The 53,964-nt window shown below is 39.0% G+C and overlaps 2 long non-coding RNA genes across 3 annotated transcripts; both read left to right on the plus strand.

The window, feature by feature from the left end:
- The first annotated feature begins 4,767 nt into the window (after window positions 1-4,767).
- LOC131693811 (uncharacterized) lies at window positions 4,768-6,609 on the plus strand. Its single transcript, XR_009306333.1, has 4 exons — window positions 4,768-4,827; window positions 5,293-5,463; window positions 5,520-5,730; window positions 5,798-6,609. It is a non-coding gene; the product is annotated as an uncharacterized LOC131693811 (long non-coding RNA).
- Window positions 6,610-27,844: 21,235 nt separating this feature from the next.
- On the plus strand, window positions 27,845-30,491 carry LOC131693810 (uncharacterized). 2 transcript variants are annotated; one of them, XR_009306332.1, is made up of 3 exons: window positions 27,890-28,022; window positions 28,078-28,315; window positions 29,630-30,491. It is a non-coding gene; the product is annotated as an uncharacterized LOC131693810 (long non-coding RNA). The 2 variants fall into 2 exon arrangements; XR_009306331.1 differs by lacking the exon at window positions 29,630-30,491 and having other exon boundaries at window positions 27,845-28,022; window positions 28,078-28,618.
- Window positions 30,492-53,964: the final 23,473 nt, after the last annotated feature.

Genomic DNA, 53,964 nt, shown 5'->3' on the forward strand with positions numbered 1-53,964 from the left:
CTTTTTAGTTAAGCTACATTGTGATCAATTTTAGTACTTAACTTGGCGACCTTTATTATCCACTGCTATGGTCAAATAATATACAATGTGGGTTTAGGGCCCAATTCTCTCTGCAGGCACCCTTCTTTTCTTGATATATTTTCAATTGTATCCATGCTAGCACTCACTAGCGCAAATTGCTTATTCTCTCGTATACACTAGCAGTCTCTCGTTCCAAACGTACAAACGTGGCCTGCGCGATAACACAAACCTGGTCACAAATACGAACGCCCGCGATCTCGCCGATATTCGGGCACCCCGATTGATTGGGTGAACGTTTGAACCTAAGAACCTAAGCTCGCGCAGTCATGAATCGGTCACCTCCGGAAGTCTCCGCCCTTGATCCTAGCAGCCCAAATTCATGCTTTTAGTTGGACCAATAGAAATAAAACTAGACAAGACGTCCACTCGCGATCATTGAAGAATACGCGAACATGCGAATGGCCACACGATTATAAAAATAATGTGTCCACGAGAAGTTACATACATACTAGCACACGCGACAAAAACGTCCACATACAAACGCTCGAGTCCTTCGCGATCATCCACGCGCGAACACACCCACGATCTCATAAAAAGTATAACACCCCGGTGACTGAGTGAATGGTTTAGCACTTATAAATTAACAATCTCGGTCTCGAGAGTGAACCTCCAAATGCCCGTGTTCGCGCGATCATGAATCGGTTTCGTCCGGAATCCCCTATTCTCGGCCCTAGTAGCATAAGTCCAATGCTTTCAGGTGGACCAATCAAAAATATAATGCTCATATCCATTAAACTACATAAAATCGAATGTATACACACAAAGTCACATACACGCGACAAACAAATATAAAAATGCTTGAGCCCTTCGCGACCATCCACGCAACCTATACTCGCACTCTTCCAGACATTGTAACATCCCGGTGATAAGCGTCTCAGCACTTGTAATCACTCAAACGCAGTCTCAAGCGCGAACCTACAGTCCCCCGCACTCGCGCATTCATGAATCGTTCACGTCCGGAAGTCTATCCTCCATCCCAGAAGTCTAGGTCCACGCCTTAATTGAATCAAATAACTCCACAGCTCTAGTAGGACAACTCTCGAAAAAAAATCGTAATATTATTAATACTCAATAACAATACTAACTCTTCTCTTTATTTTATTTTTATTTATTTTCGGTTTCATGCGTTTTATTCTTGTGATGACCTTCTCGAGCTCATACATCCAAGAAGAGCAACATTGCTGCCAACAATGATTCTTCTCTGCCATCAGACGTCGCCAGGTTTTAGAACAATGGAGATGAGTATGAGAATAATACTTGATGGAATCAGATAAGTAGGAACGATCAACAAACTGCAAGTAGTATATAACAAATTTCTTATTTTGACGTATAAATTATTATTCGTATTAGAATATTATTTACAGGCTCCACACATATCTCAACATACACAAATACACAAATGCTTGACAGGTGACTAGGCCAAATGCATTCACTCGTAGGATCTATCATTTCGATGATCGCCTCGATTTTACGAAACCAGTGCACAAGTAAGCTGACATAAGCTAGTCTCATCTGGTGAATGCATGTAACCTGGAAACCCCAGACACGACACGACGAGACTGACAGACTGGACTCGACGAGGCCTAGTTCAGAGTTTTCGGGCATTCTGCAATGCACGGTTAGTGACCTAAAAAAAGAAACATTCGGCATGTTATTTTTCCTTTTATTACTATATCTTAAGTTAGGTTCATAATCATACTCACTAACACAATCAATAGCATATTCTCCCATATACACTCACATCCAAAGCGCACAAACGCCCCTAACTTTCGCGATAACACAAACCTGGTCAAAAACGCGAATTTACATTACAATTTCAATCATCCACACACACCTACGCTCGCAATTTCGCCAACATTAAAACACCCCTTACTTAAGTGAACTTTTCAGCACCTATAACTTTACAACCGCGGTTTCAAGCATTAACCCACCACTCGCGCGATCATAGACCAGCTACGTTCGGAATTCTCTACTCTCGACTCATGCCTTCAGTTGGACCAATCAAGAATGATGCAATGAATGATGCATATTCACCAAACAACACGTTCCTCTACCATACACTAAAAATTAATTATCATATTCACGGTCCGCGCGCGATCGTTCAAGAATACACGTGAATATGCGAATGGCCACACGAATCTAAAATCGAATTTATGCACGCAAAGTTAGAGACACGCTAGCATTCAAATGCTCGAGCCTTTGGCGATCACACTATTACACAATTAGTAAACGCCCACGCTAACCCAGACAGATATGCACTCCTGGACTCGAACGCTAAAAACCACACCTTCCACGCATACACCACCCAGGACTGAACATTAGATTCATACACACAAAGCAACAAGTAATAATTGCAGGTATTCGTCTGGCAACCGGGGGAAGTACATCTCAAACGCAGAACTTATCATTTCAATGATGGCCTTGGATCTGCGTTGCCTGTGTTCAAGGCACCATAGCTTTGTCCGTCAGGTCAAGGATGTATGAAACCCGCTAGCCACCACCCTCGGCCCTAGCTGCCCATAAAGGGATAAAAAAAAAAAAAACCTAAAGAGAAAAGAAAAATTTTGATTGTGATTACATGATGGAGAACTTATCGGTAAAAACCTTTTTCTAACAATAACTTCATAAATGTTTTTAAATTTCCTACTAATTGATATACAAAACTGCAATTTTATTATAGAATATAATTCTAAGCATAATAGTCTCCCCAAGGTTAGGGGTTTAACACCATCAAGCATATTGCGTGCATCAGTGCTACAGATCATCTGACAGACAATTGTTGTAAGATGGTTATTGCATTACGCCTCGATAGTGGCGCATCGGGGAGACCGAGGGGACTTATGGGCCTTTTTATGTTTTTTTCACACTACGCCTGCCCACACTAACGCTCAACCACTAGTCTGTGCGCAGTGGTGTGGCCGACTGGCGGGTCGACGTGTGACTTTTGCTGTGGGCCGTGTTTTATGACATTGTTTCCACAGTTTGATGGCAGTGTTGGTGGACGGGGCTCGCAGTGGGGGTCATTCTGTGTCCATTTATCAGTCGACTTCGTCATTGTGCACAGGTTAATTAAATTAATTTAAACAATACATCGGTAGAAACCTATTAGTAGTCGCTTTGTAATAATTGTAGTTTTTAGTACTAGTGTACAATTGTTATGCATAGTCTATCTGTTTATGTATTCGTCTAAGTATTTGTGACAGTTGGGTCAGGGAATGAGTGCAGAACTGGCATATATGATAGAATAGTGGCTAATACTTCCGGTGTTCAATTTGTGCATTCAATTCTATTCATTCTGGAAGGTCGGACTGGATAAATTAAGGTACAATTAATTTACAGACGCACGTGAATCATCCATTTGCGGTCAGCATAGCATGATAAAAGTCTAACATAATGTAATTGTCGTTAATGGTAAATAAACATTTGCTGCATTTAGACGAGTAAAAGTAGTTTGATTACATGTTACATATGTTTTTTTTATCCTACTTTATTAGTCTGTTTCTTTTGTACATCTATTAGTTTGCTTTTCCATTACTCATGCATACCAAAATAGTAGCGGTCAATTTATAGACTTCTAACCAATCTCTTTGCACCTTCTTTTTCTTTATTCGGCATGTTATGATTCCTTTTATTAGCATATCTCTATACTATACTTTATCTAGACTCATATAGGTACAAACGTACAAACGCTTGTGGCCTTCGCGATAACACAAATCTGGTCACAAACGCGACCATGCAATTGCAATCACCTACACATACTTACGCCCGCGATTTCGCCAACATTAAAACATCCCGGTAGTTAAGTGAACGTTGTAGCACCTATAAACTTACAAACGCGGTCTTAAGCTTTACTACTCTAGCGATCATGAAACGGTCACGTCCGGCAGTCTAGCCTCGGTCCTAGTAGCCTTTAGTTGGACCAATTAAAAAATAATGACGCTCATATTCACTGGACAACGCGATCGAGCCCTTCGTAATGATACACGCGATCGCGAAGTCTCTACGCTCGCATATATCAGAATCGTACAATGAATATCACATTCAATATCACGACCCGCTACAATTGGCCGCAGTGTTTTAGTGGGCGCCATTGCCTGTCTCGTCTGCAATTGTAGTGTGTGATTCTGACGGGGAGCCCTTTCGAGAACCTAGCTGTACAGCTCCAGTAGGACAACTCAAAAAAAAAGAATATAATTCTAAGCATAATTTAAAATCAAAATGCATTTGACAAAAATCTTCCAAAATGTGATAGGTTTCGAGATATTTGGAATTTTGCTCCATCTAAAACAATTAATTCGTGTAATTATGATCTTTTTAAAAGTTCTTCGCGTTACCCTATCATAAAATGTCAACAATCTAATGTTTATCGTTTTAAAGACGTAAAAGCAACTTTTTTAATGTATTTGGATCATGGAGAAGCTTTCAATAAAAAAGTTTTCCTGACAAGAACTTTTGACATATTTTTATAATTCAAACTATTTGCAGTCAAAAATACAATTTTCTTATTGAATATGGTTCTATGCGCCATTTTAAAACTAAATGGTCATAACAAAAACTTGCTGAAATGTAGTAGTTCTCGAGATATTTTAACATTTGTTGTAACAACACAATTATTCTGTTTTATTACGACATTTTCATAAGTTATTCGCGTTTCTACATCAACAATAATAGTTTGTAGTTTGACAACAATAATAGGTTTTTCAAAAGGCCCATAAACTTTCCTGCAACTTTTCCTTTGACATCAAGGTGATTTACAATACATTTGAAAGTTACATGAAAGCAATTAAAATATGATGAACTATATAGTTTAATCATCAGACCCTATGGTTGAATAATATTTTGGTTGTTTTCATGTAAAATGTTGTTTCACATCTGATTTGACGCTGTTGCTGTTGCCGCATTAGCATAGGTAGAACGTAATTCATATGCTGTTTTCGATGGCAGTGCACCGATGTAGTGGATTGCACTGGTTTTGCACTTTATAGCAGAAGTGGCAATGGAACATACCCAGTTTTCTGCACTTCTGCTAGAAAGTGTAAAACCAGTGCACTCCAGTACAGCACCATCAATCGAAAATCCCAATAGTGAATATTTTTTGTGGCATGTGTCCTCGTGTCACCTCGTGTGTTTACAGCTTAAAACTCCCCTTAATATCTATAGAAGTAATATGTCTCGCACGGTTTCACGTTTGTACGTCTACTGTTTCCCCAGGTTTTCACATTCTATGCGCGGTACTATAGAATTCTGTACAATCGGATGGAAGTATTCTTCTGCCATCACATTCTACTGCATCACAATCAACTGCTCTACCGGATACAGCTAACCAACCTGCGGTAATTATCTCATGGCTCTCACACAGATCAGATGTTTTATCATATTTTGGTGAGTATCTCATATAAATCATGTACTGTAAGTTTATAAAACTGTTTCATTTGCAGCCTTGAATCACCTCACCAATAAACATCCAAGCACAACTGAATCGGCCAATACACGCGCTCGACTATAACGAAGGGTAGTTGAACTTATATGCTATAGCTATTGATGCTGAAAACGTTGGATAAGAATTATGATCACGAGCGGAATTGGTTACAACTCCCCCTATGGACAGCCATTACGACAGATAAGGATAAAATATTCTGTAATTTCAAGGTACCTCATTTACCACAAGAAGCACTACTCGGAACATAAATCATTCGTAGTCTTTGATCTTTTTCAGTTCATCGATCAAGCAGACAACTATTTCTAGTAAGTCGAATGATACATCGGAAACCGTCTCGCTATCGAACGTTGAAATATCCTATCCTGCTCGGAACCAGCAGCCATGGAAAGCGGATAAACAATAAATTTGAGAGTATGTACCGATTAACCAAAACAAAGCCGCAGAGTTCAAACTGCGAATGAAAAAATCGGGAGCAGCAACAAAAGGCAGCTGGCAGAGACGTTTCTGACCTGAATGTTTGGCATTCTTTAAAAAAAAGTCCAATACTGGGACTCTAACGCATTGAACTAACGTAGAACGGCTTCTTACTGCGCCGATGGCGTAAACGATTATTGCCAAAATACGTGCTATAACATTACGAACAGACGATTTGTTTTCTGTCTAACGACTTCTAACAAAAAGAAAGAAAAATCTCTGGAACAGAAGTATCACCCATTTTCGCAACATCACATACAGCCGACGTTCCTACTCCATCCATATAAGTTTAAATAAAATAGGCGTGCCACTCATCACACGATTTCTTTCCGGTCGATACAGAAGCTGTCTTCAACGGCATATCAGCACTGGTTATCAAATCCACCGGAAAATACTCCGTATTGAGCGAAGTATTTGGAAACGATCATGGCTACTAGAAGTGATGACCAACCTCGACGGGAGGTGCTAGCATTTCAGAAACACCGCTCATAACAAAAACAATACAAGAACATAAGCCAGGCAAATGAGAGTTTCCACTGAATGCGGGTTTCTTTTTATTTTACAATAAAGCTAAATCTTACAATCAAAGCAAATACAAAATCTGCAAAATTGAAGCACCGGTTTTTTTGTCGATTGTGTCCACTCTGGCTACCAGAAGTGTTATAGATGGCTAGTTACCTCATTCCCTCGGTTGTATCGATTGCACCGTATTTCTAGCAGGCGCGTGGCAACTATACACCAGAATGTTTCGCCAGCTAACTGACAGGAAGCAGCCTTCTGAAAGCCACCTTTAAGAGGGATTGTTGCCAATCCAGTCCTTAAAAAATCATGTGAATATTATAGAAATGTAAAAGTTGGTATTTTTACAAGTATATTGTACAAGTACAACTATAAAAATGAGGTATTTGAATATTATTCAGTACACTGAATTTCGGTACGGAATTACCTTTTATGAAAAATCTGTTGTGAGATTCTCTAAGGTTGAACCAAACAAGCATATATTATTAAGTGCTACACACCAATTTATTGTTCTCCAAGATCGGCAAATGTTTACTGAATATTCATCCGTTCGACTTTTAAAAATCCAAGATATGAGTAATTTTATTAAAGATGTCGAATTCATAGCACAATTTTTGAACTTCCAGTAACAGGACCATATTTCGGTATTCGTGGTGTAAATTTAACAATTTCAATTGTTAAATTTTCAGCAAGGAACTCATATAATTAGAGCACTGCGACTAAAATTAAGATGTGTCCAAACGAGCAGAAATTTACCGTATCCACAATAGAAATACTTCAGTTTCGCTAGTTTTGATTCGTCTTGTCCACGCTATACCTAGGAGCGGTCTACGTGGGCCCTATTCTCACAGTCACGTAACCTAGTGACTAGAAGGAAATTTCCTTCTGGTCACAAAGTGACGTGACTGTGAGAATAGGGCCCCGTATTACGGGCTATCCGTTCAGTACCTAAAATTTAAGTTATCTGCGTCTTACCTAAACTTTGGGTTCTCCGCTTGCTACCTAAATTTTGGGTATCCTCTCACTACATACATTTTGTGTTATCTGTGCAGTACCCAAATTTTGGTTTTTCCGATCGATACTCAAATTTTGGGTAGTCAGAGGATTACCCAAATTTTGAGTTCACTACGTTGTACTCAAGCTTTAAGTTCAATGACCGTTACTCAAAATTGAGGAGATGCACTTTAGTTCGTTTTGGGTAGGATTCTACCCAAAATTAGGTAACGGCTGGTAAGCGTGCATACTGACTCGCCATTCAGAAATCCGAACCGGTTCCGGAATGAGTTTAACTGGGCAGGTTACCGGTCACAAGCAATACTGCAATTGTGCAAGCCTCACAAAACTTTGTTGTTATTCCGTTTGTTTCTTTAAGACCAATAAAAAATTTGTTACGTCTTCTGGTCTGCTGAGTTTCTCGACCAACTAAAACATAGATATATGCGCAGGGATGGTATTTTGCTGCAACAAAACCATATTAGGCCAAAATTGTTTGCATCATTTGGTATTCGTTACCCTCTAAGAACGGTTGGTTTCAAAATTGTCCAATAGACTTTTCTACGGCCCATGTACGTACACGCCACATAACACAAATACTACATCACAAGCTGGTGGAAAATAATAAACAAAGACGGCAAAAGTAAATGGGATTGTTTTCAACCAGAAAGCTTCATTAGTGTTCGTGAGATCGGTCGCAAAGAACTCAATGAAGGACGTTCGTTGACTTCGGTCAAACGGGCGGGAAAAAACGAGCAGGAAAAAAAATATATTCTACTGCCGCGTCATCTACATGTGAATGTTGGAAGTAAAAAGTGTGAAGTCCGCAGGAAAAAAATGAAAAGCTTGAAAAAAAATAAAAAAATTCCCGCCGAGTTCGTGAAGTGAACCGGAAAAAAACAACAAGGTGGAGACTTATTGGTTAGTGGGCGGAGCATAAAAACAAAAGCAATATTTTTTCCCGCTAGGTTCGTGAAGTGAGCCGGAAAAAACAACAAGGTGGAGACTTATTGGTTAGTGGGCGGAGCATAAAAACAAAAACAATATTTTTTCCCGCTAGGTTCGTGAAGTAAGCGGGTAAAATGACAGAGTGGATTGTGAGCTGAGCAAAAATTAAAAAAAAAATATCCCCCCACGGTTCGTGAAGTGAGCTGGAACAAAAAGACAAAACTGGATCAACTTGTGGTGGATGGATCAAATAAATTGTTATATTTGCAGGAAAAACAGGATAAATTTTATGATGGGATCCTCACTGCAAAACGAGTAAACGATTATGTTGAACATGCAGCGTTGCTAAGTCGCTTATTTCGTTACATGTGCCATACCACACTCATTCCTGAATGATTCTGGGTGATTTCAGAGGCGTCTGTGTACAACAGTTTTTACGAGGCTCATATTGTTATAGGATTGATAGGTATTATTCACATATTATTTTGATATATTTTTATTACCGATAATTTGCGTGAAATAAATATTTAATCTTTTATCACTATTTGGGGAGTATAATCATGACACACTGGTTCTGTGAAGGGAAGTGTTAACTTAAAAGAAAGGGTTTTTCTAAAACCTTTGCCTACACCTCTGGTTACTAATGTGCTTTAACCCACATGAATTATCTATATGAATAATCTCTGTTGCACGACGTTCAACCGTCTAGTAACACTATTCCCCTGAATATATAGCTAGCTAATGTGAGCTTTTCTATTCAAAAAATTGATTGTCGTTCTTAGCTTTAAACTACCTATCTTGACTTTAATTGGGTTTATACTATCTATCTGGACTTATACAATACATATCTGTGTTATATAAAAAAAGTTTACTTATTAAATTTTCTTTCGCTGCATCCAGTTTTCTGATTCAGGCTCCATAATCGTTATCTCAGTTTCACGTCTTGGCCAGCTTGAAGATTGGAGAAGTTTTGGCTTCCATTTTGTTCAAAAATAGAAGGCACGCTGATATAACTCGTGGGTGCACGTTTTTTCCTTGAAATTCTCGAGGAAGCTAGGGTACGTCTTGCCGTATCACTTGGCTGATCAGAAAAATGTTTATATGAGTACCTATTAGTCTTATCTGACTTCTAGCAACCACGTTGTATTCACATAGAAGGTAAGGTCAGAATAGTAATCTGCAATATTTTCAATTATGCGTTTAATTATGTGAAGAAATTTTTGTTTTATTTACAAGTAAAGAAATTTGATTTTTATTTTGCTGTATCTGGATAATTTTTTGCTATTTGAGTAGTCCAACTGTTACCCACTAAAACTCTACTTAAAGGTATGACTTAAGTGTGAAATTCAGACGTTAGAATACAATCAATAAAGTTTATGACTATCGCGTCCTGAAACTTACTAACGTTTTTGAAGAAATCTATATATATATATATATATATATATATATATATATATATATATATATATATATATATATATATATATATATATATATATATATGTATATATATATATATATATATATATATATATATATATATATATATATATATATATATATATATATATATATATATATATATATATATATATATATATATATATATATATATATATATATATATATATATATATATATATATATATGTATTTCTCCCACTGAGCCAATGGTTGATGGGAGTGGACCACGAAAGAGTTGGGAAGAGGGTTCTATTCATTCAATGTGATTACTAGCGATGAATTCAATTCAATTTTGACATAAGCTTCCACTAAGGAGATGGTCATGGGGTGGTTTTTGTGCACGATGGGTGAGAAGTACCTAAGCCGAGGAAAGGGAGAGGGGATGTACTGAAGAACTTTTTTTTAGCTGTATATACTATAAATGATTTGGCATACGTATTTCTTCCACCAAGAAGGTGGACATAATTGTTGGTTTCGGAATCTGAAGAAGAGGGAGGGTTTCTGGTGCAATATCTATCAATTACTTCAAAAATCTAAAATTTTGTTGCATGTATGTTTACCAGCACATAAATGGAAATGTAAGAATTTATTTGATAGAGATCTATTACGCGAATAACAATATAATACTGATGAATTGCATGAATTTGTCGAAATTTAAATTGAAAATTGCAAAAATTGCCCTAAAATAGCCACTCAATCTTGCGCCTGCGGAAAACGTTACTTACAATGTCAATCAAAATTCGAGTGTAAGCAAAATGCTGACAGAACGCAACACTGTTATATAGGACGAATTCACGATGACCCATAAAAAGAACCAATCGAATATTTGGTGGAGTGGTCGGCGATCTTCGTCAAATTTTCCCCGTTAGTTGACACCTACTGATGAAATCCGTTCTTACTTAAGGGGGTAGGATTATTGTTGAAAAAAATATCGTACCCAAAAAAATTGGCGAGAACTAGAGTGTTAGTCTATTCAGTCAATAGTGCAACATTTAAGCAATATTTTTGCCTTTCTCAATAGAAAGGTATTGCAATTGCTCTGAAAACCGACTTTTTAACGGAGGCCCGGAGGGCCGAGTGACATATACCATTCGATTCAGTTCGTCAAGTTCGGCAAATGTCTGTGTGTATGTATGTATGTGTGTGTATGTGCGTATGTGTGTGTATGTGAGCGAAAATGTCACTCATTTTGCTCAGAGATGGCTGAACCGACTTCGACAAACTTAGTCTCAAGTGAAAGGTGCAACGTTCCCATAGGCTGCTATTGAATTTCTAATGGATCCGACTTCCGGTTCCGGAATTACAGGGTGATGAGTACGAACACGCAGATCGACAGATTTTAATAAATTCTGCAATGAATGTATAAAGGTGAAATTTTTTCCAAAATATGACCACAACTGCTTCGATTTGTAGTATTAGGTCACTAACATCCATTCAAAGTCTATTTGGCCACAATCATCGGTTCCGGAAGCCCCGGCGGAAGTATCTAAATTCAGAATAACAGTCACATCGGTTTCTCGGAGATGGCTAGACCGATTCGACTAAACTTGGCCTAAAATGAAAGGTATTACGTCCCCGTAAATGGCTATTTAATTTCATCCCGATCCGACTTCCGGTTCCGGAGTTACAGGTTGTGGCGTGCGATCACATAGCAAATTGTGATTCAAACCGATACTCCGATGCAAGCAAAAAAGGTAAAAATTTCGCTAAAATGTCTCTCAAACTACTTAAATTTGCTGTTCTAGGTCACCGACGGCCAACCAAACTTTCGTTGACTACATTGACCACCATAGACGGTTCCGGAAGTGCCCGGGAAAAGCAAAAAAAAAAAATAAAAAAATTACGAACTCACATCAGTTTCCCGGAAATGGCTGGGCCGATTTTCACAAACTTAGTCCCAAATGATAGCTACAATATCCCCGTAGATGTCTATAAAATTTCGTACGGATCGCTTGTATGGGTCCGGAAATATAGACTAACTCGTCCGGTCACATATGAAATTCCTATATAAGCCGGAACTCAATTTTTTTTTAATTTTTTTTTACGAAAATCGACTTTTTGGGACTGCCGATTTCGCACCTTTTTTCAGTTCAATATTACCGTCGCTGTTTTTTCTTTTTCAAAATTTTAGAACTCGAATTATGATTTATTTTCCTGTATATAGTTATCATGTGATGTATAATAATAAAATGTAATATATGCATTTGAAAGCTTTTAATGAATATGAACAACGCAAACATTCTCGTGTTCATGATTGAGAAAGGCACAATTGCACCGCTAGGTGGATTAAAACAGGTTTTTTCATACTCTGCACCTGCGCATATTAATACTCAACCACTAGTCTGTGCGCGGTGACGTGGCCGACTGGCGGGTCGACGTGGATTGACTTTTGCTGTGTACCGTGTTTGCAAACATTGTTCCACAGTTTAATGCCGGTATTCGTGGACGGGGCTCATAGTGGAAGTCGTTGTGTGTCCATTTATTGGTCGGCTTCGTCATCGTGCATAGGCTAACTAAATTAATTTAATAAATACATAAGTAGAAACCTATTAGTTGTCGTTTGGTAAAAATTGTAGTTTTTCGAACTAGTGTACAATTTTGTGCTAGTCGTATGTCTATCTGTGTAGGGTAACCAACCTAATTTGGACCCCTACATATTTTGGACCCTGCTAATGTATTTGCCTCCTACACTGCCAAGTTTCTCTGCATTTGTTTGGTTTGATGCAGCAATTACATTCCTTGGGTTGTCTATTAAGTTTCAATATCATTAGTTCATCTCTAATTGTTTAAAATTAAACAGAATCCACAGTTTCCAAAAATATCACTGAAAACGTTTCATGTTTCAACGATAGCCAAGAGTAACAGGAGGAAATGATACATTTTCAAATTGGATTTAAATGTAAAATTATAAATTTTTTAATCGATTTAATTAGTTTGTCTGATTTTGTATTATTCATGTTACGTGTTTGAAAAGGTTTCTTCGTAATGTTTTATCTAAAAAATCTAAAATAAATGGTGTCCACAATATGTCTTAAAAAATTAATATCAACTTATTTTGAACACCCCTCGATTTTCTTTCTTGACAGGTATTTGTTTATCGAGTTAGAATAATCAAAAAGTGAAAAATTTCGTAACGGTAGGTCGCCTGCTCTTTTTGGTCAAATTATTTAAAAATGTCCAAACCAATGTCGAAAATCAAACGATTAAAGAATATTTCATTGAAGACCATAATATGACCAAAGAGGAGACTTCTGAAATCCATGTTGAAGAACATTTGTAATTCGAATTTGTTGAATTCGACGAGCTACATGTTGACAAATCTAACAGACATATCACAGCTAAATAACGGTAATAAGAGTGTGTTTGCTGAATTCCTAGAATCGCCTGAAACACTCACACGAACATCACGATTCAAGCGACGTAGTCCTGTTGTTTTAACATTGCGCCGAACAGTTGAATACCACAAGGCGAAAACTGAAGAAAAAGGAAAGTAAAGGAAGAGAAACAAAGAAAAACTGAGCTTAGAAAGAATAACAAGAAACCACCTCGCAAACAAAATAGTTAAAAATTAATATTTAGTACAAGAAGATTCCTGACAAACTTTGAACCTTGATTTGTCATCCACTTGAGGATGTTACTCCATAATGCCTCTCTGAGAGTCTTTGCATGTAGAGGTACTAGTCAGGACTAATTGCTGCATTCTTTGACATCTTCGGTTGCTTGTTGCAGGAGTGAGCGTTTGAGCGGGGGCTTCCGTGTTGGAGAGCCGAGTGGCTCTATGCAGAGTGGAGGCTGAGGCTGTGGTTGAGGGTCGTACATCCTAAAGCAAGATTCGGGCGATGCATCGGCTTCCATCGACGCCAACGTAGCGTCACCTTTACGTCAGGATGGGTTGTTAGTTAACCGGATCGTCATGTGCAACTCGCTCAGATTAAAATTCAGCTTCAGTGCACCTTTCAGCTCGTTCACAGTTCTGATATCATCCTGGTCTCTACACATAATCACTGTCTACGGGCTTAAGGCTTTAACTTCTGCCCTTTCACCCAGTGATGTGGTAATAATCTTTTGTGGGTCGGTTGTCACGGTAAAGATGGACACGTCCATCTATACCAGGACACATGTTATTGAACTCGGGTGATTCGTAGTTATACTGTCTAAGCTCGACCCTCATTAACAGAAGACAAAGATTAAGCCCGTACGATATTAAGCCTGTTCTAATGACCCTGCCAATTCTAGTTTTCCGATCTGTCTACTTCACATCCTTGCTCTCACTTGAGTACTATGGCTCTAATTTTCATAACTTTCCCTACCCAGTAATCTCTAGCTAATTGAATGTCGTTAAAATGTAAAAAAGAAAATGTGACTAACATAGTCGAAATAAAAAAGGAAAAAAAGTGTGTGTATATATGTATACATGTATTACAATGCGTATATGTATGTAGGTATTTGTATATGTATGTGTGTATGAAAGTATGTGTATATTTTTTATGTATACATGTGTGTATCTATATATCTATATATGCGTATGTGTACATGTGTGTATATGAACATATAAATGTTCAAAAAATGGTTGCATTATACACGGGATTGTTTTGTAGTGCACACATATAAACTATTAATGTGAAAAACTGATACTTCTGGATAGAAGTCAGATCTTCCTCCAATTACAGCCCCTTGATCTCCAATGGAACAACTTACACAAGTCCAACAGGCAGTGCACCAGACTAAGAGAAACGAACGCGCTGAGGAAAACCCGGAATCTATCGGTTCTTTTTTTATTTCCCCTTTTCTTTCTTAAATAAGCAGGAATTCAAGAAATGTGGATGAGAGTCAAAGGAGACATAAATGAGAGATAGGAATGAAGGTAGAAAACTGTAAAAATAGTAAGTTTTCTAGTACACATGTGTTATGTTATATATACAAATTGAACCAATATAGTAAATACGCGTCGATTTCCTGCTTAAATGGAATCGAAACTTTTACTGTAATGTTACAATCCAATTGATACAAACATTACAGTAAGGCGGGGCTAGTTGATGGAACGATGACCTCGGAACATGTCTGGCGCTGTACACGAAATGGGTCATCGGAAAGTCAATTGAGCTAACACCTTCCTAAATCCCTGAACCAAGTTATTTGCATGAATGTTTAAATATATGCAAACATCTTTTTTCTGTAAATCACTACCAGCTAGTGGGAGATAGGATGGTTAACACACACACACACTTGAAGATGTTACTCCATAATACTGCTACAGATGAATTGTTACACGAAATATGTTATTGTTAACTCTATTGCATAACATTTAATACTGCTTTGTTTAGTCTGCAGTAACCTAATTGTACCGAAAGTTTTTCTATTTCTCAAAATAATAGAACTAAAAAAATACTTCATGCAGTCAGCCTTCCATGTAAAGATTAATGTACCAGTCACTGATTTGCTTATGTTCTTCTTTCATGCATTAAATATACTGCAAAGAGAACGAGTTAGTAGGTCAGTTTAGTAGAAAAAACTTCACTGTTTCCAAAATATATTCAGTCATATTCAGTGTGTCCAAAATATGCTTGGAACACTGTCCAAATTAGTGTGGAAGGGTCCGAAATGTGAAAAATTCATGCTGTGAAGAAATGTCATTTTCGAGTTTATGTCAATGTATAAAACATCCATTGACAGTTTTCTTTCAACAACAGTAATTTTAGAGCAGACTCGTGCATGTATTCCAATAAAAAACATAGGCAAGCAAATATTTTTTGACGTTCACGTAATTTCACTTCCTCTAGGAGTCCAAAATTGGTTGGTTACCCTATGTGTTCGTCTGAGTATTTGTAACAGTTGGGCCAGGGCATGGATGCAAAACTGGCGTATATGATAGAATAGTGTCTAACACTTCCGGTGTTCAATGTGATCTATTCATTCGGGAAGACCGGATCGGATAAATTAAGGTACAATGAATTTACTGACGTGCGTGAGTCATCCATTCCCGGCCAGCATAGCATGATGAAAGTCTAACAGAATGCACTGTCGTTAATGGTAAATATACAATATTCTCTGCATATAGACGAGTTTGATTGCATGTTACTTTTGTTTTTCTATTCTACTTCATTAGTCTGTTTCTTTTGTACATCTATTAGTTACATGTATATCAAAATAGTATCGGTCAATTTCTACACTTCTAATCAAGCGCTTTGCATCTTTTTTCTTTATTCGGCATGTTTTGATTCTATTTACTAGTATATATCTACTATACTCTATCTATACTCACATAGGTACAAACGTACAAACGCTCATGGCGTTCGCATAACAACACAAACCTGGTCACAAACGCGACCATGCAATTGCAATAATCTACACATACTTACGCCTTGGTATCAGCAGACTAGGTCCATGCATTCAATTGGACCAATTAAAAAAAGAAAGCTTTCATATCCACTACACAATACGTTCCATGGCGACATAACCGGGAACTCTAGGGATATGGGGTAACTCATTCCATGTTTGAATGTGAATTGTGCACCAAAAAATAATTATAAGAATTAAGGTCCGCGTGATCACCCAAGAATGCACGTGAATATATGAATGGCCACACGGTTACAAAATCCAGTTTTGTACACGCGAAGTCACATGCACGCGACCACACGTGTCAAACCCGTTAACATATGAACGCTTAAGCCCTTCGCGATCAACAATGCACACCTACACCCGCGATCGCGCAAATCTGATAACACCCCGGTAATAAGGTGAACATTTTAGCACTTATGAAGTTTCAGACGCGCACCTACAAACGTCCGTGTTCACGCGATCATGAATCGGTTATGTCCGGAAACCATTACCCTGGGAACTCAGGTCCATGCATTCAGTAGGACCAATTAAAAAATAAAGCTCATATTCACTAGACAACACCTTCCATGGCGGCATGATCGGGAATTTGGTGATATGGAAGATCTCACTTTCTTCTAGCATCTAAGCCGTATACCAAAAATTAAGTATTAGATTGACGGTCCGCGCGCGATCATCCAAGAACGCACGCAGGGGTGGAGAAATTTGTGACAATTTGTTACATGGGGGGAGGGAGGAGTCAATTTTGGGCAATTTTTGCGTTAGGTAATTTATGAATGGCCCCTACTGAATTTTCAGAAAGGCGAGATATATTGCAAAGATATTAATTTATTTCATTAGTAATTAGTATTATAGTAATTAGTATTAGTAACAAATACAGCTCACAGATGTAAAATGAAGCTCATTCAAACAAAATTTTGGCCATCCAGACAATTCCAGATTTTATCGAAAATTATTGCAGACTTCTAGGAAAAACACTTGGGATCCCTGATTGTGAGCCATACCTCATAACGAACTGTTATCAACGGTAACTCAATAAATTGGTGTTTAACGCAGAAAAAACTAAAAGAAAATTATGACCCCCGAAAATCTGTTTAGAATAGCTGTTCGACGTCACAAAACTGAAAACTAACAAATGGCAATAAAAACATTTCATCCTCATTCCTCATACACTTTTATGATCCATCAACATATAAATCCAATTACGAACACTAATCACACCCAGGGTTGCCACTATTTTTCAAAGAAAATCTGGTAGTTCAACTAAAAATGTCTGGCAAAATCTGGCATTTGACAGCGACCTCAAAATCATCGAAATTTGGTATACGTTTTAGGTTTCATAGAACCTGCATCAATGGATTTTTGTAAAATTTGGGACATTATTACCCAAATTTCCAAAATGTGTGTGTGTGAGCAGCTTCCAAAACTTAAAAATCTGGCAGAATAAGAGGTTTGTCTTTTTGTCTGGAAGCTGCCAAAAACTCTGGCTGTGCCAGAGAAATCTGGCATAATGGTATCCCTGATCACACCCTTTATTTTTATTTGTTTCTTTTGTTACAATATATGCAACTCGATGCAACAGGAAGCGACGACTAAAAAACAATAGCCCAAATACATCAGCAACAAGAAGGAAAACTACGCACAAGAAAATAGGTAAATGAAGAAAAATCGTTTATTTATTTATTACCTTATTTACTGATTATACTCATAATTACGATACTACTCACAAAAGTTATGCTTTTCTTGTCTCGTTTCAGCAAACCAGAATCTCTCTACTATCTAATAATTTTTTGCCTCCGATTATCCTCTATGTAATGTATCTGAAACTTGTGGAACTAATTAACAGCCGGCGCCTGCTTGTAGAAGAAACTGGTGTACTATACGGACTAGCACATGCGAACAGTTAGGCTTTGTAGGGTCTCATCTTGACAGAGTGTAGATGGGCGGATGAACATCTGCCAGAGTTCGGACTGAGAAATGACAATGAAAATGATGAAATCTGCGAGCCTACATCTAAAATTTCCGGGAATCAGAGGGAGAAGATTCGTCTTGTTTGATATTTTCCCGGCAAATGGAGTATTCTAGCCGGATCTGTAGGAATTCTTAAAAATGCACCGATCATGCTGGTATTTTTTAAGATTTGTTCGTTTCAATAACTAGGTTAAATTTTGATACTTTTAGATGCTGGAATGAAAAATAACTGCAAGCACGCCAAATGTAATACTAGTGAAAAAGATTCGCACCAAAGCTGTTACCTTTTCTGATGACGAAGAGTTTGGAGAACCTCATCATGCACACCGAAGTGGTTACGAGCGCATAAAAACAAACGATGCGCAAAAGTTTCTATTCTTTTCAGATGAAGATGAATTGCACTTGACCCTCGTCTATGTACCATCTGTAAAGAATGGACCTCGATTGCGATATAACGAGTAGGAAAGATCTGTTCGTTCCCGTCACGGTAAAACGGTTTCTACGAAACCTCTAGATTTGTCGCCCCTTCTGCGATTGAACATAAAATTCGACGCCATAGTGCTGCAAAGGGTGTGTTCGATGCTCACGCGAATTGAGCTTAACCTGTACTGCAGCTGTTAATATTGTCGAATCGCAACCGAGTGTCATGCCTTCAAAGCTACATTTTTGTCCTCGTGAACAACATTTACTTATCGACTTATGACCGAAACGTGGTGCTCACCTTCCATGTATAATTCCGTCGATGTTCGTTCAACCTTTTGGAAGAGTAGAAAAATAGTAAGTTGTCTGACGATCAGTATAATTACATATTTACTCATACCCACTGTTTCATAAATAGTTTAGCTTCTGCGGTATCCAGATTTCTTATTTAATTAGGATAAGTTCGAATAGAACTTCGAAACTTATTGAAATCATAATAGTCTATAAAATTATATTTCTACCAAAACATTATAATTTTTTAAGATATAATATATTGGGAGTGTCACGCCTCTTGTCACTAAAAATCCTTCTTGGATAGAGCTTGAATATACGCTGAGCTGTATATGAAACCAGCGCATTACCCTTTACCATTCTAGGGTTGGGGAAGGTTCAGCAAGGAACTGATAAATTGCTTAAGGAGTATGATGGATCTAGCGACTTTGGTGATGGTCAGCTACATACAGGATTTCAACATAAAAGACATTGTGCTCAAGCGCCCCCAAGATACCACTCCCTTGGCCTTGCAGCTGAGTCTTACGTGACGAAACAATAAGAGGAATAGTAAACAGGATGACTATGATAAAAAAGTTGTGACAAGGAGGATAACCAGAAGCAAGATCAGGCTCGCAAGAATACCGATCCGAAAACTGTCAGCTTTTTCTTTTATTTTGTTAGAAGCATGGTTATTTCATTGCCAAACATTTATTTCCTATAGATTATTTTAAAATTGTTATAAATAGAAATAATGATCAGCAGGGTTTGTTCGAAAAAACTACATCCGTTAGATGCAAAAGCTTGAAATAGTCGATGCATAGTAACCTGTAACCTTGGTGATTACTTCCAGATTCGTCGAGCAATATGAAGCGGTCGTACTGCAGGAAGGAGAGTCTAATTAGTACTGCACAATACGCCAGTGTCCCAAAAACGAATGTTATACGACTACCGTCAGAGCTGCGCAAAGTTGTCTAGAATAACGCGGTTATCATTGACAGTAAGTTGAGAATCGAGAAGATATGTGTCGGAGTTCTAATATTTTTTTCTCTCGATTTTCCAGTGCCGCACAGTGGGACGGAATCAAAAAAGCCGGACATTTAAATTTTTGCGACGAAACTATTGGTTATGGCACCTTGATGTCTTCGGAAAGGTTTCTTTATTTTTTAAGTAGTTGAATATAATGTTATATTAAACTGTGTATATACCCCCTTAAATAAAAATTTCCCAACATTATATTAAACTACCTAAAAAATAAAGAAATCTTTCCGAAGACATTAAAGTGCCTTAACCAATAATTTCGTCCCAAATATCAATGTCCGGCTTTTTTTGATTCCGTCCCACTGTGTGCCGTAGTGCAATGATTGCTGACAGAAAGCCATGGAAAGCCTACGCCTGTTTTGGTCGCTGCATTGGATGATAGGGTCTGCGTTCGAACTGTACTCTAATGAGGTTTATGAAAATATAAGTTTCCGTCTAGCAATCCGAATTACGGGGAACGCTCAAGAGGGAACTAGAAAGCTGCTAAAGAAGTATTAAGAATTAATCAATTTCGAATGTGAATGTCAGTGATAGGTTGGACTCCAATGAGGAAGATATTGGTGCTGAAGTGCTTCATGATTTTACCACCTTTAACATGTAACCAACTGAGCTGTAGGAAAAAGCCTCACGAGAGGGAAAAAGAAACTAGTTATAACAAAAATTAACTCTTCCATATGGACCCAGTATATTTGCAGAAATAAAACGCCAAAATACTATATAATGCATATATTTTTCAATTGAATCGATGCCTTTTGGTCTAACGACCCATTTTCTTTAACACCAGTTTGATTATCTAGAACTACGTTTTTTCCAAAAATCAATCCGTCGTATCATTAAATGTCTAATTTGTTATTTTTTTTGTTTGCCCCCTAACAACTAAATTAATTTTTTTCTGCCGCTAATTTGATGGAATGCGCCGTTCATCTGCGTGAAAAATGAAAGTATGTAACCAGCAGTATACATTTAGGTACTCTTGAAAACACAAAGTTAGGAAAATTTGCGAGATTTTTTTTTCAATTTTTTCTACCATGTTGTGGAAGATAGCAGGAATTTTTTATTTTTCTGGCTAGATTCTGTAAACTTAGCAGGAAAAGGCGGGCCCTTATATTTGTTTACCTTGCTAGATTGTGGGATGTTAGCAGGTAAAGGCGGGCCATACTGTTGTTTTCCTTGCTAGATTGTGTGAAGTTAGCAGGAAAAGGTGGGGCATATATTACTTTTTCCTGCTAGAATGTGTGAAGTTAGCGGGAAAAGGCGGAGCATATATTATTTTTTCCTGCCAGAGTGTGTGAAGTTAGCGGGAAAAGGCGTGGCTTTGTAGTTTAATTTTTGACATGTAGGTGGCGCAGCGATCGTTTTTCCTGCTGGCCTTTTTTCCCCGCTGTGTTGATTCCAGTGTTCGTTGGACCAATTTGGACAACGTCCAAATAACCGTTCAACGAACGTCCATAGTTGGACCCGTGTTGAACGATTTTGAAACAATTTTTTGGACGTCTCAGTGGGTACCCTCGCGCTGAATTTCGTCCTCCCATCAAACCAAGCCGCCCAGTTAAGCTCAGCCGGAAATGAACCGGAATTCTGGCTGGTTCCAGTTCGTATTCCGGCTCAAGTGACACAACCGATTCTAGTTAGAATCGGTTGTGTCACTGGAGCCCGTGTACGAACTGGAACCAGCCAGAATTCCAGTTCAATTCCGGCTGAGCTTTACTGGGCGTTTTCTCTTTAGCGTCCCTCTAAGAACGGTTGGTTTCAAAATCGTCCAATGAAGGACATTCGTTGGACCAATTTGGACATCGTCCAAATAACCGTTCAACAAACGTCCATCGTTGGGCCCGTGTTGAACGATTTTGAAACAATTTTTTGGACGTCTCAGTGGGGTTTCTAAACACGATGGCATTGTAATAAACTTGCTGTGAGGATATAATTTTTATCTTTAAAATATTTAGTAATTTTAATGAATTGCATAACAATACTTCATTAAAAACTAAGAGAAGAGAAGATAATCGCGTAGCCAATTTGTTCCACTCCTAACCTCAATATTGAACCAGCTTCTGATTGGTCGTTTTGCCAATCATGAGCGTTTATTATATTTATCAACGGGATGGAAAACAGTGCTGCTGAATCTATTCTGGCTACTTTTCATACACAACAACATTTCATGCAAATTGAATAAAAGTCCTTAATGACGATATAGTTACGTCTACTGTTAAGAGAGACACGAATAAAAATTAAATTATTTTTTAAATGCAGCTTATGCATTGTAAATCGTTGGTTGAAGTGCGATTTTTGAGGTACAATTATTTTCAGCAATTGCGAAAAGCATACAAAAGGAATCTGGGCATTACAGCGATGCCAGATTTAGACATGTCTGTATTTTACAGACTTTTGATAGCCTCCTACAGACGTAGCCAGAGATCTACAGACTTTTCAAAGAGTAACAGTGTTTAGCGAACTTGCACTAGAATAACTGTAATCGAATACTAGTGATTCCTTCTTAATAGAATTCTATTTTCAATCTACTTTTAAAATAATATTCTAGTGTAACTAGGATTTACACAACCATCTACAGACTTTTACAGATATTTTAATTATTCTTCTACAGACATTTAAAAAAACGTGGCATCACTGTCTGGCAACGATGAACGCTTGTTGTCTAGATTTACTGCATGGCCTAGTCGGGAAAATTAAGAAGAGCAAGAAGCCTGTTGTCTTCTCTTCTCTTAAGCGGCCCTTACACGTTCAATATTTTTGTCAATACGCGTATTGACGATATTGTTACAATATTTCAATCCCATTTGAAATCCACATCGTCAATACAAGTTTTTTCGATTACACGTACAATACTTTTGTCAATGCTGTCTAGTCTCTTAAGGTTCCCCCACACTGACGCGATTTTGTCGCAGCGACTGCGAAAATTTCGCCTTGCGCGACAATGTATTCGTCATCGGACGAAGAAGAGGCGCTTCTATTTCTTGCATTGGAGAACGCGGAAAATTCAAGGTATTTTTTAATATTCATACTAAGACGTAGGGTTACTGCTCCCTAATTCATCTTAGCTCCTTTATTCATCTCACCCATTTGAACACGTTAGTTAGAGCAGTATCTGCTATCTCTATTCAACGCATTAGCTTAAATGGTAGGATGAATAAGGGTACGTTGTACTCGACTTTTCGCTTCGCTCAAACGGGAGCATTTTACATTTTACAGGCAAATTTTTTAACTGTACTTCTTAGGTACGTAGCAAAGATGATGATACCTATTTAAGCGCAATCCAGTCACTATAAGTCGAGTTATCAATTAAATAATGTGACATACTGACTAATGAGATGAATAAGGGCACGTCTACCCTATATATTAAGTGATAATATATATATATATTGGAATTTGTATTCCAGAAAAAAGAAAAGAAAGTGGGTTCACGATATCAATCTGGAGCGCAAGTTATTTGGAGAATATCACACTCTTATGCCGCAACTAAAACAAGACGAAAAACGATTTCACATTTACTTCAGAATGCCAATCGCATGTTTTTATCAAATTTTAAATTTAATTAGAAATGACATCGTGAAAATGGACACGAATTTCCGGGAGGCTATAGGTCCAGAAGAACGACTGGCTATTGCAATAAGGTAACAAATCCATCTATTCAGTATATACATAAACGTATAGACCTAAACGTAATGCAGCGGAATATTTTATACATATATGAATCGGCTAAATTTGTGGCAGTTTCAGTTTTACTGCATTTCATATATCTAATGTCTAGTTTGCTGCATTCCATATAATATAGATATTTTCTGTCTCTGTTTTGATACATTCCACATATCTACACGGAAAAATAAAACAACCCGCAGAATAAGTTCTTTTAACTTAAATTTAGGTAGTTTTGAGTCTTGCGTCGCTTTCGCACTTATTAAAGTTGTTGTTAAAAACAAAGTGAGAGATTCGACTCAGTCGAGACCTTCATGGAATAAGGTACTTTTGAGATGTTTGAGGTGTACTCAAAATTAGGTTGATTCAACTTAAATTTTGGCATATTTAACTCAAGGTTGAGTATAAAAAACCTGTCAATGGGATGTGGTTTTTTGCCGTGGTTAAAGGGAAACTACCTTCAACACTGTTTACCTAATTTTACCTTATTCCACGATACCCCGAGATTGAGTCAAGAGAGCTAAACTTTGGGTAGTTTTTCGTATCCGTGAATTGCTAATACACGTAGTAAATATCTTTGATATAGGGCCGATTTAGATCCACGTTTAACTTTTAAGCGAGGTTTACTGCCTATGATCGCAAATCAGTTCCATAAAGATGAGGAATCCCATAGAAAAGGGGACAAATGTGCGATCATGAGTAGTTTAACACACTGTTGATCCTGGTTTTAAAGTTAAGCGTGAGTTCCCGATCAAACACATGCGGAATTCGGTTCGGAATACTAAATGGGTTTCAGCTCTAATGATCTGATCCCGACTTGATCGAAATTATTCTCAGTGTGCGGCGATTTTTTGATTTGTTATTTTTCATTGTTGACATTCTATCTGAAAAAGGACGTTTCAGACGATACATCAGCTTCCGTCAACGTCAACGGAACGTCACCGTTCCGTCACGATAAGTTTAATACTTTTCTCTTGTGCCCGTTCACATGTGTCGTACGTCAAAACGTTCCGTGCCGTTGATGTTGTGTGTGAATGCTTCCATTTAACTGCATGTAACTAATCTTGACGTTCCGTTGACGTTGACGGAAGCTGATGTATCGTCTGAATTGTCCTTTAAATTCTTGAAGCTGCTGATCCAAATCATCGGTGGTACACAGCAGAGTAACATCTGCGGAATCGTAACATGGAGCTTCTTGAGATACAGGAACACTGACTAGCAATCCGAACACAATGCGTTGTAGTAAAGGTTGGCCAATTCCAGGAACAATTCCAGGACCAATTCCATTAGAAAAAGGAAGAAGAAAAGCTGTGCTGAAAAAAACCATACCGATATGTTGTGGTGAAACGAAATCAGGATCGGCCAGAATCAGACTGGATAAAAATTTTCAAAGTGACATAATCAGCCTTATTCTGCATTACGGCGGATCGCTTTTTCGAACGAATGTGATTTGCATTCTCAATAACGACAGCAAAATCAAACGGGAGCCTACTTCGATCGAACCATATTTGTTTGAAAATGTGATCCGTCGTAATACAGAATAAGGTTGAATGCAAATTGCAATGTCTAAGTATATTATAAATGTAATAGGTCCGAAAACCTAACACAGCAATAGAAAGGAGTAAGGTTGATTTCAATGCCCTGGAAACATTTGTGAAGCTGAACTGGATTGCTAAATGAGGGTGGTTGATGAAATGGAAACATGGGTGGCACCAGCTTACTGGAAATGGGGGGGGGGGGCGTATTATAGCTGAACGATGTATATTGTATGCGAACTAGCTTCCAGCAATGCAATTATCTCGATCGATTAACCCAACTATGATTGCGAAAAAAAGTTATGACATTATATTTCACAATACGACATCAGAAAATGAATGCATCCAGTGGGAAATCTTTATTAAAGTAGACCACAAGATGAAGATTTAAGTTATCGACGTAAACCGATTTACACACAACACAATTTTGACCCCCACGAGAATACGTTTTGTATCCCAAGCTGAAAAATATAGAGGTTTTTTTTACAAATTTAATTTCCTACAATTTGTCATTATTGTGTTCAAGGAAGGCTGATGTTACATGAAATAATTACACGATCAAACTAATATTCACTCTTTAGTCTTGTGGATTGCTAAAACGACTACACAGCACGACATGTTAGTAACACGAATATACCGAATATTACCTGGTACCTAAAAATATCAACCTTTTCCCAGCCTTTTAATTCGTCCTCAATGCTAACAATCTTCAACGGCGTAGTATACAACCAAAAGCTTCTTGCATGATTCACTGCACATAGAAAATCTTCATTCATGCCGTATGGGTTTTTCGAGTAACTACACTGCTTCAAAAAAGGTTGTATTAGGCAATCGGTATGTTGGTTTTGACCTGTCGGGCTGTCGTTAGTTTACAAGCGCCTTGCGTCTCACCAGTCTTGCCGGGGTTCATTGCACGCTGCTGTGCTTTCGAAACGACTTCTGTGAGTGTGATCTGCGATGCCACTAACATCAACCCTTGCATGACGTCTGCCTGAAGGACTTGTTCCTGTACGAAAAAAGCAAATGTTTAATCAATATGGAGGTTTATTGATATTTAACTCGTTTTCGACATTACCGGGCTCTCGTCCAGTTTAATGGTGACAATTTACAAATTAGGCCGCGGATTTTCTCGGTACCGCGCCAAAAAACTGAAGATTAGTTTATTCCAAACAAATCACACGCTTGGCCCGTTCCCCAGACACAGTTCGGGGAATATTCAAAGTTTGTCTCACATTTCCCGAGCCAAAATAAAATGTTCCTATTTCTATTCCGGCGACAAAGAACAGGTACCCAGTAGGTCGGTACACACATCTGCTACTGATTCACCTGGCACTATAACCTCATTCCTCATTCCGGATAATTATATATATAATTATCGTTTGCCATATACTACAGCATAGTAAACAAAACAATGTGAGAGCAACATGTGAAAAGGACACATAAGCACAGGTCACTAATAATCCCAGTAAAGTTCAGCCGGAAATGAATTGGAATTCTGGCTGGTTTCAGTTCGTATTCCGGCTCGTGACACAACCGATTCTACCTAGAATCGGTTGTGTCACTGGAGCCGGGATACGAACTGGAACCAGCCAGAATTCCGATTCATTTCCGACTGACCTTAACTGGGAAAAAGGCGACCAGTCGAGTTTAAATAAATGCCTGCGAGCGGTAGGTTTTTAAAAAAATATAGGCTACTTCTCGTAACATGCCGTTCACTGCAGTGAACTTCGACCCAGCCAAACCATTCGGAATCTTGTATAGATTCAGTAGATTCCAGCCAGAGATGCCAGATTTGAAGATTTCTCGACAAACATATGATTACGGCCTAAAAGCCAACTGTCAAAATCCACTTTGAATGGAAATTTCGGACAAACCGTTACACGCCAATCACAGATGTTGATAATAAACGAAAGAGAAAAGTTTTCTCTTTCATAAACTGTTGTGAACTGTGTTCGACTAGTAACGGTTTGTCTGGAATTTCCATTCAAAGAGGATTTTGACAGTTGGCTTTTAGGCCGTAATATATATATGTTTGTCGAGATTCATCTTCATTTTGACGACATTTGAAATATTGTGAAGACGTGTTTTTCATTTTGAAGACAATTTTTATCGGATGTCTGACTGATTTCTGTTAGAATTCTGGCTCAAAATCAATAACCGATTCAGAATCCTGGCCGTTGAAGACAAATGAAGACATTTTTTGATGAAAAATATACCTGGTATCCCTGATTCCAGCCCAAGTGCTACAACCGATTGAGTCGGAATAAGTTGTTGCATTTGAACTGGAATTAATATTAAATCCATACAGGATTCCGAACCGGTTCCGGAATTGGTTTGACTGGCCCAGTCACCGCGGCAAGCAGAAAGTTAGAAAAAGTGGAGCAAAGCGAAATTGATTCTGGCAGAGTTTCTGCCAATATTTTACACGATTTGTGCGAGAATTCTGGCAAAGAATTCGCTTAAATGCAACAACCGTTTCTGACAGAAGCGGTTAAAACAACGTTTTTTTTGTTTTTGCGCGTCAAAAATTAAGCGCAAGGTAAAAAATTGAGAAATCTGTGCTAATCTGTGCACTTTAGAAGAAAGCTGTGGAAATATGTGCGTTAAAACAGAAAACTGTGAAAATCTGTGTAGTTCTTGAAATATGTACAGCATATTGAAAATCTGTGAAACACAGATAAATCTGTGCACCTAGCATCCTTGACCAAGACTGACAGAAATCTAGCAGAGCGGTCTCTGCCAGAAAATTTAGTGACTGGGTAAACGTGTAGAACGACACATGCCACTAAAGACCTTTTGAATAAGTACTCTAGAAAGTAATATTAAAATTTGTGAAAGATCCCGTAGTAACAGTTATAAATATGGTACTCATACATAAGCGTAACTAACTCAGTTAGGTTTTTATTTCCATCAAATAACCAACAATTACTTTTAGTTCAGCATTCAACGTTTGGCCTGCGTTAGGGACATATGCGACTATACCTGATTTACTGTAACAACAACTTGCTCAAGCGTCGGATTATTTTAGGTGTAAACTGGTGTAAATTCGTGACATCCTCCAGATAAGCGACACAAACGTAGGATATCAGGATAGCAAATGGAACGATGGTGTATGTTTTTCACGTAGCAGTATTTCCTTTTCCTTATGATTGCTGGGAAAAGCGAGGTAACAGGTACTATATCTTATGTTAATGTTGGGTTTACTGCAATCTTCCGCATGACGTTACCCTAACGGTCAACACGGACGGATTCTGAACGGTCAACATACTCTTGCTATATTGTGCACAGGATGGAAATTTGAAGTATTAGTAATTCCCAACAGTGATAATGTTTGGTTTCAAGTGTTTTGAGAGAAATACTTAGAAAGTGCAGGTGTTAGTAGGGCAGATAAATGAAGATTAGAAAACGATGATTCGTGTTCTAGAATGATTTAATACTCACTTTTCGTATCAAATAAAGAAACAATGTATGAGTTACTGCGTTGTTACAAGTATTGTGGATCGAAGGTGGTGAAATAATTGGCGACAGATGCGCGCGTGTGTGCTCCAATTGTCAAATCCATGCATCCCTCATTTTCGATGATATTCTCCATATTTTCTATGTCGCTTTTGTCATGCGGTGTAGTGAATTCAACACTATCAACCACAAATTCTGTATGAGGTGTTGAAGTTTCTTCACCTTGTGTTTCCAACTGTACGACATATGATTCGGCGGATTCATCTAGTTGGCTTGTAGACCGTGAGACATGTATATCTTTGGATGCAATATTTAAGCTACTCTCCTTTTGGGTTTCAAGGTGGTCATTTAAATTAGCAAGCTCTTGTTCAGCAATGACCTGAGATATTTTCATTTTAGTTATAATTTGTCGTCTTTTTGAAAAATTCTTGACCGTTTTTGCATGAGCTAAAAATAGCATATCGATATCGTCAAAGTCCACCTTCTTTTTATTTTGAAAATAATTTATAAGCGAATCTACCGACGAAACCGGCTCATCCTTTCTTGGTCTCTTTTTTGTTTCTGTTGGCGTTAATATAGCTGGGGCTTGATTTGATGTGAGCGTCTTGCTGGATTCTCCATACAAAGGTATTGAAGACGCGTGTTGAGAGTAACATTCACTTTCGCTGCTATCCGAGCCGCCAAGGAATCTTGCATATTGGACACATTTGTTGTTGTTTTCGCAAATGACAAGAAAGGTTTAAACGATGCCATCATTTCAGCCCATTGCCATTTTTTATCGGTGTTGGCAGCCTGGCCGGTTTTTGTTTTATTTGCTTTTAAATATCTCATATATGTGTCTCTGAGGTTTTTCCATTTTGCTTTTACTTTATCTCCTGAAATATCCAATATAGTTACTTTTTATTATAATGGTTTTACGCGTATTTCCAATATTTAAATGGCATGGTCGTTTGTAGTTGTAAAACGGGTTTTAAGGGCACTTTTACATTAAGGTATATGACGAAAATACATAACTGCTTACTTCGTTTCAGGTTTCTTGCTACTGGTGATAGTTTTCCTACAATAGGACACAGTTTCAGAGTAGGATTCGAGACAGTCAGCCAAATTGTACAAGAAGTGTGCCAACGTCTCAAATTTGGAAACAATCTGCTAAAGGGTTTGAAGAAAACTGGCATTTCCCGAACTGCATTGGTAGTATAGACGGAAAGCACGTTTCCATCAAGTGTCCGAACAAGACTGGATCGAAGCACTTCTGTTACTTACATAAATTTTCGGTAGTACTAATGGCTATCGTTGGACCCGATTATCGGTTTATATGTGTCGATATCGGTGGTTATGGGAAAAATAGCGATGGTGGTATTTTTGAAATGTCGAATATGGGCCAAAGATTTGAAGCAGGAATGATGAATGTACCAAAGGCCAAACCCTTGCCTGGACAAATCGAACCGTGCAATTACGTCCTAATAGGTGACGAGGCGTTCGTTTTAAAGCCATATCTGATGAGGCCTTTTCCTTATAGACAGTCGCGTTTGAACCCCCAGAAAGAGAATTATAACACCAAACATGCTATAGCTCGAAGAGTTGTAGAAAATGCTTTTGGCATATTAGCCCAAAAATGGCGAATTTTTTTCAGACCAATACCTACAAAGGTTGAAACCGTCATCCTCATTGTGCACACAGCATGCGTGCTTCACAATTTTTTGCGTTTAAATCAATGCACTGACATGCCAGAGATACCTATACAATCCAATGAGGGATCTCCGTTTTACAATTTAGCAACGGATTCGCGACGAGCAACTAACTTATCGTTTGAAACGAGAGAAAAATTCGTGAAATTCTTTTTGGATAAATAATTAACGTGTATGTGAAATGGAATATCATATTTATGAATTAAAATACATTGTAATCTATCTGTAATGTTTTCATTTTCACTAATGCAATTTGTGATTCCATGGTATATTTAATACACATTTCAAAATGCATGCGTATTATTGCATGCATATTGAATTAGAAACAATTCAAACGGCCTACATGTTCCAAACTCTTCTCCAATCCGATAAGTTTGATAATCAAATCAGAGCATACGAAATCATCCGAAGTGGCAAAATAAGATGCAAACCTTTTAGGGACTCCTGCATCTATTTTGAGATTATGGTTGTAACGAGCTGTATAAAAATAATCGTACTCATCAAGTCGGACATATTCCCAGTAAGTTTAGCCGGACAATGAGCCGGAATGCTTTTTGGTTTTAGTAAGTATTCCAGATCCCGTTTCAAATGATGTTATTTAGAATCGGTTGTGTCACGGAAGCCGGAATACTAACTAGAACCAGCCAGAGTTCCGGCTGAACTTAACTGGGTAGAACCGGAAGTTCTATACAAAATGAGTTTGCTTATGCAGCCATTTTACTAATTTACCATCTGTGATCTAGACTTTTAGACACAAGTAATTTGGTACTGTTTTGAATTGGGTTTGAATCATTTAAAATTGGGCACTCATCCCTCGAATCATCCATTCGTGATTTCGGAATAAAACCTTCGATCTGGAGATTATTCAATAATAACATACACAAATATAACTCGATTCAAAAATCAACATGAGAATTTTGGTGACAATCGCGTATACACCTACATATTGTAAATGCAAATAAAAACAATCTTACCACTTTCTTTTAGTTCCATGCCTATAGCATACCACGCCTTATCCTTTTTACGAATATTTTTGTAGTCTTCGTGCGATAAATCGTACAGAATGGGATATGTTTTTACTAGTTCAATCAATTTTTCAGTTTGCGCCATCTTGAAATGTTTTGCGAATACTCGGCATCAACGACAAAAATCCTGCACGCACTGAATGCGAAAAAATCGCTGCAATTTCGCAACTGACAACGCGAAAAAATCGCGTCAGTATGGGGGCTCACATCTGTCGCCATGAACAGTGATGCTAGCGACAAGTCGCTTCGCGAAATTTTCGCAGTCGCTGCGACAAAATCGCGTCAGTGTGGGGGAACCTTTATTCGTTTGGAATGACATTGACAGTTAAACTGGAATTCCAAACGGAACATGGCGTCTCTTTGTTATTCTAGTCTCTTTAGGATTGACGTATTGAGTTCTTTGCGACCGGTCTCACGAACACTAATGAAGTTTCCTGGTTGAAAACAATCCCATTTACTTTTGCCGTCTTTGTTTATTATTTTCCACCAGCTTGTGATGTAGTATTTGTGTCATGTGGCGTGTACGTACATGAGCTGCAGAAAAGTCTATTGAAGTAGTCTTGTCAATATTTTTATTGACAATATTCTTGTCTCGTGTAGGGTCCGCTTATATGCACTCAGGGAGCAATGTATCTCTGAGTAGCTTGGAAGGACAGCCTCTGAGCCGCCAAAACGCTCATGGGAAGCCAGGTGCGGTATGACTATAAAGCAATGCACACACTGACAAGTGCAACGGTGAGATGGTGGTTGTACAGTAAATGCACATAAGTTGCAGAAATAGGTTGTTGAGACTAGAAAAACTCTAGAAAGAGAACTGCGGAGACTCCATTTTGGATCGATTGGATTCGCGTTTAGCTGCCAAAAAACGGATCCAATCGAACATTGCAGGGGGTGTCACTCCTGTCATCCGCTATTGAGATATACAGACTTTGACAGTAGTCAACATATATGGGCCTAGCCGGCTCTAGGCCCATGTCACCCGTGCAATAGCATTGGGTTGTTTTGATTTCAACAAAGGCAGATGTTGGCTAGGACAAAATGGCTGCCTAGCAGAGGTCTGGAACATTGCCTATCTTTATAACATAGGACGTGTTGCCATACAATTCCGGGGCATACGTTGCCAAAAATACTGTTTTTCTCTCCGCAGTTCTCTTATGGCGATTTCGCTTGAACCTGAGTCAGGTTCTAACCCCAACTGCTGTCAGTTCATACATTTTGACAGCAGTTGGGGTTAGGAACTGACTCAGTTTCGCTTCAAACGAAAACCACATTACTAGAGTTTTTCTAGTTGAGACCTAAGAGGTTGATGGCGATTTCGCTTGAACCTGAAACTGAGTCAGGTTCTAATCCCAACTGCTGTCAGTTCATACATTTTGACAGCAGTTGGGGTTAGGAACTGACTCCCCTCTAAGAACGGTTGGTTTCAAAATCGTCCAATGAAGGACGTTCGTTGGACCAATTTGGACATCGTCCAAATAACCGTTCAACGAACGCCCATCGTTGGACCCGTGTTGAACGATTTTGAAACAATTTTTTGGACTTCTCAGTGGGTCAGTTTCGCCCAGCCCGGGGACAGCTTGACAGCTCCCATATATTGAACTCATAAGCAAATTTTGTGGTGATTTGGTGATGTCATGGCGGCCCGAATGGAGCAAAATTTGAAAAAGGCGCATCCCATTTACTATTTTCCATATCTAAAAAATAATCAATTTAAGCATTTCTTTCATCAAATTTATTTCGCTGTTCACATTAGAAACTGTCCTTATTCCCCCATACTCAAACAAAAACATAGATTCCATTTGGAATTTAAAAAAATCCGAAAGAAAATAAATCGATTTTCGGAAATACAAGAAGATGACTTTCAAAATCAAGCCACTACCACTTATATTGGAATTTCCGAAAATCTTCCGAAACTAATCAACATCTCCTAAGGCATGAAATCCTCCGGTAGAGCCGAGGAAAATGCCAGAATAATTCTGAAGGGATCCATACCAAAACCATCGCAACATCTTCCGGACAGAATTATTGAAAAAGTCGAACAAAACTCTGGCCGAAGTCGAACAAAAGTGTGCATTCCTGGCAGCATTCTTGCTGAAACCGAGCACTACTGGTTTGATACCAGAATTCTGATAAAAGCACACAAATTATATTCAAAACCAATTTTGCTAAATGTGTAGAAAATCCTACATATATTGTTTATTCTCCCAATCAAAATGCTAGAATTCTTGACGTTCTTAATGAACTTGAAACAAGATGTCGCAGGTTCACGAATTGTTAAGCTTAGTGATTTACTTTCATTGGCCAAAAAGTTTTCCATTTATATTTCATTTATAACACCAATGATTTACCGATTACAAACTTCACTCAACAAGAAAACCAAAACATTTTTAGGAAGGAAGAGAGCCGGTTGCTAAAAACAACACCTTCCAGCTAAATCTATAATAAGATTTATGTAACTTTGCTGACGGTTTCCAATCAGGGATAAATTTATTCTCTAATAATATTTTTCTTTATCCACATTTTGGAAAACGCTTTTTCTAAATGTTGTTCTAGCCGCATTGACGGCGTTCATAACACACGTAACGAAACACGCTTTTCTCTTGAAACTTTTTCGTGTCGTTGTTCGTGGTAGTCGTACAGAAAAGGCATACTAGCGCCACCATCAAATCGGTGGTACATATATGAAACAAGCACTATCTGTCAAGTTGTCCCCGGGCTGGTTTCGCCTCAAACGAAAACCACATGAGACAGCCCGACTACACACTGAAAAATAACAATCACACAATGAGAAATTGTTTTTCGTTTTTAATAAAATGACATTTATTTTAACCTAGTCCTTATAATAGAAACAAAACCTAATTTACCCAAACTATTTCCTACAATAATATATACGCCGTAACTAGTTGTAGCATCATCAAGCCCATGTAGAAACTGTCATAAATTATTTTTGGTGAGAACACTGTCCATACAAATATATGATTACGCATCAATGAGACGATGATAATGTAGAAAGTAAACGGGCCAATGTAAGTCAGAGTGATTAGTTTCACTACCGATTGGGACACAACTGTAGTATCTTGCTCCACATACAATGCATTGTTCGTTGGTTTACGTTGGCAATCATTCCTAAGATTATAAAGTAACATCAAATAGCTTAGGATTTGCCCATTGAAAGTACCGCCGTGAATTCCCCCCTACAGTAAGTTGACCCACCAAGCGAAGACACCAACCACAAAGCGGAGAAAAATACCCACGACAATGCGCCACCTAGCGGTGAACACTGCAACCACCGCGGAAATGCCCCCTACACCTAAGGATGGTATGCACTAAAATTTTAATATAATTGTATTTAATAATTATAGAAATAAAATGTAATTAAAACAAATGACGTAATCCGAATACTCCAATAATGTACAAGAGATGCAAAGTCCCAGATAGCAGGCTGAACCGAGTAATAAACAGTTTTTTAAATAGATTTTGAAGTACATTTTATATGTTGGTGATGTAAAGTTATGGTAGGAAGTGGGTGAGCACTACAACCACCGCGGAAATGCCCCCTAGATCTAAAGATGGCTTGCAGTAAAATATTAATAGAGTTGTATGTATTTAATAATTATTGAACAATCTTAACAAAATACACCTAGGGATGGTTTGCAATAAAGTTTTAATAGATTTGTATGTATTTAATGATTATTGTTCAATCTGAACAAAATAAAATTTTAAACGAATGACATCATCCGAATACTCCAATAATGTATAGGAGATGCAAAGTCCCAGACAGCAGACTGAACAGAGTAATTGTTTTTTTATAAATATATTTTGCAGTACATTTCACATGTCAGTGATGAAAGGGAAAGCCTCTTAGATTAGCAAAGTATTTCGGATAATTATTGGCACTCTGATGTTATGATGCTGTCTGTGCCATCTACTTGGGAGTTACAATCGTTCTGGCTTTTAAGTTATTGTAGAAAGGTATGTGTCGTAATCTAGTTCTACGATGCCAGGAAAATGTTAAAAGATTTCTATTATGAATGAAGGAAAGAAGAATACACTAAATTTGAACGTTAATAGCTTTAAAAAGACCGTCCCTAAGGAGATAAGCATTTATCATTGCAATGTAATGTAATATCTATTCCAGTGAAAATTGGCTACTACGTGGTTTCGGAAGAAGTAAGTCGAGCTAGAAACTCATAGGATTGATTGAGTAGGACATCATACAGCCAAGTGCCAACAAGCGGTCTGAGCCAAGTTATAAGCTCATAGGTTTGATTGAGTAGGACATCATACAGCCTTGTGATATTTTCATAAATTTTTAAATTTGAAAAAAAATTGTTCTAGGGTCGGAGATGAGACCCTCTGGAATCAGGTCATACCTATTTCGGGGACCTTTAGCTACAACGTGGCCAAATATCAAGTGCAAACAAGCGGTCTGAGCCAAGTTATAAGCTCATAGGTTTGATTGAGTAGGACATCATACAGCCTTGTGATATTTTCATAAATTTTTAAATTTGAAAAAAATTGTTCTAGGGTCGGAGATGAGACCCTCTGGAATCAGATCATACCTGTTCCGGGGACCTTTAGCTACAACGTGGCCAAATATCAAGTGCCAACAAGCGGTCTGAGCCAAGTTATAAGCTCATAGGTTTGATTGAGTAGGACATCATACAGCCTTGTGATATTTTCATAATTTTTTAAATTTGAAAAAAATTGTTCTAGGGTCGGAGATGAGACCCTCTGGAATCAGGTCATACCTGTTCCGGAGACCTTTAGCTACAACGTGGCCAAATATTAAGTGCCAACAATCGGTCTGAGCCAAGTTATAAGCTCATAGGTTATCATACAGCCTTGTGATATTTTCATAAATTTTTAAATTTGAAAAAAATTGTTCTAGGGTCGGAGATAAGACCCTCTGGAATCAGGTCATACCTGTTCCGGGGACCTTTAGCTACAACGTCCCCAAATATCAAGTGCCAACAAGCGGTCTGAGCCAAGTTATAAGCTCATAAGTTTGATTGAGTAGGACATCATACAGCCTTGTGATATTTTCATAAATTTTTAAATTTGAAAAAAATTGTTCTAGGGTCGGAGATAAGACCCTCTGGAATCAGGTCATACCTATTCCGGGGACCTTTAGCTACAACGTGGCCAAATATCAAGTGCCAACAAGCGGTCTGAGCCAAGTTATAAGCTCATAGGTTTGATTGAGTAGGATATCATACAGCCTTGTGATATTTTCATAAATTTTTAAATTTGAAAAAAATTGTTCTAGGGTCGGAGATAAGACCCTCTGGAATCAGGTCATACCTGTTCCGGGGACCTTTAGCTACAACGTGGCCAAATATCAAGTGCCAACAAGCGGTCTGAGCCAAGTTATAAGCTCATAGGTTTGATTGAGTAGGATATCATACAGCCTTGTGATATTTTCATAAATTTTTAAATTTGAAAAAAATTGTTCTAGGGTCGGAGATGAGACCCTCTGGAATCAGGTCATACCTATTCCGGGGACCTTTAGCTACAACGTGGCCAAATATCAAGTGCCAACAAGCGGTCTGAGCCAAGTTATAAGCTCATATGTTTGATTGAGTAGGACATCATACAGCCTTGTGATATTTTCATAAATTTTTAAATTTGAAAAAAATTGTTCTAGGGTCGGAGATGAGACCCTCTGGAATCAGGTCATACCTGTTCCGGAGACCTTTAGCTACAACGTGTTCAAATATTAAGTGCCAACAAGCGGTCTGAGCCAAGTTATAAGCTCATAGGTTTGATTGAGTAGGATATCATACAGCCTTGTGATATTTTCATAAATTTTTAAATTTGAAAAAAATTGTTCTAGGGTCGGAAATAAGACCCTCTGGAATCAGGTCATACCTGTTCCGGGGACCTTTAGCTACAACGTGGCCAAATATCAAGTGCCAACAAGCGGTCTGAGCCAAGTTATAAGCTCATAGGTTTGATTGAGTAGGATATCATACAGCCTTGTGATATTTTCATAAATTTTTAAATTTGAAAAAAATTGTTCTAGTGTCGGAGATGCGACCCTCTGGAATCAAGTCATACCTGTTCCGGGGACCTTTAGCTACAACGTGGCCAAATATCAAGTGCCAACAAGCGGTCTGAGCCAAGTTATAAGCTCATACGTTTGATTGAGTAGGATATCATACAGCCTTGTGATATTTTCATAAATTTTTAAATTTGAAAAAAATTGTTCTAGTGTCGGAGATGAGACCCTTTGGAATCAAGTCATACCTGTTCCGGGGACCTTTAGCTACAACGTGGCCAAATATCAAGTGCCAACAAGCGGTCTGAGCCAAGTTATAAGCTCATACGTTTGATTGAGTAGGACATCATACAGCCTTGTGATATTTTCATAATTTTTTAAATTTGAAAAAAATTGTTCTAGGGTCGGAGATGAGACCCTCTGGAATCAGGTCATACCTGTTCCGGAGACCTTTAGCTACAACGTGGCCAAATATCAAGTGCCAACAAGCGGTCTGAGCCAAGTTATAAGCTCATAGGTTTGATTGAGTAGGACATCATACAGCCTTGTGATATTTTCATAAATTTTTAAATTTGAAAAAAATTGTTCTAGGGTCGGAGATGAGACCCTCTGGAATCAGGTCATACCTGTTCCCGGGACCTTTAGCTATAACGTGGCCAAATATCAAGTGCCAACAAGCGGTCTGAGCCAAGTTATAAGCTCATAGGTTTGATTGAGTAGGATATCATACAGCCTTGTGATATTTTCATAAATTTTTAAATTTGAAAAAAAATGTTCTAGGGTCGGAGATGAGACCCTCTAGAATCAGGTCATACCTGTTCCGGAGACCTTTAGCTACAACGTGGCCAAATATCAAGTGCCAACAAGCGGTCTGAGCCAAGTTATAAGCTCATAGGTTTGATTGAGTAGGATATCATACAGCCTTGTGATATTTTCATAAATTTTTAAATTTGAAAAAAATTGTTCTAGGGTCGGAGATGAGACCCTCTGGAATCAGGTCATACCTATTCCGGGGACCTTTAGCTACAACGTGGCCAAATATCATGTTCCAAGAAGCGGTCCGAGCCAAGTTATAAGCTCATGGGTTTGATTGAGTAGGAAATCATACAGCCTTGTGATATTTTCATAAATTTTTAAATTTGAAAAAAATTGTTCTAGGGTCGGAGATAAGACCCTCTGGAATCAGGTCATACCTGTTCCGGGGACCTTTAGCTACAACGTGGCCAAATATCAAGTGCCAACAAGCGGTCTGAGCCAAGTTATAAGCTCATAGGTTTGATTGAGTAGGATATCATACAGCCTTGTGATATTTTCATAAATTTTTAAATTTGAAAAAAAATTGTTCTAGGGTCGGAGATAAGACCCTCTGGAATCAGGTCATACCTATTCCGGGGACCTTTAGCTACAACGTGGCCAAATATCAAGTGCCAACAAGCGGTCTGAGCCAAGTTATAAGCTCATAGGTTTGATTGAGTAGGATATCATACAGCCTTGTGATATTTTCATAAATTTTTAAATTTGAAAAAAGATGGGTGGGTAATGTCTAGGACATAACCGGAGTGTCGTGACTACTCGTTTGACTTGTAATTCAAATCGAATGATACTCAATGAAATATGTGGGATTGTTTCAAGTTATTCTTTATAATAATTATGGTGGTTTTGAAAAGAACCTTTATTGTTGGCGTCTGCGTTGATAGGGGATGCGCTGGATTCTAAGCTGGTTGAGACATTCATTCATGAAATGAACAATTTTCTTCCTTTGAAATATCAATGTTAAAATCTCTCGAAACAACCATCGGAATCTTTTTCGTACAAAAATGAACACACTTAGCAAAAACCTAGGAGCGGGTAATGTCCGGGACATAACCGCGATGATCATATTCTTAAAATTCTGCTTGTATCTCTTTCAAATGGCTAAATTTTACGCATTAAGTTCGATTCACCGGGCTCAGCGAAATTTTCCTGGGGATCCCGTTCGTTAGTATATTCAGCAAAACAATTTTATTAACGAGTTCTCCGCATTGAATACAGGTCAATAATTTCATATAATGATTTCAACAAGCAGACAATGTGCATGTATGACAGGTGGGAGTGTTCTGAAGTGTTTTTAGTGGAGGTAACAACATAAAATCATGTATTGGACATTTTACAATGATTCTCCTTAACCCTGCAAAACCACGGGGTTGGCAGCAGAGGGTTAAGTTGTTTGGAAGAGATGACAGTTAATATATGATAACTAAAAATATAAAATTGTTCTATAAATTGCAAAGTTATTGCCGCGTTGACCTGAAAATTTGTCATTTCATTCATAAAGGAACAATCATTGAAATTATGTCAATTTATGCTTTGCAAGATTTGAAATAACTTCGAAGTGTGGTCACGACACCCCTGTTATGTCATATACATCACCAACCCATCTTTTCATCATTCGTTTTGGTGTAGCTTTCGCTTAGTGTCAGAGTTGCGACATTCACTGATTTTCTTGGAAGGATTTGCAAAAACCTTCGAGTTTGTAGATTAGAAAAACATTTTCTCATGATTCACTGGTAAAAGTACAGAATTACCAAGCGCAAACTTAATACTAGTTAATAAAAGAAACTTTCTAATTAAATTCTATGTTTGTCTATGTTGATACAAGACGGGAATCTTTTAAAACAATTCAAACCTTGCCGACGATTGTTTTTACTGCGTACATACATCTTTCCCCTTTCGCAGCTCACACCGAATGAGCACAGTTTTCATCATGGTGTTCCTATTTATAGACTTTACAATGCAGATGGAAGGCCGTCCTTTTGTTCGATTAATGAAAATATTTTCATCATTCGTTTTGGTGTAGCTTTCGCTTAGTAGCAGAGTTGCCACATTCACTGATTTTCTTGGAAGGATTTGCAAAAACCTTCGAGTTTGTAGATTAGAAAAACATTTTCTCATGATTCACTGGTAAAAGTACAGAATTACCAAGCGCAAACTTAATACTAGTTAATAAAAGAAACTTTCTAATTAAATTCTATGTTTGTCTATGTTGATACAAGACGGGAATCTTTTAAAACAATTCAAACCTTGCCGACGATTGTTTTTACTGCGTACATACATCTTTCCCCTTTCGCAGCTCACACCGAATGAGCACAGTTTTCATCATGGTGTTCCTATTTATAGACTTTACAATGCAGATGGAAGGCCGTCCTTTTGTTCGATAAATGAAAATATTTTCATCATTCGTTTTGGTGTAGCTTTCGCTTAGTGGCAGAGTTGCCACATTCACTGATTTTCTTGGAAGGATTTGCAAAAACCTTCGGGTTTGTAGATTAGAAAAACATTTTCTTACGATTCACAGGTAAAAGTACAGAATTACCAAGTGCAAACTTAATACTAGTTAATAAAAGAAACTTTCTAATTAAATTCTTTTTCCATTTTGCCTTCGTCCTGATAAGGACGGTTTGTCTATGTTGATACAAGACGGGAATCTTTTAAAACAATTCAAACCTTGCCGAAGATTGTTTTTACTGCGTACATACATCTTTCCCCTTTCGCAGCTCACACCGAATGAGCACAGTTTTCATCATGGTGTTCCTATTTATAGACTTTACAATGCAGATGGAAGGCCGTCCTTTTGTTCGATAAATGAAAATATTTTCATCATTCGTTTTGGTGTAGCTTTCGCTTAGTGGCAGAGTTGCCACATTCACTGATTTTCTTGGAAGGATTTGCAAAAACCTTCGGGTTTGTAGATTAGAAAAACATTTTCTTACGATTCACAGGTAAAAGTACAGAATTACCAAGTGCAAACTTAATACTAGTTAATAAAAGAAACTTTCTAATTAAATTCTTTTTCCATTTTGCCTTCGTCCTGATAAGGACGGTTTGTCTATGTTGATACAAGACGGGAATCTTTTAAAACAATTCAAACCTTGCCGAAGATTGTTTTTACTGCGTACATACATCTTTCCCCTTTCGCAGCTCACACCGAATGAGCACAGTTTTCATCATGGTGTTCCTATTTATAGACTTTACAATGCAGATGGAAGGCCGTCCTTTTGTTCGATAAATGAAAATATTTTCATCATTCGTTTTGGTGTAGCTTTCGCTTAGTAGCAGAGTTGCCACATTCACTGATTTTCTTGGAAGGATTTGCAAAAACCTTCGAGTTTGTAGATTAGAAAAACATTTTCTCATGATTCACTGGTAAAAGTACAGAATTACCAAGCGCAAACTTAATACTAGTTAATAAAAGAAACTTTCTAATTAAATTCTTTTAATGTAGAATACATTTAAGCTTTCAATATAGGGGTCCCGTTTCAAAATATCGGCTGCGGCACCGCGTCAGATTTTGAACGTTAATAACTTTTATCATACTTAACAGAATGATTTGATTGTTAGGTCAATTTGTTGAAAATATGTTCCTCTATGCTGTATTAAAATTTTAAGTATGTATAACATGCACTAATAACAAAAAATTGTGTTTTGAAAAATCTTTCGAAAACGACTCGGAAAAGTGAAAATTTTCAGCCCATCCCGCACAGAGCCGTCAAAATGGTGGACCAACCGAACAATAAAATAATGAAAAGTTTATATATAGGTCCACTACATGTTTGTTTTATGATTATTCGTATTTGGTTGCTTGACGAGAGCAGTTAGTGGGGGAAAGACGGCATACTCCTTTGGTTAGGCCATTAGAAGCCGGACGGAAAGGAAAGGCTCACGCACGGCACGAGAACGAGCGAGAAAGCGATAGTAGTGCATATTAGCGCGATTATATAAATATCTGTCGGTCGGTTTTTCTCATTCGTATTCGTTCAAGTACTAGCAAGCAGCCAGTCCACCGAAGTAAAGCAGTTGGCAATGACGACGGTCCGCAAAAGTGCCCCAGCTACTGGTGGCCCATCGCAACCAACTACCGATCAGGAACTGTCGCCGTGCTAGTATTTCGCCCCAACTAAAGGGCAACGGAGCAACTAATCCGCTGGCTAACATTCCAGCGTCTGGTTCGTAAGGTTGTGTATTACTTCAAAGTCGAGCTACGCTTACAAAACTCAGCCGTAATGAAGCCAGTGATGCCTACTTGGTCGGTTTGTGGGAGTGGGCGTAAATTACAATAAAAGCAACGGTTCTTTTCAGGACCAATCAATTGTGTTCTAGTGAGAGTTAAACTGAAACTTTCATTTTAAGGTGTGTAGCAAATTTTCAACAAGCAACATAATACGTTGTGTGGAAAGAAGTAGCTTGCACACGGAACAAAAATTTAAATTATCCTCTCGCTCGTTTCGTGCACTGCTTTTCCATTCCTTTCTACTGTTATTATCAGTATTACCAAAACGAATGTGTTGTTGCATGTGTTTAAGAGAAACGTTGAAGTCGCATGCTTCTATTCAAGCTTTTTGGCAGCCCCCGTGAACTAACTGCATTAAATGGTTTTTTTGCGCAGCTCCGTGCTAGTAGCAAACAAAATGGCCCTACTAGTGTCTGATTCGTGAGATTGTGCAGGATTTCAAAGTCGAGCTAAGCTTATAAAGTTCAGCCGTAATGGTACCCGAAGAAGCCAGTCTTGTCATTTTGTTGGAGGCTACAAAACAGTTCGCCAGGCACGTAACTATCATGCCAAAAATATCCAACGATCCAGCGCATCACCATCAACACCAACGCCGATACCAAAGGTTCTTTTCAGAACCACCATTATTACCATAGAGAATTATTTGAAAATTTCCCATTCAAACGTGATTCTGTTGAATATTATTAGATTTAAATTAACGTCTCGAATTGAAATCACGACGCTCCGGTTATGTGACAGACATTACCCACCCATCTTTTTTTATTGTGACCACGACTAACGGTTTAATATAGACACCCCATTTCAATATTTCTGAAGGAACAGAAGGTCGAGTTTGGAAAGTTTGTAACTTTCATTGTACTTAACCAAATTACACAATATTCGCACTAATGATTCAGGTTAATGATCAGGAATCTTCTGTTAGATTTGTAAGTATGTATAATTTACATGAATAAAGAAAAATTGATTTTCAGGAATCAATTATTATCTGTTCTTCCATTGGCCAGTACTACGCGACTTCCTCATGCTAACAATTAATTTCATCGTTAGCCATCTCCCTCACCAAGGCCAACAACGCCAACAAAACCGGTCCTTTTCAGGACCACCATCATTTTTGTAAAGAATAATTTGAAATATTCCTCGCCCAAATCACCTTTTGTCCGAAAATTCCAATGAGTATCAAAATATTTAAAGAACGTGTTCCTTATGTATTCTACATCTCTCCGGTTATGTCGCAGACATTACCCACCCATCTTTTTCGCGAACGTTTTAATTTTACCGATCTTCGAAAGTCTACTTTCATTGTAAAGATATTAAATTTTCACCAATATTCACGTTAGGTGTTTCTGAATCGGTTGGTGTGTGAATGATTAAAATCCATCTAGTAATAGCGGAGTTATAAGCGTGCAAACCTGACATAGTTTCGTTACATAGGAGATAGTTTAGATTTTAGGATGACACCTAGCCCCAGATAGTGGAGTAAGACATTTTCAATGCCAAAACTTTATTATTTTATCATGTTCAATAAAATTTATAATTCTTTGGAAAACTGGTAGCCAACCGAACATTACATAATGCAGCTTACTTTTAGTTTGACTAGAACTAGAAGGAAAATGAACCCTAAGAGCATGTTCAGGAGTGTTTCAGTTTTAGATTCATAATTTTGACAGTTCTATAATATGAAACAGAAAATTTTAAAACTGGAATTTGTTGCCCCCAGCAGTAGTTTTAGCGGGTGTTCTATTCAGTTTAAAATTTATGTCTCGGCATGCCTTCAGCGTTACTGCATTCAAATTTATTTTTCCCCAGTCCATCGGGTCTAAGTTTATTTATTTATTAACAGATTAAGGCCGAAGTGGCCTGTGCCGTATACAAAAGATTCCTCCATTCCACTCGGTCCATGGCCGCGCGTCGCCAGCCACGCAGTCTGCGAAGGGTCCGCAAATCGTCTTCCACCTGGTCGATCCATCGTGCTCGCTGCGCGCCACGTCTTCTTGTACCGGTCGGATTGCAATTGAGAACCGTTTTCACAGGGCTATTGTCCGACATTCTGGCTACGTGCCCGGCCCACCGTAGTCGTCCGATTTTCGCGGTATGACAGATGGGCGGCTCCCCCAACAGCTGATGCAACTCATGGTTCATTCGCCGTCTCCATGTGCCGTCTTCCATCTGCACTCCACCGTAGATGGTACGCAGCACTTTCCGTTCGAAGACACCAAGTGCGCGTTGGTCCTCCACGAGCATGGTCCAGGTCTCGTGCCCGTAGAGAACTACCGGTCTAATCAGCGTCTTGTAGATGGTCAACTTCGTACGACGGCGAATTCTGTTCGACCGAAGTGTCTTGCGGAGGCCAAAGTAAGCACGATTTCCTGCCACGATGCGTCTACGAATCTCTCTGCTGGTATCATTGTCGGCAGTCACCAGTGAGCCCAAGTACACGAACTCTTCAACCACCTCGATTTCGTCGCCACCTATGCAAACTCGAAGCGGGCGGTTCTCATTCTCTTCTCGTGAACCTCTTCCTATCATGTACTTTGTCTTCGACGTGTTGATGGCAAGTCCGACGCGCTTGGCTTCTCTTTTCAGTCTGATGTAGGCTTCCTCCATCTTCTCAAAGTTTCGTGCAATAATATCAACGTCATCGGCGAAGCCAAGTAGCTGAACGGACTTTGTGAAAATCGTACCACTCGTGTCGATCCCTACTCTTCTTATTACACCTTCCAGCGCGATGTTGAATAACAGACACGAGAGACCATCACCTTGCCGTAACCCTCTGCGTGATTCGAAGGGACTCGAGAGCGTCCCTGAAACACGTACTACGCACATCACCCGATCCATCGTCGCCTTCACTAATCGCGTCAGTTTGTCCGGGAATCCGTACTCGTGCATAATCTGCCATAGCTGATCTCGATCGATAGTGTCGTATGCGGCTTTGAAGTCGATGAACAAATGATGTGTGGGCACATTGTACTCGCGGCATTTCTGCAGTACTTGACGAAGAGCGAACACCTGGTCCGTGGTAGATCGTTCGCTCATGAAACCCGCCTGGTACTGCCCCACGAACTCTCTTGCAATTGGTGATAGTCGACCTGTGCTTAATAATTGAATTGAATACTTTACGCTGACGTCACAAATGAACTCAAGTGAACTTTTTGACAGTTCGCTTGCACTGTTTACATGGACTTGGAAAAATTCTTCGCGATTTTTTTTTCAATTTGTTTATTTGATAAGGCACGTATGCGTTAGCTTAAAGGTGCCATTTTTTCATTGCTTTACATTTTGAATTTCTTAAAACTAGGGGGTTACACATTTCAATATTATTTTGTTTTATATAATGAAACTAAAAAAAAACTTTACAGCTAACTTATACATATAAAAGAGGGTATAATATAATATTCGTAAGATTTGGGGGACGGGTTATTTTGTGTGTTCTTTGTATAGTAATTCACTTTATGATTTTTAGAAGGGAGATTATAGGAGAAATTAATTATTAACTAACATTTTACAAGCTTATTAACTAGAAATAACTAGAGAGAGTGGTTCAAGATTAGGGGGAATTAATTAGGGCTATTTTAAAGTAGTGGTACTGTTGTGCATTTCTTAATGAGATTAAATATTGATCAACTAAAACTAGAAGATAGGGGGGCACATAGGTTTTGGGGAGATATTCAAGGGGAGAAGGGGGTGAAGTCATACATCTGTGTATCAGAGACATGGGAGGGTGGATGGACAAGGCTGAATGGGGGGGGGGAAGATATAAACTTTCAGTTTCCGGCATCAGGAATTAACGGCCAGGATTACAGATTCGAACGGATTGATCAACTAAAACTAGAAGATAGGGGGGCACATAAGTTTTGGTAAGATATTCAAGGGGAGAAGGGGGTGAAGTCATACATCTGTGTATCAGAGACATGGGAGAGAGGGTGGACAAGGCTGAACGGGGGGGGGGGGGGGGATATAAACTTTCAGTTTCCGGCATCAGGAATCAACGGCCAGGATTACAGATTCGAACGGATGCATCAAGTATTGGGACGCCGGGCGGTTTTCCTCGAGCCGGCAGGGGTTCCTCCAGACGATTTCGTAGTACGGCTCAGATACGGATCGGAAACACACCGCGTTGCGCGTGTGATGTTGTACTGTAGATCTCGTGTTGTTGGTTCATTCGACAGATGTTTTGTCTCGTCTTGGAGTCGTATCAAACCATCGTTGGGGTACGGTAGGCGGAAGAGGGCACTTCTGGGAATGATAAGAGAAAAGATAGGGGCATTTAAATTTGGATATTGATGGTTTTGAGGAACGTGTATATAAGGGACATGTAGAGAATATCGCGGCTTGCTAGTACATCTCGAACCGGGACATTGGGTGATCTTCCTCGGGCCCGAAGGGAATCGAATAGTTGAGATCTGGCAGAACAATACTCGGCGCATGCCCAGACAATATGTTCGATTTCGTGATAACCGTTGCCACAAGCGCAGATACCGCTATCCACGAGCCCAATACGCCGGAGATGTGCGTCCAGCGTGTAGTGATTGGACATGAGCCGAGACATCACGCGAATGAAATCCCGACCCACATCCATCCCCCTGAACCAAGGTTTCGTCGATACCTTAGGGATTATCGAATGTAGCCACCTTCCCAGTTCACCATTGCTCCATGAAGTTTGCCAACTTTCGAGGGTTCTCTGATGAGTAATACTGAAAAATTCGCTGAAGCTAATTGGTCTTTCATATATGTCACCTTGTAAAGCGCCCGCCTTAGCTAAAGAGTCCGCTTCTTCATTACCTGGAATAGAGCAATGAGAGGGAACCCAAACTAAGGTAATCTTGCACGATCTTACAGACAAAGCACACAGGCGCTCCCAGATTTTCCCCAGAAAATATGGAATGTGCTTTCTAGGTTTCATTGAACGGAGAGCCTCCATTGAGCTGAGGCTATCCGAGACAATAAAGTAGTGATCGGTGGGCAAAGTATCAATGATCCCAAGGGTATACTGAATAGCAGCAAGTTCTGCGACGTAAACTGAAGCAGGATCATTGAGTTTGAATGAGGCGGTAGGGTTTTGATTGAATATACCGAAGCCAGTGGAGCCGTCGAGGCTTGACCCGTCGGTGTAAAACATCTTGTTGCAGTCGACTTCTCGAAATTTACTATGAAAAATGCTTGAGATCACTTGCGGACGTATGTGATCCGGGATTCCACGAATCTCGTCTTTCATGGATGTGTCGAAGAATACAGTTGAATCAGAAGCATGAAAGAGATTGACACGGTTGGGATAGTATGAAGAAGGATTGATATTTTGTGCCATGTAATCGAAGTACAAGGACATACATCGGGTTTGAGAATTGAGCTCGACAAGCCTTTCGAAATTTGCAATTACTAACGGGTTCAAGATATCGCATCGGATGAGCAATCGATATGAGAGGTCCCAAAATCGATTTTTCAGCGGAAGTACGCCCGCCAGCACTTCTAAACTCATCGTATGTGTCGAGTGCATGCAACCCACCATGTTCCGGTTATTGTACGGAGAAAGTTGATCCTTTGCTGGCATTTCTTTTTCAGATACCTAATGTGACATCCCCAGGTTCCTTTAGAGTCGAACCAGACCAGAGATATTTGAAAGTTGAAACCTGAGCAATAGTTTGACCCATTAATTGAAGCTGTAGTTGCGCTGGTTCACGCTTCCTTTAAAATACGACTAGCTCAGTTTTCTCCGTGGAGAACTCGATACCTAGCTGGAAGGCCCAAGTAGACAAATTGTTCAAGGTATCTTGCAATGGTCCTTGCAGATCGACGGCTTTGGGACCTGTAATAGAGACCACACCGTCATCTGCAAGCTGCCTTAGCGTGCAGGAATTAACAAGACATTCGTCAATGTCATTCACGTAAAAGTTATAGAGAAGGGGGCTTAGACATGAGCCCTGGGGAAGACCCATGTAGCTAATTCGTGATGTCGATAAATCACCATGCGAAAAATGCATATGTTTTTCAGACAGCAAGTTTAGCAAAAAGTTGTTTAGAGTCGGTGAAAGACCAAGCTGGTGCAGCTTCTCAGAAAGAATTTTGATAGAAACTGAATAATAGCATAAGCTATTTGAATTTCTGTTGAGAGCAACGCAAGACAATCGTTCGTACCTTTGCCTTTGCGGAAACCAAATTGTGTATCTGACAGTAAGCCATTTGCTTCAACCCAATTATCGAGGCGAAACAAGATTATTTTCTCGAACAACTTTCGGATACAGGACAGCATCGCAATCGGTCGATACGAGTTGTGGTCGGAGGCTGGTTTTCCTGGTTTTTGAATGGCGATGACCTTCACTTGCCTCCAGTCATGAGGGACAATATTACCCTCAAGAAACTTATTAAATAAATTCAACAAGCGTCTCTTGGCAGAGTCTGGCAGATTCTTTAACAAGTTAAATTTTATTCTGTCTGGCCCTGGGGCTTTATTGTTACAAGATAAGAGAGCAAGTGAGAACTCCACCATCGAAAACGGTGTTTCGTTCGCGTTATTGTGAGGGGACGCGGCGCGGTAGATCTTCTGTGCCGGGGCGGAATCCGGACAAACCTTCTTGGCAAAATCGAATATCCAACGGTTTGAATATTCCACGCTCTCATTAGTACTGTTTCGGTTTCGTAAGCGCCGGGCCGTACTCCAAAGAGTGTTCATCGATGTTTCTCTCGTTAGTCCGTCGACGAACCGGCGCCAGTAGCTACGTTTTTTGGCTTTTATCAAACTCTTCATGCGCGTTTCCGCCATCGCGTACTGTCGTTAGCTAGCTGGCAGCCCGTCGTCCCGGAAGGTCTTATACGCAGCGGCCTTCTCCGCGTACACGTCTGAGCATTCTTTGTCCCACCATGGATTGGGAGGACGCCCGCGTGAGTTCGCGTCTGGTGCGCGTTTAGTCTGAGCTTGAATCGCGGTATCGAGAATCAAGCCAGCCAGGAACCCGTACTCTTCCTCCGGAGGAAGCTCTTGAGTGCACTCGATTTTGTCGGATATCGCGGACGCGTAGCTCTTCCAATCAATATTTCGTGTGAGGTCATACGAAACATTGATTGTATTCGGTGGCCCTGAACCGTTAGCAATAGTAATTACGATTGGCAGATGGTCGCTGCCGTGGGTATCAGAGACTACCTTCCACATGCAATCTAACCGCAGCGATGTCGAGCAGAGGGACAGATCTAAGGCGCTCGGTCGCGCTGGAGGGGCAGGAATCCGTGTCATTTCACCCGTATTCAAAATAGTCATATTGAAGTTGTCGCAAAGCTCAAGGAGTAGGGTAGATTGATTATCGTCATGAAGGCAAACCCATGCCGTGCCGTGGGAGTTGAAGTCACCTAAAACTAACCTCGGTGCAGGGAGGAGTTCCGCAATATCGCAAAGCCGTCGGTGGCTATTCTTTGCGATTTGCATCGAGCGAATCTAGTCGTCCTAAATTTTTCTAAGTCCATGTAAACAGTACTAATGATTTCCTACTCAATCAAACCTATGAGCTTATAACTTGGCTCGGACCGCTTCTTGGACCATGATATTTGGCCACGTTGTAGCTAAAGGTCCCCGGAATAGGTATGACCTGATTCCAGAGGGTCTCATCTCCGACCCTAGAACAATTTTTTTCAAATTTAAAAATTTATGAAAATATCACAAGGCTGTATGATGTCCTACTCAATCAAACATATGAGCTTATAACTTGGCTCAGACCGCTTGTTGGCACTTGATATTTGGCCACGTTGTAGCTAAAGGTCCCCGGAATAGGTATGACCTGATTCCAGAGGGTCTCATCTCCGACCCTAGAACAATTTTTTTCAAATTTAAAAATTTATGAAAATATCACAAGGCTGTATGATATCCTACTCAATCAAACCTATGAGCTTATAACTTGGCTCAGACCGCTTGTTGGCACTTAAGATTTGGCCACGTTGTAGCTAAAGGTCTCCGGAACAGGTATGACCTGATTCCAGAGGGTCTCATCTCCGACCCTAGAACAATTTTTTCAAATTTAAAAATTTATGAAAATATCACAAGGTTGTATGATGTCCTACTCAATCAAACCTATGAGCGTATAACTGGGCTCAGACCGCTTGTTGGCACTTGATATTTGGCCACGTTGTAGCTAAAGGTCCCCGGAACAGGTATGACCTGATTCCAGAGGGTCTCATCTCCGACCCCAGAACAATTTTTTTCAAATTTAAAAATTTATGAAAATATCACAAGGCTGTATGATGTCCTACTCAATCAAACTTATGTGCTTATAACTTGGCTCAGACCGCTTGTTGGCACTTGATATATGGTCACGTTGTAGCTAAAGGTCCCCGGAATAGGTATGACCTGATTCCAGAGGGTCTCATCTCCGACCCTAGAACAATTTTTTTCAAATTTAAAAAATTATGAAAATATCACAAGGCTGTATGATGTCCTACTCAATCAAACATATGAGCTTATAACTTGGCTCAGACCGCTTGTTGGCACTTGATATTTGGCCACGTTGTAGCTAAAGGTCCCCGGAATAGGTACGACCTGATTCCAGAGGGTCTCATCTCCGAGCCTAGAACAATTTTTTTCAAATTTAAAAAATTATGAAAATATCACAAGGCTGTATGATGTCCTACTCAATCAAACATATGAGCTTATAACTTGGCTCAGACCGCTTGTTGGCACTTGATATTTGGCCACGTTGTAGCTAAAGGTCCCCGGAATAGGTATGACCTGATTCCAGAGGGTCTCATCTCCGACCCTAGAACAATTTTTTTCAAATTTAAAAATTTATGAAAATATCACAAGGTTATATGATGTCCTACTCAATCAAACCTATGAGCTTATAACTTGGCTCAGACCGCTTGTTGGCACTTGATATTTGGCCACGTTGTAGCTAAAGGTCCCCGGAATAGGTATGACCTGATTCCAGAGGGTCTCATCTCCGACCCTAGAACAATTTTTTTCAAATTTAAAAATTTATGAAAATATCACAAGGCTGTATGATATCCTACTCAATCAAACCTATGAGCTTATAACTTGGCTCAGACCGCTTGTTGGCACTTGATATTTGGCCACGTTGTAGCTAAAAGGTCCCCGGAACAGGTATGACCTGACTCCAGAGGGTCTCATCTCCGACCCCAGAACAATTTTTTTCAAATTTAAAAATTTATGAAAATATCACAAGGCTGTATGATGTCCTACTCAATCAAACATATGATCTTATAACTTGGCTCAGACCGCTTGTTGGCACTTGATATTTGGCCACGTTGTAGCTAAAGGTCCCCGGAACAGGTATGACGTGATTTCAGAGGGTCTCATCTCCGACACTAGAACAATTTTTTTCAAATTTAAAAATTTATGAAAATATCACAAGGCTGTATGATATCCTACTCAATCAAACGTATGAGCTTATAACTTGGCTCAGACCGCTTGTTGGCACTTGATATTTGGCCACGTTGTAGCTAAAGGTCCCCGGAACAGGTATGACTTGATTCCAGAGGGTCTCATCTCCGACCCTAGAACAATTTTTTTCAAATTTAAAAATTTATGAAAATATCACAAGGCTGTATGATGTCCTACTCAATCAAACCTATGAGCTTATAACTTGGCTCAGACCGCTTGTTGGCACTTGATATTTGGCCACGTTGTAGCTAAAGGTCTCCGGAATAGGTATGACTTGATTCCAGAGGGTCTCATCTCCGACCTTAGAACAATTTTTTTCAAATTTAAAAATTTATGAAAATATCACAAGGCTGTATGATGTCCTACTCAATCAAACCTATGAGCTTATAACTTGGCTCAGACCGCTTGTTGGCACTTGATATTTGGCCACGTTGTAGCTAAAGGTCCCCGGAACAGGTATGACCTGATTCCAGAGGGTCTCATCTCCGACCCTAGAACAATTTCTTTCAAATTTAAAAATTTATGAAAATATCACAAGGCTGTATGATATCCTACTCAATCAAACGTATGAGCTTATAACTTGGCTCAGACCGCTTGTTGGCACTTGATATTTGGCCACGTTGTAGCTAAAGGTCCCCGGAACAGGCATGACGTAATTTCAGAGGGTCTCATCTCCGACACTAGAACAATTTTTTTCAAATTTAAAAATTTATGAAAATATCACAAGGCTGTATGATATCCTACTCAATCAAACGTATGAGCTTATAACTTGGCTCAGACCGCTTGTTGGCACTTGATATTTGGCCACGTTGTAGCTAAAGGTCCCCGGAACAGGTATGACTTGATTCCAGAGGGTCTCATCTCCGACCTTAGAACAATTTTTTTCAAATTTAAAAATTTATGAAAATATCACAAGGCTGTATGATGTCCTACTCAATCAAACCTATGAGCTTATAACTTGGCTCAGACCGCTTGTTGGCACTTGATATTTGGCCACGTTGTAGCTAAAGGTCTCCGGAATAGGTATGACTTGATTCCAGAGGGTCTCATCTCCGACCTTAGAACAATTTTTTTCAAATTTAAAAATTTATGAAAATATCACAAGGCTGTATGATATCCTACTCAATCAAACCTATGAGCTTATAACTTGGCTCAGACCGCTTGTTGGCACTTGATATTTGGCCACGTTATAGCTAAAGGTCCCCGGAACAGGTATGACCTGATTCTAGAGGGTCTCATCTCCGACCCTAGAACAATTTCTTTCAAATTTAAAAATTTATGAAAATATCACAAGGCTGTATGATATCCTACTCAATCAAACGTATGAGCTTATAACTTGGCTCAGACCGCTTGTTGGCACTTGATATTTGGCCACGTTGTAGCTAAAGGTCCCCGGAATAGGTATGACCTGATTCCAGAGGGTCTCATCTCCGACACTAGAACAATTTTTTTCAAATTTAAAAAATTATGAAAATATCACAAGGCTGTATGATATCCTACTCAATCAAACGTATGAGCTTATAACTTGGCTCAGACCGCTTGTTGGCACTTGATATTTGGCCACGTTGTAGCTAAAGGTCCCCGGAACAGGTATGACTTGATTCCAGAGGGTCTCATCTCCGACCCTAGAACAATTTTTTTCAAATTTAAAAATTTATGAAAATATCACAAGGCTGTATGATGTCCTACTCAATCAAACCTATGAGCTTATAACTTGGCTCAGACCGCTTGTTGGCACTTGATATTTGGCCACGTTGTAGCTAAAGGTCCCCGGAATAGGTATGACCTGATTTCAGAGGGTCTTATCTCCGACCCTAGAACAATTTTTTTCAAATTTAAAAATTTATGAAAATATCACAAGGCTGTATGATATCCTACTCAATCAAACCTATGAGCTTATAACTTGGCTCAGACCGCTTGTTGGCACTTAAGATTTGGCCACATTGTAGCTAAAGGTCTCTGGAATAGGTATGACCTGATTCCAGAGGGTCTCATCTCCGACCCTAGAACAATTTTTTTCAAATTTTAAAATTTATGATAATATCACAAGGTTGTATGATGTCCTACTCAATCAAACCTATGAGCGTATAACTGGGCTCAGACCGCTTGTTGGCACTTGATATTTGGCCACGTTGTAGCTGAAGGTCCCCGGAACAGGTATGACCTGATTCCAGAGGGTCTCATCTCCGACCCCAGAACAATTTTTTTCAAATTTAAAAATTTATGAAA

This window comes from Topomyia yanbarensis, chromosome 3 (genome assembly GCF_030247195.1).
Source record: "Topomyia yanbarensis strain Yona2022 chromosome 3, ASM3024719v1, whole genome shotgun sequence".
NCBI lineage: Eukaryota > Metazoa > Arthropoda > Insecta > Diptera > Culicidae > Topomyia > Topomyia yanbarensis.